Below are 61,370 nucleotides of genomic sequence, written 5' to 3'. Positions count from 1 at the left end.
CTTAGTAATCCCACTAATGCCAAATTGACATTTTTATCATTCCTTATCTTAACAACCTTAAATATATAACCACTCAAAACCCAAAAAAAAAAAAAAAAAAAAAAAAACCACCTTAATACATGTACACATATGAACATGTTGGAGGATGACTAGGTCAATTTTGTGATATGTTTTAATTTAATTATAATTTAAGTCTTATATATATATATACACTCTTGGTAGGTGGGGGAATTAGTAAAATTTAGATAGAAAATGAGACGTCAACGATAAAATATTTTTTAGATAAGATAAATAATTAAATTTTCTTATATCATAGAGATAGTTTATCTACATCTAGATTTATAAATACAGACAATGATGAATTTATCATAAATTCATAGAGGCTTGAGCTTCCCAACTTCAATGCATTTTTATATTAGTACAAAACAAAGTCACTTTAATTATCATAATAGCTTATGGCATAATGGTAGATTCTGGCCCTCAAACAATTATGTAAAGTACTATTTTACAATAAATTTTAGATCTGTCACTGGCTATAAGAGTAAGATTTATGTATTCATCGTTAACATCTCATTACATTTTAGAGAAAGTTTGTGTAGAGAAAATGGATTGTGATCGAATAGAGTAAAATCGCAACTAAAGTAAATTGAGAATAATAATAATGAAGAAGAAGAAAGGAGAGAATAACACACAATGATTTTACGTGAAAAACTCCTAAACAAATTAGGGTAAAAACTACGGATAAGGATAGAAGAATTTCACTCTATGAAAATATGAGTTGCAAACTTTCTTTCTTATAGAGAAATATCAAGCTCTCTTACAAGAAGAAACTCTCTCTATTTTATCTCACTCATTTATCGGAGATTTTGGGATGGTTTGGCAACCATGGGTCCTCACCTATTTAAAGCCCAAAAAAACTTGACCATCAAGCAAATCCTATAATTCCAAATTGTTTTTTATAGATGTGAATGATCCAATGGCTCCAATTGTCCTAAAGAGATGTTAAAGATCTAATAACCATAAATTAATTTTGACAAAGTGTAAGATTCAATGGCCTAAAATTGTCTCCAAAAAACTTCTTAATAATAAATAAGCTTCTTAAAAAATCTTGATAATTATCTAGCAGGTTGTTTCGTGGACATCTATGAATTTGGATTATATATGCATCTCAAAATGTCTAGACAACTTGACGAACGCTTTAGCTAAAAAAGCTAGATTAAGTTCACTTTCTGAAGAATGGATAGTTGATTTTCTTATGTGGCTAAATGCCTTATCGGTAAATAAATAATAATAATTAAAAAAAAATACTATCCACATGTCTAGACATCTTAAAATGCCACATAGTTGGCACCTTACAAATTTTAGATGTCCTTAAAGTTCCTAAATTTTCATGTTCAAAGCATTTTCTTTTGGGATAGTTACAGATATAAATATTAGACCCAAAATGTTAGTAAAAAAATATCATAATGTCAAAAAAAATTGTAAATATGGTCAAATTTAAATAGTCTATCAATGATATATCATATTATTGGTAGGAGTCTATTAGTGATAGACATATCACTAGTAAGAGTCTATCCTATCACTGGTAAGAATCTATCGTGGACTTGTCTATATTTACAATGTTTTTAAATGATGTTACACACTTGGTTATTATTCTTAAAAATGCTATCAACTGCAATAATCCTTTTCTTTTTTGTCATTTCTTTTTCTTTTTGGTGTGTACTAATTCATCACTTTTCCTTTCCTTAATTTCATTTTATGATTAAATTAAATTAATATATTCTTTTAGTAAAAAATAATAAGTATATATTTCTTTTTTTCTTTTTTCTTATAAAGTAAACTGTATTTAGATTTTGTACAACAAAAAAAATCTGTTTAAATTGTATATAATATTTTCTTTTTCCAATAATGTCATCCAATATTCTTTTAAAAAAAATCACAGATTGATATCAATTTCTCTTTTTTTTCTCTATTTTGATCGCATATAAATATTATCAATTATATATGATCTTCTAAGTTCAAGTATTTCAAATTAAAAATACTAAGAAAATAAGCTAACTTATTTGTAAATATTATCAAAATATCACCGTATACTAGTCATAGACACTGATAGACATCTATTGGTGTCAGTATTAATACTAGATCGCTATAAATAGATGTCTATAAGTATTTATTACACAATGATATTTTGTTATATTTGAAAATATTTCCAATAATTTTGTGATTTAATACAATTAATCTTATATTTTTGAAGCAATATAAATTAATTTGTTTTAAAAAAACGACAACATATAAAACTAATATAAACTAAATTCATAACGATAAAATATTAGTTAAAAAAATCGATTCTTTTATATAGAGATTTAAATTACACCTTATCTATGAGTATTTTTAGTAAACCTAGTAATCAAACAGGTGCGATGCACATTAAATATTGTAGTTTTGTTTAAAATTATAATATAATTTTATTTTGAACCATGGAAATTCTTAATTTAATCTAATTTTTATGTATAAAAACTTTCTATAAATTAATAAATTGATTTTTGTCTCTAAAACAATAGTTTTTTTTAAGTTAGATAAATGATTTTTTAGTTTAAGTGACTCTTAAATTATTGATTATATGTTAAATATCAAAATAGGATCTAAAAAAGCTAATTTAAAACTTGAATTATATGTTGACTATTTCTATTTTTCTGAAAGGAAAGAAAATGAAGTTATATGTTTTCAAGATATTGTTGTTCAAACCTCGAAATCATGACCTAAATTTGAAATACAAATATTAAAAGAAAATTTTGAGCAAGCAAATAAATAAAATTTTAAATATAAAAAATTATTGAATATTTATTATTTTAATAAATAACTATAAAATTTTAGATTCTTTCTACTAAATAGATAATAAAACAATCAAAACAATTTAGAGATAACTTTTTTTTTAAAGAGGGGAGGTACTGAATGTTGAGTTTAATTTATTGTAAAGAAAATTTTGATTCAAATATATTTGATTTTCAACCAAATATAAATCATTGTATGGTTAAAGTAAAAATTGATAACATTTTTCCAAAATTACAACATATAATTTTAAAAATAAAATTTATAAATAAATATATAACATAATGATCAAACTGAATCTAAATTGAAAATTTGAATTTTTTTTTTAATTTTTTGACTTTTCTATTATTTTCAATTTTCAATTTAAACCAAATTATTATTTTATTATTTTTTTGAGGTTTTTATTTTTTTCAAAGCCTTATCTCATTTTCATTAACAAATTTATGGAAGGATATTTTCTTAATTTCAAAGTTTATTTCAAACAAAATTGTTGGTTTTTAATGTAAATGTAAAATCCTAAAATATTATCATTTTTTTAAACATATGATTCACATATGGATGTGTATTTACAACATAATTGAGAGAAAAAATAAAAAAGAAATACAAAATGTCTAAAGATCCCAACCTAAAAGAGATAAGGTTATGGACCTACTAGCAACATCTTTCTTTTACACCAAAGAGACTAAGAAAAGCTTTATGAAAAGCTTGAGAAAAGAAAATGATCTGAATCTCCTGCCGGAGTCGAGATAAACCAGTGCAATCCACTCCCATAGTTGAACAATCATTGGTGTTCATTAACATTTAGGAAATTGAAAAGGTGAAAAAAAAAAAAAAAGCCTAATAACCAATAAATTGCTTAATGTGAAGAACATAGGTATTCCTCTCCGTCATCTTCTTTGTGTGAGGATCCATATATATTTATGATCCATGTGTATTTATGTATTAAATCACTCTCTTTGTAGACCTTGCATACATCTATTGCTTACCTTGAAAAATGATCAAGAATTGAAACACTAGAAAAGAAAGAATTGAGAATTGGAAGATTGAAAAAGGAGTTGGAAGATTGAAAAAGGAGTAGGTTTACATAGACATAGAGCTGTCCAATTTCTCCACGACAGGGCCCGTCCTGAACGGGGCGGGGATTTCCCAATTAGGCGGAGAATGGGGAGGAAGTGTGGGAGTTTCTCGTGAGCTAAACGGGGATGGGGAATGCATTTCCCAGCTCTGCCCCCACCTCGTTCCCCATCCATGTCCCGATTAGTTTCACATATTTATTTAGTTTAGTTATCTAAGGTTATTTTAATATTATTATTATATAAATATTACATTTAAATTTCAAATTTTATTAGTTCTTGGAAAAGATAATAGATATGTTTAAATTGAATATTTAAATTTATATTATTTATGTGAATAATCTGATTTATATTTATTTCTTTCTACTAAAAAAAATTAATTAGCTTTTTTTTTGGCAAAAATTTGAGTAATTTATCTTTAAATTCAAATTGTTATATAAAACTAACGATAATAAACAATTTAGCGATCGTTTGATTAAAATTTGCTCACATTAATGATTTAAATTAATTGACTTTTTACCAAAAAAAAAATAACGGAGAAAAATTCCCCGCGAATTCCCGATCCCGTGGTGAATTTCCCAAGAATGGAGAATGAATTGGAGAACGGGTATGTGAAGAGCGGGTACGGAGAATGGCTTCTCCGGCCCCGTGGACATCTCTATCATAGACATTAATTATATTTAATTAGCATATATGTAGATATATCATTTATTTTGAATCAAAATCTTTTGAATTAATTTATTTGAATCAAATCCTTTGAATTAGTTAATGTGGATAATTTTTTTTCTTTAAAAAAATGTATTTTCAATGTGAAAAAACGTGAATATAATTTTAAAATCAAGCATAAATTACTTATTTTGAGTTAGTTAATCTGAAGATGGATCATTTAAAGAAACTAAAAACGTAAATCTAATTTTGAATCAAATCTTTTGAATTTGCTAATCCACTGGCTTTTTTAAAAAAAAATAATCTAAAAATAATTTTAAAAAAATAAAGATAATATTCTCAAAAAAACACAAAATAAAATATCATTATTTACTTTTTTTTTTTTAATTTCATATGACTTAGTTTATTGATAATACTCCAAAAAAAACACAATCTTGTTGCCAAAAAGAGGGAAACATGTGATGCTCAAAAATAAGGAAAAATATATTTTTAAAAGAACCTTTTACATGTGATGCCAAAAAAAAAAAGAAAAAATAAGATGTTTTTTATTATTTTTTTCCTTTTACACCATATGCTCAAAGTAGGGAAAAATTGAATTTATTTATGATTTTAATGATGAAATTACCTATAATATCTCTATAATCATCCATTAGAAGGGAAAAAGGGGAAATAAAAAATTTCTCCCAATAACCTCATTTAGATAATATAGATATAGATAGATAGATTGTTCACTACTTTATAATTTAATTCTTTATTATGTAAGTTTTGCCTTTATTGCTTCAATCTTTGTGTCCTGATTTTTTTTAAAAATAAGATAGATAAAAATAAACAATTGATAAATAGAGTTTATCTACTACTATTGTAATTCATAAGATGAAAAATACTGACATCTAAATTCTCACTGAACAAAGAATCTCTCTGGAATGATTTTGAAAGGAAAAGGATAATAGCAGATTACAATCGCAGAAATAATATAGAAAAACCTGAAGTTATATTGTTCTTTTTAAAAAAAAAAAATTGATTAATTCTATTTTTTTAAAAAAAAATATATATATATAAGAAACCTGAAGTAAAACCCAACATCTGACCAGAAGAGATGGACATCCTTATTGTTGCAATTTCATATAGCCCGGGCCTATGCAAAAGACAAAATTTCTCAAACCAATTTAATTGAAAGGTATTTTTGAATTCCTCCACCATTTGACTTTAAAAAAAATCGATGAAGAATACAAAAATTAAGAAAAAGATTGAGAACATTGCAAAAAATAAAGTATAAAAAAATTCATTTGCCTATTCATCTAATAAAATGATCTTTTAAGATTTGGAGGTTTCATTGTCAAGTTGAAAATTTTCCATTTTTCCTTTTCTTGGAATGAGACATTGAGAATCTTAATAGTCCATTCTCTTTGCCCAACTTGAAGGGACAAAATTTTGAGGATGAAAGCAATTGATGAGATGCAATTAGTTGTGAAAAAGTGTTCATATATAGAAAAAATAAAATCTACCCCTGAATGTATAATTATTTTTATTTTTCTATTAATTATTTACGTTTTATTAAACCATTCATATGAAATATTATAGATAATCAAATTTTAAACCAATAAAATCTAATATTCAAAATCTACACGTGAACAATAACAGAAAAAAAAATTTGATTTTCACATGTACAATGACAAAATTTTCAAATCTAATTTATACGTGAATAATCAATTATTTGTTATGATTTTAATGTAAAATTATGTTATATAAACTCATACCCAATCACTAAAAAGAGCAAAGGGGGAAAATGAATGTTTCTCCCTCGCAGCCCCTTTTAGATAGTATAGATAATTGTAAACACATTCAAATATTATAGATAATCAAATTTTAAACCAATAAAATCTAATATCCAAAATCTACACGTGAACAATAACAGAAAAAAAAAAATTTGATTTTCACATGTACAATGACAAAATTTTCAAATCTAATTTATACATGAATAATCAATTATTTGTTTTTAATGCAAAATTATGTTATATAACCCCATAACCAATCACTAAAAAAGCAAGGGGAAAATGAATGTTTCTCTCTCGTAGCCCCTTTTAGATAGTATAGATAATTGTAAACACATTTAATATATTTTCTTGCATGGAATTTATTTTTTTTAATAAGATTATATTTGAATGACTAAATTTAAGATTTATTAAAGGTACAATGACTAAAATTGAAAAAAAAAATTACTAAAGATACAAAAATGTTATATAGATTATCAAAAGATAGTAAAGTATTGTTGGAATAATACATGATTTTAGATATTTCCATAGAGAACTCGTGCAAAAAAAAATATATCGTTATTTAAATATTTATAGACGTCCTTATAAGTTTTTCTACATAATATATATGATTGTCTAAAAATATCAGACATCTTTACTTACAAGCATTTACAAGGCCATGAATTTTTTTACTATTTTTGTAAGCCCTCAACTAAGCTTAGAATTCAACTTATCTTCATAAGTAAAGTTCATAATGGAATTGGAAACCAAGAATTTGGCCAAATATTGAAAACTATGCTATGAAAAGAAAGTGAAACTAGAAAAGGTCTTTTGAGTGTTGAAATCTTGTGAATGAACATAGGAAAAGTTGAACTTACAGCGTAGTAAAGAGTTGAGGAATTTGACTAAGTGTTAGTATGAAGAATTGAAAAGTTAAGAACTTTTTAGGTATAAGTAGGAGGAAGAATGGCTTGCTTTGAATGGTAGCATAAGCAAGTTCAACCCATCAACCAAGGAAGAAAATGCAGTTGGTCACTTAAGAAATGGCATTTTGAACACCTAGTTGAACTCTTGGGCCATTCAGATACCATTTGGATACATGTTAAGATGAAGAAGAAGAATGAAAGTCATCTTGGACGTATGACCCTAAAAAATTGGCTTAAGCATAACTTGAAGCTTAGACGCCTATGAGAGCTAGGTTTGGAGGCCTACTTAAGGTGGTAATCAAATACAAATAATAAGTGGGGTGGGGAGCTACATTAGATACGTAGGATGAAGAAGGTGTTGAACTTAAGAAATGCTAGGCATTGAGGATAAGTCCAACAAGAAGTACTAGGCGTGGAAATAAATTAACAAGTGATGTTAGGCATGGAAAATTGAGATTTCTCGGAGACCAAAATCAAATAGAAACAAAAAAATAAGTAGGTGACAAGCTTAAAAGGAGTCTTGACTAAGTTCTAGTAGAAGATGACCACTTAAACCATGCAAGAAGCATGTAAAGATACCTAAAAAGGAGTGTTATGTCGGAATTTGCATGTTGAAGATACCTAGGCATGCATGCATCACAAAGAGGAGGATTTGGGACCTCTATAAATAGGGGACTTTGGACAAGTAGTTTTTCCAATCCACTTGTGTCATTTCCATTTTTCTTGAGCCAAACTCTTATAAATTAAGTGTAAATAGAGGTTTTGGACTACCATAAGGTTTGAAGAATAATAAGGTAGGGAAAAATTCAAAATTTGATAGAGAAGGCAATCTGTTGCCTAGCCCAGCCCATGCGCCCTCAGCAGGCCCTTACGCACGCCATTGCTAGGTCATCACCTCTCTACACGTCTCACCTTTTTCCTAACATTTTGAGGGCGCCTCGCATGCGTGCCTCACCCCATCACACGATCAGCTGGAGACACAGTCGTGCCCGCGCAAGCGTCCATCGCCCAACATTAACACCTACATCGCACGCCTACCGCCTATCTGCAAGGCCAGATTGCCCCAGCCCAAAGACAGCTTGTGTCTGTGCGCATCAACAGAGCCACCCATGCCCACCTGTGTGTCTGTCTGCCCAGCCCACGTGTCCTAAATGCCAGTCTGTCCAATCGCGCGCCCAACATGTCCTCCACGTCCATTTGAGTGCCAAACCACCTAGGTTGCCCTATTTTGGTTTTGGTAAGAAAAGTCTAGGGTCAAGGAAATATTTTAAGGATATTTAGACCCTAAATTAAATAAATTTGGATTTTAAGCTAATTTTGGAATAAATTAGGGCAGGTTAGAAGTTGGAGGAACCAAGGACATTAAGGGGGACTAGGAGAGCTTGGGGAAAAGAGGAATCTTTGCCAATAGTTGTGTGTGGTTTTATTTTCAATATTTTGGTTAAAATAAATATACATATATGATATTATTTATATGTATGATTTGGAAAACTTGGCATGATCTTTCAATGTGGTTTCTTGGAATTTAATTAGGAATCACTAGTTTTCTGTTAATTTACATTCCCAATACTGTATCCATGGTTTTCATCAAAAGCATATTTTATATTGGAGTTGTTGTCTAAATTTGATTGAAAACTCGTATTCTAAAATGTGGTTGATGGAATGGGATTTCAACCTCTGGAAATTGGAATTGTACCCTAGAAATGTTAACGTATCTCAAGCACGTCTAATAGATTATTGTCGACATGTACACATTAGACGGATTGCATTGGGTATAAGTATTATTACCTCATAAACTTAGATTTGGTTTGGATTGGTTACTAGAAACTAGTTTTCGGGTCTTAGTATGATTTATAACTCTAGATTTGGTTGTGGAAATATATAAAATCATGCCACTAGAATATTTGATATGTTTTATTGGTCGATGCTCGTGTTTTGGAATTTGATTGAATATTGTGATATTCTGGTTTTGATTACATTGCAATGATTTATAAAGGTTTTCCAAAAGAATTTTCAAATCAAAACCTATATTCGTATGAAAGATAACTTTGGGCTCCCAGCTCACATTTTCTAAATGTTTTATTTCCCCACCCAAATAGGGGGAAGAGGAAGAGTTTCAGAGTATCACTGGAAGCCAAGGTTTGTCACACTACAGGAATAATTCTTTGTCTTAATTTATTTAAGAAATATGTAGAGTCGGTAGGTATAGGAATTGAGAGTTGCAAGTATTAGTTGTAAAAACTATTAAATTTTAGTTGTAATAAAGGGAACTATTTGTTCTTAGGACATCGTCTAGATTTACAAGTAATAAGCAACACAGGTCAAAGTAGGCAGTAAGTATCACAAAAGGGTGATATTTGTTGTCTTCACAAATCCTTTTTGGGTGAAAAATGTAAACTCATGAGGGGTGTGACAATCTCGATTCTCAAAAAATAAACCATCCCAAAAATTAAACAATATTTTATAGATAAGTAATAAAGTAGATTATTCCACATACATGGTAAAACTTCATAACCTTTTGGATTGGTTAGAAATGGATATGTTAGGTAATTCAAAATCTTGCCTAGTAAATACACTACAAGAAAATATATTTTTAACGACAATTTTTTAGTGGCACAAGAAATTTTTGTTGGTAAAAGGCGACTTATAATAACGCATTAAAGATGTGTCACAAAATATCATTATCAGCGATGCATTTTTAATCCGCGTCACTAAAAGAATTTGCAACACATCAATTAACGCCACTAAATACTAAATACTTTTATCCATATTAAAATGTTGCTAAATATAGGGCCAAATTATTTCCCTCCCACTTCCCCCCATAAATTTTACATTTTCCTTTTATCTTATTTCTTCACTTTCACTTTTCCCTTTCCCCCTTTAATTTTACTTTACGTTTTTGTTTTGCCTCTCAAGAAGCCTTCCACATTCCAGCAAACGATGAAGCCCTCAAGAACAATGTTCCCTTAGAGTGAATGGCATTAAAGTTGTCTCCATAGTCTCCACAAGAACGTTGAAGCCCTTGGACGTTCCCTCCACACGAATGGCGCTAAAGCCGTCTCTGAAGGAACCCTAGTGAGGGGATCCTTGAGCGGAAGCGGATCTACCCAAATCTCATTTTTAATTTTACAGAAAATAGAAAGATAGATTATGCATTTATAGAGAAAAACAAATTAGGATTTCAGAAACCCTTACCTTTGAAGAACTCAAATCTTCATGTAAAGTCTTCCTTTCTGTAAAAATCACGAACACTCTAAAATAGGGCACTTCCACGAAGGAGACCTTGGTATCTCTAGGTGAAAATCCAAAAGTTGTGGGCTCTGGTGATTTTGGATTAAGAGGGAGGAGGAAAAATTGAAAGGAAGGAGGGAAAAAAACTTCTCTGGGATCTCTAATCACATAACTATATTCTCTTTGTTTCAGGAAGAAGAAGATAGAAGAAGCACCCAACCACTCCTACATATTGTGAGAGAAAAAGGTCCCTAAAACTATAATTATTAAAATTAAAATAAAATACTAAAATTCATTTTAATTTTAATAACAAACTTTAATATATATATATATATATATGATAACTATTTTATCATATTATATATATTAAACTATATGTTATAGCCTATAGTTTAATATTGTATCAAATACAATATAACCTATAGTTTCATTTCTCTCATTAATGGCTTTTAATGTAAATCACATTTATATTATTCAACTATATGAATCCAATTCATATAATTAATATTTGAATCATATTCAAACATTTATTTCCTCTCATAAATACTTAATATTATAATGTATCAAATACATTATAGTAATTGTATTATATAAAATTAAAATTAATTAATTATATCATATATAATTAGTTTTTTCAATTAATTTGAACAATTCAAATTAATCCAAAAACTGATTCTCATTAAATCCTGTTGAGCTATCGAGGGGACTTCATGGACTTGTAGCTTGAAGCTCCAATGGTACGCGAATAATTAATTAAACTATTTAATTAAATTATTTACCATTCATTAACTGTCGAGCACTTCACTAGAGACTAACAACTGCCTTTTTCACCCTATAGATATATTTTTATATCCACTGAATATAACCAATCAACGGTATGATGACCCTTCACAAATTGCTCATAAGTACAGATTGGTCAAAATTACCGTTTTGCCCCTTTAGTTACATCTAACTTCTTAAGTACCACCGATTCTTCTAATAAACAATAAATCATAGTCTAACTATGATAAAACTCTTCTCGGCCCAGGAGAGGGTGTGGCGTCATATTGTTCAAGCCCCAGAATTAGCCCTTAAGGGAGCAATTTATCTATTTGCCCCGATATTGGGGAAGGACTGAATTCCTTTTTGTGTAGTTATATAAGGAGTGAATTCCTTTTTGTGTAGTTATGTCCCCAGCTCCCCAATCAGACAAATCTCCAAAATGGTAGGTTTGTTAAGTCGGCGATCTGGCCACTCTCACTCATACAAATTAAAGAACCGTCTTCATAGGCAGAAGTTTACAACTCACTCAAGATTCAAGTCATGTTACCTATGGTCATCCTGGTGAAATGTAAGTATTTATTATGAACGGTGTTATATAATGAGACTAAATATTTCGTGGTTTAGTTTTATACAAAATCCTTTGTATAGAATATCTCTGCTTACATGTCTCCACATGAATGATCAGAATTAGATCATCTGTAGCACTTTACAACAATTTGTAACAGTTACAAAGCGGGCCATACTCGTAGTGTCACAAAGATAAGGTATCTAATCTTATTCATCTACTACAGACCATTTAGATTATCACTTAAACATGATCCGCCCATGTCTTTACATACATATTTAAGCTACAAGATAACATTGGATGTTAGTTTATTGGTTCGTGGTTAATGCAACTAATTTTGAGATAAAATATCACATATTTTATTTCATAAATAAAATTTTTGTACATTACAATTACAAACTATGGAACCCTACAAGATTTAGGACATCAATCCCAACAATCTCCACAGTCCATACGAACGTCAACACTTCTCCACGCGAACACCGACCACTTCATGCGAAACGCTGACACTTCTCCACATGAATGCCGGCCACTCCACGCAAATGTCAGGAAATCCACGTGAACGCCGATATCTTCACCCGACACATATGATTTCACTGCTCCTAAACACCGACTCTATGGATTAGACGAGAACATTGATTCACTGCTCCCAAACACCTATTTTACTGTTAGGTGGCTAAGCCTTTAAATGTATGAATCTTACCCAATCTCTCTATCTGTATTTTATCCTTGTTACTTCTCAATAAACTTCGTCATTCTTCTGAATTTGACCTAATTATCTTAGCAATAGAGACATTTCACATATATACTTTAATTATCTTATCTTTACTCAAATGCCTAATTGATTAGACATGAATTTACTTATTGTGTTTGGAAAATTATATATATTTATATGTGCATTTTCTTTTGTCTCGCTATTTGAAAATATTAGGTGCAAATTTATATTTAAAACGGTCCATTGACTATATTTAAAACAGTCCATTGATTATTTTTAAAATGGTTCATTGATTAATTTTAAAACGATCTATTAATTTATTTTAAAACGGTCCGTTGATTATATTTAAAATGGTCCATTGATTATTTTTAAAACGATCTGTTGATTATTTTTAAAACAGTCTGTTTCAACGCTGAAGGCCTATAAAAGGTGAGGCCTTCAGCAGTTCGTGATACATAGAATTCATTTTCTAAATTCCCACTTCAATTTTCTCTCCTCCTCCATCTTAGCTTTCCGAGCAGTGAGTTTAAAAAGGGTGTACGTTTCAGTCGGTAACAGTGCATATCCGATCAGTTTTCATTTGGCGATTTTATCCTGGGGCAACGTGGCAATTTTTAAACCTGCTTGCACACTTGGACAGAGCCACGAAACGTCTTAAAGAGAGCGAGCTCTACGACTCAGCCTATAACAAGTTTCTGTTTTACAGGTTTTACTCTTCCCCTGACCGTCGTGCCTTGACAGTTTACAGTTCTTCATTCCGAGGGTCCTATCGTTTCCAACAATTTTAAGATGTTTCCACATCATCAATGGCCCTCAATAGTAACAATGAGATATCTGACCTCAACCATCCAATCCAGTTCGAAGGAGCGAACTTCAAGCGGTGGAAGCAAAAGTTGTTCTTCCTCACCATCAAGAAAGTTGTCGAAGCTTGTACTAGCGCTAAGTCGATCATCTCTTTAGAAGAACCAACTGAACAACAGATAAAAGAAGCTGCTGACTGGGAGGAGAAAGATTTTCTATGTAAGAATTTCATTTTAAATAGTTTGACTGATGATCTGTATGATGACTACAGTACAATGAAGACAGCGAAGAAGGTCTAGGATGCCCTGCAAAAGAAGTATGACACCAAAGAGGTCGGGTCGAAGAAATATGTTGTTAGCCGTTATCTCAAGTTCCAGATGATGGATGACAAATCCATGGAGGCCCAGTCCAAAGAACTCCAGAAGATAGCCCACGAGATAATTACTGAAGGTATGCCTCTAGACAAACAATTCCAAGTTGTTATTATTGATAAACTGCCCTCCTTGTGGAAGAACTTTAAGAACACTTTGAGGAATAAGACCAAGGAGTTCTCCTTGGAGAGTCTTATAACCCGGTTAAGGATTGAAGAAGAAGTCCGGAAGTAGGACCAGAGGGTAGAGGTGAACATAGTATCTAGGAAACCCGCCTCTGTCGTGGTAAAACCTAACCAAAAACCTAAGGGGACAAAAAAGAAAGGTCAAAACCGTGGCTCCAGCAACCAGAACCAACAGAAAAAAACAGAAGTCCCCTTTAGAAGAAACAGTACAGTTCCTCCGCTTTAATTGTAATAAACCTGGCCATATGGCTAGGAATCGTAGGAACAGCCATCGTCCTGCTAGTCAGACGAACCTGACAGAAGAACCGTTAGTCGTCATGATCACAAAAGTAAATTTGATCGGTGGTTGTGAAGAGTGGTGGATAGACACTGGCGCGACGTGCCATGTCTGTCACGACCTTAGTTTGTTTAAAACTTATACTGAAACTAAGGATAAGAATATTCTGTTGGGAGATCACCACTCCAAAAAAGTTGTTGGAACCGGCAAGGTGGGACTGAAATTTACCTCTGGGAATACCCTCACGTTGAAGGATGTTCTGCACACTCTAGAGATACAAAAGAATTTGGTTTCAGGCTATCTTCTCAACAAAACCGGGTTTACTCAAACTATAGGGGCATACCTATATACCCTTACCAAAAATAATGTATTTGTAGGGAAAAGGTATGTAACTGAGGGAATGTTCAAATTAAATTTAGACCTTAATAAAATGAAATCTTCTGTGTATATGCTGTGTTCTATGAATATTTGGCACGCTAGACTCTATCATGTGAATAAGAATTTAATTAATAACATGATTACGCTAGAAATGATACCTAAGTTATCCACGAATGATTTTGATAAATGTGAATATTGTAGTCAGGCTAAAATTACTAAAACTCCGCATAAATCTGTACTTAGGAATTCTGAACCTCTAGATATAATTCATTTTGATGTCTGTGAATTTGATGGCATATTGACTAGGAAGAGTAAAAGATATTTCATTACTTTTATTGACGACTGCTCTGATTTTACTTTTGTATACCTGTTGAAAAACAAAAGTGATGCTTTTGATGCCTTCAAACTTTTTGTTTCTGAAATAGAGAATCAGTTTAATAGAAAAGTTAAAAGACTTCGTAGTGATAGGGGAACTGAATACGACTCTGACAGTTTTAATAAATTCTTTAACTCACATAGAATAATACACGAAAAGACCGCACCTTATTCTCCTGAAATGAATGGAAAAGCCGAAAGAAAAAATAGAACTTTAGTTGAGCTAGTAGCTGCTATTTTACTTAGTTCAGGAGTCGCGTATTATTGGTGGAGTGAAATCATTCTTACCGTGTGTTATGTCCTAAATAGAATCCCGAAAATCTAAAAATAAAACTTCATCTTACGAAATTCTCAAGAATAAGAAACCAAACTTGTCCTACTTTAGAACATGGGGTTGTCTAGCCTTTCTAAGGATTCCTAACCCAAAAAGGAGAAAGTTGGCTAGTAGAACTTACGAGTGTGTCTTTATAGGTTATGCCTTAAATAGTAAAGCCTACAAGTTCTATGATCTAGTGAACCAAGTGATGATTGAGTCAAATGATGTCAACTTCTTTAAAGATAGGTTTCTTTTTAAATTAAGGAATAGTGGGGCTCTGGTTCAAATGGTATAACCCTAGTTAGAAATCCTAGCCCTAGAGAGGAAACTGACCCAGAACCTAGAAGAAGCAAAAGAGCTAAAACCGCCAAAGATTTCAGAAATGACTTCCTGACCTACAATGTAAAAGAAGACCCTAAAGATCTAAGAGCTGCCCTGTCCTCAGTAGATGCCAACCTATGGCAAGAAGCCATAAATGATGAGATGGACTCACTTGAATCAAATAAGACTTGGCACTTAGTAGATCTACCCCTAGGATATAAGGCAATCGGGTGCAAATGGATCTTAAAGAGAAAACTTAGACCTGATGGGACTGGCGACAAATTTAAAGTCAGGTTAGTAGCGAAGGGCTTTAGACAGAGAGAAAACGTAGATCTCTTTGAGACCTTCTCCCCTGTCACTAGAATTACCTCTATCTGTGTTCTGTTCTCTCTTGCTGCCTTATATAACCTCGTAATACATCAGATGGATGTAAAAATCGCTTTCCTAAACGGTGAACTTGAAGAAGAGATTTACGTGGAACAACCTGAGGGTTTTGTTGTCCATGGTCAAGAAAATAAGGTGTGTAAATTAGACAAATCTCTCTATGGACTAAAACAAGCTCCTAAGCAATGGCATGAAAATTTTGACAATCTTATCCTATCTAAAGGTTTCAAGGTCAATGAAAGTGACAAATGCATCTACCATAATTTTGATAATAACCTCTGCACTATCTTTTGTCTATATGTAGATGATTTATTGATCTTTGAGTCGAACTTGCACGTCATAAATGAGGTAAAATCAATATTGAGTGCGAACTTTAACATGAAAGACTTAGGAGAGGCTAGTGTAATCTTAGGCATAAAAGTAAATAGGACTGAAAAGGGAATTTCTTTAGATCATTCTCACTATATAGAAAAAATTCTAAAGAAATATAATTACTTTGAGTGTAAACTAGCCTATACTCCTTATGACCCTAGTGTCAAGTTGTTCAAGAACACTGGTGACAGTGTTAATCAATCTGAGTATGTGAGCATCATAGGCAGTCTTAGATACATTGCCGATTGCACTAGGCCTGACATAGCTTATGTTGTAGGACTACTTTGCAGGTTTACAAGTAGACTTAGAAAAGAGCATTAGAATGCTATAGAAAGGGTCATGAGATACTTAAAGAAAACCCAAAACCTAGGATTACATTATCAAAAGTTTCCTGCTGTCCTGGAAAGGTTCAGCGATGCTGATTGGAACTCTCTTTCGGATTATTCAAAGGCTACAAGTGGCTATATCTTTAATATAGCTGGCGGAGCTGTCTCTTGGAAGTCCAAGAAACAGACTATTTTAGCCCAATCTACGATGGAGTCAGAAATGATAGCACTAGCATAACTAGTGAAGAAGCAGGTTGGCTTAGAAGTATGCTATCAGAGATTCCCTTATGGGAAAAGCCGGTACCAGCCATATTGATCCATTGCGATAGTACTGCAGCAATCGCAAAAGTTCAGAATCGTTACTACAACGGTAAGAGACGTCAAATACGTCATAAGCACAGTACCATTAGAGAGTTTCTCACTACTGGTGCAGTTAGAGTGGATCACATATGGACTGGTGAAAATTTGGCAGATTCTTTGACGAAAGGACTGGCCAGAGAAAAGGTTTTCAGAACCTCAGAAAGGATGGGACTCATGCCTATCGAAAAATGAATCACAGTGAGAAAAACCCAACCTGTAGACTGGAGATCCCAAGAAACAGGTTCAACAGGTAATAACTGATCACAAGTGATATATATAGTGAATCATGCTAAACTAAACATAGAGTTTCATTCCTATGACTTAAAGTCTGAGCATGATATCCTGAAGCGTAAGAAATGTTGAACTCAGTTCTTAATGAAATCTATACTTGATGACAAGTGGGGTACCCAGCTACAGGAGTACCCTTGATAGATTCACCTGTGTGAATGTGGAAGTGAGGGCCGCTTCCTATGGAGTTTTTAGGCAAACTCTCTAGAGCATTCACTAAATCGGGATTCACGTGCTAGGCCTTAAAAGCATGGGCTTTCGTACTATACCCTAATGACACATTGTGTGAGATTCTATTAGAGATAGAGTTCAAAACCAAGGGTTACTCTAGTATATTCTAAATCATCTACACTATGTAAAGGTTCAAGTCGTAAGACACCTTTGCTTTTGCACAGTGTTATAGGCGTTCCGTGAACCGTCAACTTAAAAACCTTCAACCTTAGTCATCTTATCTGACTTTTTACCAAGATCTTGCTGGGTGAGTTTTCTTGTAACTTCGGTTTTACAAGATATCGAACTATTTTCTATGAAAATTAGGATTGCTCGATGGTTAACCCTAAATGAGCATGCATCTTATCTTTGTTAGAGATTTTAGAAGTCTAGGTTATTTTATAACAATTATAAAATAAATTATAACAATTATAATTCTAGAGCATTCATCTATAACATGCTTCCTTCAATCAAACATGCTTTAATTTAATACTTATATTAAAACTAAGCATGCATAGTATATATTTTATAACACTTATAACATATAACAAATGCATGTCACATGCTTTTCCTATGGTGGAGCTTTAAAACTATATGGCATAATATATGCACACATAATCAAACAACATTATACATCACATGCATAATAGGTAAGCAACACTACAGTGGACCAATTTTGGCATTAAAAACAAACAAATAACTAATTTATTACATAAATCAGCAACCAGCTTCCCGGAACCGGCTTCAAACAATTTGAACCATCTGGAATCGCTCAAAAACCACTCGAATCGGCCCAAAAATACCAAAAACCAAGTTGAACAGGTCAGACAAGCTCAACCAGGTTAAACGAACCGTCCAGATGGTCAACGGAGGCGTGGGCGCGCGGGTCGGCACATGGGTGTGCGGGTCGCGGGGAATGACGCACGCGAGGCAGCTTCGAAGTGGGTCGTGGAGCGTGGAGCGCGAGCAGGCGGATGAGTGCGTGAGTCGCGCGAAGTGGAGCAGGCAGGCGCTAGTCGGATCCAGACGGGCAGGCGTGCGTGTGAGAAATCGAGCGAAAACTATTTCTTAAAAAATTCAATTTATAATTTATCTTTTTTTAAAAAAATATATATTTTTGAAATTATAAGTAAATTTAAATAACCCAAAAAGATTATGCCCCTTTGAAAACCATTTTTTTATCTCTCATATTTCTGTCTTTACATTTTTCTAACTGAATTAAAATTTTCTCTTTAATTTTTGTTCCACTCTAATTAAAAACTGACCCTCCCTCTCTAACATTTTTTTCTTCTTTGGAAGTTTTCTCTAGCTCTTTATCTTTCTTTGTCTCAAATTTCATTGTTTTTTTCCATAATTTCCCCCCTCTCTCTCTCTCTCTATATATATATTTTTACCGCTATTTAAGTTTCTTCTTTCAAATCAGTCACTTTTTGTTGTTTGATGACTCACTTTTAATTAAATCAAATTTTATTTTAAGATCGTGGAATCAAATATTAATATACTAACTTAACATTTTTTACAAAATAATAATAATAAAAAAAATTAGGCTAAAAACACTTACATGCCTCCAAATATGACAATGAATTGAGGTAGAATGTAAAAGTAAAATTTAAACTTTCTAATTAAATAATAATTAAAAATATTTAGAATTAAAGATAAAGTTGAGATCAAGTTTTGATGCAAATTAAAGAATTAATAAATTGATATGATGTAAATTGACAGGTTCAATATCACTAATGAGAAGCATTTGAAATCAATAATTAAAATATCTACGTCGATATGTCTATATCAATATTTTAATTTTAAAAATACATTGATAATCGACGAAATTAAGAGTTTAAAAATGTGAATGCAATGCAGCTTAAAGTTGAGCCATAGTTTATGGCTTTTAAGGGGTGGTTTTGACCATTTTTCAGAAGAAAAAAAATAATAATAATGAAGAATCAGATTGTAGAACCTTCCTTCACCTTCGCAAGAAAGTGCCTTCTGCATAAACCTAAGCTTGAAGTGGGATTTGCTACAAATCCCTCCCAGCCAGAAGAAGCGCCAAGTCAAAAAGGAGGGTAAAGCACCGACGCCGACCCATTTCTAATGGAAGAATTCAATTATTGCATCCTCCTTTTATTTAGGCTCACATCGAGTAGGAAACTTAAAAAGATTGTTGTTCTGATGGAATTTCCAAACGCCTATAAAAAAGGTGGCATGAGATTGAAGCAAAACCCACACAAAAGTTGAAATGGAGCTCCCAGATTAGCGGCAAATCAACTTCAATCAGCGCCACCAAACAAAGGGTTTATCCGGAAGTGGAGAACATCAAATGGGTAATTCCTAAAATTGCTTTATAGATAAGTCACTGAAAAATTTAGAGAGAGAGAGAGAGATGGTAATGGTCTGATGGGTAGGTTGCTTCCAGTGTTACCAAACTTTGAGTGGACGTGGAGCTTAGAATTTACTCATAATGTCATAATCTCAAGCAAAAAGGAGGGGAAGAATCTTACATTACATATGTATTCGAGTCCTTTCTTCTCATTTAGTATGAAAAAAAAGGAAGTACAGAGGGCTGTTTGTTCTTGTGAGGATGGCATGCTTTCAGAGAGCTTCACCAGCTTTGAAGGAGATCCTCCTTAAACTGTACAGGTGAGAAACAATTTCATGTGTTATACATTTTAGGTAAAAAGATGAGCACCTTGAAATCCATAAATTCTTTGAGAGAGAGATTTTGAGTTTGGTTGAAACTTGGAGAAGGTTTTAGCATTTAGGCATTAAATGCATATGTTGTGCTGGAAAATAGCTCTTTTGATTATCATTATTTTTTTTTGTTGGATATGATTACAGTTTGGAAAAGCCTACTGAAATGGAGCATCACTTGCATGAATTTGGTTCTGTTCAGTACCATATCCAGGTACAGTCATTCTCGTTCATCTGGGATTATGCATGTTAAACACTTGAAATCATGTCCTAATGGCGTGCTGATTGTTTGGCAGTCTTCTGTATCGAATCCACAGCAGATTTTCTTGTCAATTGCCACTCCATTGTTGTCGCAAGCGGTTCTTTTATCTGATGGGCTCTCGCCGTACACTGTCGAGATGGTAAAACAAATTTGCTCTCATGCTGTTGAGATCATTGAACCTGCCAAAGAAGGATACCAACTTACTCTAAGAATCGACTCTGCAAAAATTTTGCATGGGGAAGGTAATTTCAAACTTGAACAGCTTCATTAAATAGAAAACTAGTTGATGAAAAAAATTAGAGCCAATGCTACATAGTTTCAGAAAGAAAAGACAATTTTTACTGCTCAACGATCTCTAGAAGATTGAGTTTAGGCTCATACTTGTCCTGTTATGCCGAGAATCCCGAAAACTATAATATCAGATTGGACTGTGGGCCTTCCCGTAAGATTGATTGTTTGATGTGGATCTACTTTTTGCAGAGTCAGAAAAGATCATTACAGACATTGCTGCTGTCCAAGCAGTGATCATAAGTTCTCAGCTGAAAGAAGTGTTGAGAAATGTTGTTAATTCACCAGCTCATTTTCAAGGAACTTCCAGACCCATCAAACTTGTATATCATCCAAGGGAACCATTCTTTGTCATCAAACAGGCAAGTCAGAGAATTTATTTTGTTTCATTAAATCAGAAACTCTAAAGTCGAGGACATCTTAACGGAGGAGTATTTTGACTCAAATCAGTGTGCCTGTTCTTTATAAACCCCTTCCTGTGCAAACAGGTGAATACTAGCTGACAGAGAAAACGAGAAATTTGATTGGGGGTTATTTCAAAATTTGAGCAAAATATCTTACATTTAAGTTCCACTCTCGATTCATCTTGTACACTTTCATATCTCTTAGTAGACAAATTTCTTGCATTCAGCCCCAAAAGATCCTCGTAATCTACCCAATTCGTTTCAAGGAGGATACAGATGTGATCATTGCAACAGCTTTCTTTCGGGTATGTAGCTGAAATAGCAATGCTGGGATGTGTTCTTATTACTTTGATGACTATATGATTTTATTTTGGATAATACAACTCCTGTTGTCAAAATAGGAACTTATGGATGTGGGAAGCTCTGAAAAATGGTCAAAAGCACCTCCCTGCTGTTGGTCACCGATACCCCCTCCAGAACTGAGAGGCGAACCTTTAGAAGAATTGAGCACCAATGGAGGATTTGTCACCTTTGGTATATATATTTCCATAAATGCATATGTGTGTGTTACATACAAGTAAAAAATCCGATATCAGTTGTTTTAAAGTAAAAGATCTCTTGCACTAACAACGGAGGCTATATTTGTCACTTAGTTCAACTTGATAGATTCGTATGACTATGCTAGACACTCTTTCAACCTTTCAGACTCTCTGTTGACATAATGTGTGAACAGATATCTCTCTGCACCACGTGGAAGGTAAAAGACTTGACAAGACTGTGTGGAGTTTGCTGAACTTTAATGCATATGTTAAGTACCATGTAAAGGTATCGTGTTTGTCCTCTTTATCCAAAACCTGTCTTCTATGACAATCTTTTCATCCCTTGTTCTTCTGGGAATAACAATAAGGCACTGTTTATTATCATCTTTGGTTCCACATAGACAACCAGAGGTTTTATCCAGAGAAGGATGAGAAAGCGGTTAGAAGGGCTTGTTGAGGTAAGTTCAAGTATCCGAATATCAGCGATATTTGGAAGAAGGGGTTTCTCTAGAAAAAAGATTAATGATATTTCTCACTACGTTCTCACTACTATGTCTCTATGTTATATGATTAAGTTTCTTTTCCCAAATGTCTAGATCCTACATCAGAAAACTTCAGATGATGCTGTACTCAACAAGGGTCGAGGTAATAGAAATGTGAATACCATTGTCTTCTCATTTTCCCGTTGGTCTTTCCCTTTTTGATTAAATGCCATCCATCCCCACCGCCCTGAGTTTCGAAAGGATTACAACATCTGTAGTTAAGTCAAATAAGCTTTGCAGCATATGGAATTAAACAGAAGGATGACCTAAGTTAGTTGAGTCATGATTAAACTAACTATTTATCTCATAGCTCAATTCTGATGCAGGCATTATGTATATGAAGAAATTGGTAGCTAGAACTAATCGCATCAAACAGAAATGTCGTAGTTTGAGTAGGAAGATCAAGAGAATCCGGTTTCGAATTCGAATCCCTGGATTCGCACGGTTTCGTCGAAGATGGCTGAAGTTCCCAAAGTTTTCTTCTTCGATTCAATACACCAGATTAAAATGCAGTGATTGAATTTAGAATAGTGCAACAAGATTAAATGTTTAAATCTCTGTGACATCAATAGAATAACTTTGGAAATAAGGTATGTTGTTAGATACAAGAAGTTTAGATCATGGAAGAGGAGTTACTTTTGCCATGACCACAAGATTTGTACTTTTATTTCTACTTGCGAGGAGGCTTAGAGCTTAGTATCTATTAAAACAAAAAAGAAGAGTTTCACTTAATTGTTGCCATTGTCAAAACATGGAGAACTTACGTTTAAGATTGCTATTAATAAAAAATTGGCTGTAATTTTTATTTAGTTACTTGTTGAATTCTTAAAGTCTTTCCAAAAATTTATTGCTTCACCAGATCAATTCAAGAAAGCAAGCGATACTTTGAATAAGCAACTTAACAAAACAGTAAAAGGTTAACATTTCTTACTTTATCAAAGAAAAACATTTGCTCGATATAAGAAGAATGTTCTCCCTCAAACGAAAATTTGAATGATGGCATTTTCCATCACTCAACGATCAAGTCAATGAAAGAAGAAAAATGAAAATTCTCTTCTATAAGCTGTACATGGGTCCGTAACATTGGATTTCACATTATCCAATCTAAAAACCCAACATTTCATTCTAGTCATCAAACACACAAGCAAGCTACCCATTTCATTCCAGCCATCTAACTATATCCATTCCAACAAATGGTGAACATTAGAGGATGTAATGTACTTTTTTGTAATTGTTTCAAAACTATTACATAAAGATTTTAAAATGTATCTAGATGGTTCTATCAATATTTATCTAAATTAAACCTCGGAAATAACCTTTATTAAGCGGCTAGGAAGATGCCGCCTGTAATGAAATGGGTTGATAAAAAGTAGACAGATGGAAGCAATCGGGAAAAAGGGCCAATCGCAGTCTGGATTCTGATAATTTTCAAAACCAATAGGGACCATATGTACATCTAAACCAAAATCCAAGCCACCAATTTGTGTGGTTCAAAAAATGACTTCTCAACTCTCTCTCTCCCAACTCCATCCTGTCTCACACAATTCCACAAAAATATCCATTTTCACAGAGCTTACATAACCCATCATCAATGCTTCCATTTCAAGTTCCAGCATGCTGCTAAAAACCCTTCAGCCATCAGTAAACATACGTACAAGAACTGCTCTCTGATCTTCCACCCTTTTCATGGCAACTTCAATTGCTGCAACTGGACTTCATAAACCTCTTTCCTCCTCCTTCCATGGAGGCTGGGGAACTTCAATTTGCGGTGACAACAGCATTGTGCTGATCAAGTCTGTTCCGGAAGTGGTTCGAGTTGCAAAGCCTGTAAGATTCAGGCCAATGATGAAGAATATTAATGAAGGGAAAGGTCTATTTGCACCTGTTGTTGTTCTTGCTCGAAATATTATTGGAAAGAAACGTTTCAATCAGTTGAGAGGCAAGGCCATTGCCCTTCACTCGCAGGTAATTAGTTAGCCTCCTTCACTTGAATTCTCCTTTGTAGGTTTAGTGAGAAAGTTGTGTTGAAGTTTTTCCTTTTGGACAGATAATTACCGAGTTCTGCAAATCTATAGGAGCTGATGCAAAGCAAAGGCAGGGATTGATTAGGTTAGCCAAGAAGAATGGGGAAAGATTAGGATTCCTTGCTTGATCTGATCTGATCTGATCATGTTTCTGTGATCACAATGGATGTCCTATATAAATCATAGATCTGTCTGAGCTTCCACAAATGTATGATCATTCGTAAATCAAAGAAAAGGAGAAAGTTCTCTTTACCTTCTGTCTTTATGCCTTCATATTCTCCAGGTTGGCCAGCAATATTTTTCATCCTGGTATAAAACTTGACACGCCCTTTTTACTAGAGGATGATGATTGATGATCTAAACAGTCTATCACATCAATATTATGAAATCTCTAATGTCTTTCTCTTTAACAAGGGATACAACTTCTCTAGAACTGTTGCCAAATTTGACAACTTAGAAAATCTATTGAGCATCCATTCAGAGAGAGCATCCATGTTCATGCAGAGTTTACAATTTGGAAAAACCATTAGTCCATGCTGCCATTTACAATGCTGCTATATTCTGTAGCTTCTAGATCATTTCTGGCTAGTTCCTTTTTACCAAAGTCCCGTTTAACTTTTTAGTTTTTAATTTTTGAAAATTAAGCTTATAAACACGACTTCCACCTATAAGTTTCTTTGTTTTGTTGTCCACTTCTCACCAACATTTTTAAAAACCAATTCAAATTTTGACAACTAATAGAAGCGAAGTTAAACTATATAGATATTATTGAGGCCATTTCTATCTTTTTTTGAGCTTGCAGCTAGTTCCTAGTCTGCGTAAGGGTTTGCTTTCAAAATTTTCCAGTTTGTTTAGGAGTTGAAGCAGTCTCTACAGCTGGTTTAGTAATGGTTCTCTCTTCTAGCTTCCACTCTATAGGCATAGGTTCAGTTGCTGATTGTTATTTTCTTTGGTATATCTTCAGTGGTTCTCATTGTCGTGGATTTGCTTCTGGGATCATTGTGTTTGTTTCTCCATGGGGCACTTTGTTCTTCATTCGTTTATTTGGTTTCTAGTTTTTTTAGGGGTTCCTTTCTTTTTGGTTTTGGTTGCTTGTTCTTTTCACTCACTATAGGAGCTGGTTTCCTTAAACTTTTTCCTTTCTTTTCATATATCAATGAAAAGTTTTGTATCTCATTGAAAAGAAAAAAAAAATTAGAAGCAGGTTAAACTTCAAAGGGAGTTAGATCCATTTAGATATATAAAAGAGCTCACACCCATATCTTTCCCTTGAAGATTTCCTGAATCTCAACCCAAAAGGGTTCAACACTGCAAATGCCTTAAATTCAAACAGTGTCTATGCACTCAAAACTTCCTCAGCCACCCATATAAACTGCCGACTATCCATATGTTGTAGGGTTAAATTGTGTATTTTACAAAGAGAGAGAAATTTGAATTACAAATAGTGGTAATTCTAGGACATCTGCTCATTAGCTAACTTTCTAAACATCACAAAAGCATATGAACTTCAATTATTTAGAAATCACTCAAGACGAAGAAAACATAGTAGGCAAATTTGCATACTCTGAATCAAGCCAACTCCCATGTCTGATACATGGTTTGAATGCAACTGCAACTCCTTAATTCAGCCGCAACCTTGACCGCCATTTCTACCGATTTCCCCTTTCAAACAAGGGTTTTCCTCAATTCCTGCTGTGGGATGGCGATGCTGATTCTGGACTAGTAGGGCTAAAGCAATTTGAGAGTTGATTGATGCGTTTTGTGGGAATTGGTGGGAGATCGTCCCATCGTTATATATATATATATATGATAACAATAAAGAACAAACAACAAATAAAGAACATCAGAGATTTCGAGAAGCCAAACGAGATGATAAAAGAAATGTCTATGGAAAGAAACTAAACAAACCATAAGATTTTTTATTTATTTTTTATTTTTTCTATTTTTTTTATTTTTTGAAAATGAAGTCTATTTTATCCCTCGTTCTTATAATGATTTACATATTTTAAGTATAATATAACTATTACTTTATTTCAAATCACAGATTAGTCATTTATAAGAGACATCCTATAAGGTTGATTTAGTAATTTGAAGGTCTTTTAATAGTCGAAATCAAAATCTATTCTATATTTTATCTGGATATCTTTTATCCCTACGAAATACCAAATAAGAGAGAACTTAGAAAGGATATAATGAAATTTTGTGATTGGTTCTTCCTATATAAAGAATTCTTTGCCAAATTCCAAAAAAAAAAAAAAAACAACCTTTTGAAAGTTACGTTTTTAGTTCTCAAAATTTGGTGAAAAGTAGATAATAAAGGAATAAATTTAGAGGTGAAAGTAATGTTCGTAGACTTAATTTTCAAGAACAAAATGGTTACTAAATGAAACTTTAAATATGGGTGTCAAATAAAATGTTGAGAATTGAGATCTCAATTTCATGTAAATGTCATTAAAATGCTTAGGTTAAAATTCTATTTTATTCATGGATTTTTAAATCTATTCTATTTTGGTTTTGAGCTATTAAAATGTATAATATGATATTTTAACTTTCATATTTAGGCTTTGAACTTTTCAAATGTCTTTTTTTTTTTTAATAATAGACTTCGTTCTTATTTTTTATTTTATTTTTAAAAAATTAATGACATAATTTTGACTATCATGTTAAATATGAGCATAATTTCAAGTTATGTAAGTTTAAAATAAACATGAAAAAATTACACTTTTTATTTGTGAGATTTGAGTTGAGTTATATTTGGATCTCTCAGTTTTCACGTGCACACAATTCAAAAAATTAAAATGTTCTTGTTGGAAAAAGTAATAATATTTTCTTTCAAAAGTTTAATTGATATAATATTAGGAGTGCGTTTATTTTCAAAAAAGAAATAGACTAGGATGCAACTTGCAACCATCCTCTGTGCAACCTAAATAGCGCCCAATAATAATATATCATGTGTTGTCCTTTAAAAAATCATTAGGTTTATGAACTTTTGAAACTAATAAATCTATCCCTTCTCTTTTAGATAGAGAGAATTTTAGAAAATAACTCAAAAAGCAAAAACTTTTCTATGAATGATCTATTTCTAAAAACTTTTCTATACCAGATATACCTTTACATTTTAAAACCAAACATGCGTCTATTCCATCTTTGTTTACAAGCCGACTGTTCACATTCAAGTACTCCTCTCAGTTTTCTCTTAACGTCTCTCTTTGTCTTCGACGTCGTTCGCTGCTCATTAATCGTATCTACTCATTTTCGCTTTCGTTTGAACTCCTTCCACCGTTCCAGTAAATTGAAAGATATGGTACTCTAGTCTGTTGTTGTTTGAAATCGTTCAATACATGGGTTTAGATCGCATAACTGAGTATAATCGATCATATAGCTCTATATAATTGATCACATGACTTTATATAATCGATCATATAGCCTATATAACCGATCACATGACTTTATATAATCGATCATATAGCTTTTAATACTAGATCGTATAGATTCATATACTAGGTCGCGTAAATTTAAATAATAGACCGTATAGCAAAAGCTAAACGATCGTATAGATTTATCTACACAGTCGTGTAGTACACTCTAAACGATCATTTAGTAAACTTTATACGATCGTTTAGCTTTTGCTATATGATCTATTAGTCTTTCATACTCGATTTCATATATTTTAATACCTGATCATATATGTTTGCTATATTGTAGATGGCGCATTTAGTCCTACTTGAGAAATATTTTCCTACTACCGTAACTTGCTTGACCCACATTGACAAGTAAATGCACTAATTAAGAAGAAACTAACAAATACACAGATGGACATGTTCCGGAAAACATGTTTTGGTCACTATTGGACGTCGACCTTGTATTCAAAGGGCAGCTTGTGCATCATTTTCTTCTAAGGGAGCTCACCGATCAGAATCCAGATATCGTAAGCTTCAACATCATAGGGAAGAAGGTAACATTCACACAAGTTGATTTTAATTTGATTACTGGGTTGTGGCCGACATAGGAAGATTGGAAAGTGATACCAGTTATGAGAGGTTGCGACATCTCATCCTTAGACCCAAAGACGATAACAAACCAATTCTTTGTAAGGATGTGGAGGCTGCATTTGAAAAGTTCAAACTTTCGATGACGAAGATGCCGTGTGTTGAGGTTGATGCGCTACATCTCGTAAGGTTCTATAGTTTGTAATTGTAATGTACAAACATTTTATTTATGTAATAGAATATTTGATGTTTTATTTCAAAATTAGTTGTATTAACCACAAACCAATAAACTAATATCCAAGGTTATCTTGTAGCTTAAACATGTATGTAGAAACATACGTGTGGATCATGTTTAAGTGATAACCTAAATGGTCTATAGTAGATAAATAAGACCGGATACCTTATCCTTGTGACACTACGAGTATGACCCAAGGTGTTACAATTATTGTAAATGTTGAGGTTGATGCCCTAAATCTCGTAGGGTTCTATAGTTTGTAAATGTTTTATACAAACTCATTGTTTATTTAATAAAATATATGATTTTTTTTTTTCATTTTTTGTTGCATTAATCACAAACAAATAAACTAAGTTCCAAGGTTATCTCATAGCTTAAACATGTATATAGAGACATACGGATGGATCATATTTTAAGTGATAACCTAAATGGTTTGTAGTAGATGGATAAAGCTGGATACCTTATCCTGGTGACACTATGACTATGACCCGCTTTGTAGATGTTACAGTTGTTGTAAAGTGCTACAAATGATCTGGTACTGATCATTCATGTGGAGACATGTGAGCGAAAATATTCTATACAAATGAGTTTGTATAAGACCGGACCACGAAACGTGTAGTCTCATTATATAATACCGTTCTTAATAGAGACTTCCATTTCATCAAGATGATCATAAGTAACATGACTTGAATCCTGAGTGAGTTATGAATTTAGCCTATGAAGGCGGTCTTTTGATTTGTATGGGTGAGAGTGGTCAGATCATTGACTCAATATGCCTACCATTTTGAGGATTAGCCTAATTGGAGAACTGGGAACACAACTACACAAGATTAAATTCACTCCTTCCCCAAAGCAGGGGAAAGTAGATAAATTGCTCTCTTAAGGACTGATTCCGGTGCTTGAGCAAAGTGGCGCCACACCTTCTCTTGGCCTGAGAGAGATTAGTCATAGTGGGACTATGATTTATTGTTCATTAGAGGAATCAATGGTACTTAAAGGAGTTAGATGTAACTACAGGATCAAAATGGTAATTTTGACCCAACTGTACTTACGAGCAATTTGTGAAGTGTCGTTATACTATGGATTGGTTATATCCAACGGACACAAAAATATATCGGTAGTGTGAAGAATACAGTTGTCGGTCTTTAGTGGAATAAACCCGACAGTTAACGGATGATAAATACTTTAATTAAAGAGTTTAATTAATTATTCACGAATCGTTAGAGCTTCAAGCTACAGGTCCATGAGGTCCTCTCGGTAGCTCAACGGATTTAATGAGGATCAAGTTTTGGATTGAATTGAATTGTTCAAATTAATTGAGAAAATAAATTATATGTGATATAATTAATTAATTTAATTATATATGATATAATTACTATAATGTATTTGATACATTATAATATAAAGTATTTATGAGAGGAATTAAATGTTTGAATATGATTCAAATATTAATTATATGAATTAGATTTATACAATTAAAATTTAATGTAAATGTGATTTATATTTAATGTCATTAGTGAAAGAAAAAAAAAATCATAGGTTATATATTGTATATGATGCAACATTAAACTATATGTTATATGTTGTTTATGATATAATATATGATTATATGAATATGTAATAATTGGTTATTATATATTTGTTATAATTTTAATTATTGAATTAAAATTATTTATTAATTATTTTATTATTAAATAATTATTTTATTTAATTTTAAAATTAACTAAGTGGAGGGAGATACAACCCTCTTCTTTTTTTCTCTCCACCACATACGTGGTTTATGTATGAAGGAGTTTTCATCTTCCTCCTGAAAAATAGAGAAGGGAAGGTGAGAGAATTACAAAATTACAAAGACCTAAAACTTTTCCTCCAAAAAAATCCTTCATCTCTTTTCCTCTTCCTAAAATCAATCAAAGCCCACCACTCTTGGATCCATCATCCAGAGGATATCGAGGTTTCATACATGGTTGTGCCCTTGGTTGGAAATTGCTTGCATTGAAGAAAGTCTTCAAGAGGTAATGATTTCTTGAAACCATTTTTTCTTTTTCATTTTTTTTTTTTTGGAATGCTCTATCATTTTTATTAAATGCATGACCTCTTCTTCTCTGTAAAATACATTTTTTCAAAAGAATGGGAATTGGGAAGATCCCACTTCTGGTAAACTATTGGATGCGACCACTTTATTTTTAGTACAAATGATGTGATCCTGAATCGTTCACGTGGAGACATGCGAGTGAGGATGTCCTATGCAATGAGTTTGTATAAAACTGAACCAAGAAATAAGTCACTTTTACTTTATAACGTTGTTTACTGTTCAAAGACTGACTGTTTCAAAACAATGACCCAAGTAACTCAACCTTAATCCTGAGCTAATTATGAACTATTGTTTATTCGGGATTATATCTATAGTGAGGGGAGTGTAACTATTGGGGTTTAGTGGAGTGATCCGATAGTTAACGAATGTTGATTAAATCAGTTTAAAGAGTTTAGCCGGTTAATCTCGAATAGTTGGAGCCCATGATCTGTAGGTCCATTAAGTCCCCTTACTAACTCACAATCGAATTAAACCTTAGAATAGATTGATGAGTTTAATTTGAAATGTTCAAATTAGAATTAAGGGAATTAATAATTGTATATGATATAATTACATGTTTAATTATCGTATTAAACGAAATTGGAGAATTGAATAATATTTAAATTTGATTTAAATATTGATTACATGAATAGAGATTCATGATTGAAGAATTGATGTTTAATTAATTTAATATTTAATATTAAATTTATTTATTTAATTAATTATTAATAATTAATTTTATATGAAAATAATTATTGAATTAATCATATATAAAATAAATAAAGTGTTAATTGATATTAATCATAGAATTAATATCTTAATTTTAATTTTAAAAAATAATTTTCAAAATAAATAGAAATTTTAATTTCAAATTGAAAATTCAATTTTAATTAGAAAAACCCATTAATGAATTTTCCAATTTTTAGCACTTTGCCACTCAAATTCCACCAAATCCTTCAAGTAGGTGGTGTCTTGATCTCATGCAATTAGTTTGCATGGATGAGGTGAACAAAACCAACACACTTCAGCTGAGAATGAAGGCCATGCAGTCCTAATTTCTGGTTTTGGTGAAGAGACCATCTCTCTCTAGTTGAAAACCATAAAAAGTTTATTCTCTAAATTCCCAAAGTTCAACTCATTTTGAATCCCACAATTAAATCTAAGGTCCAAGAGAATAGTAGGGAATCAAGTGATGGTCTACAATACTTTTGGAGTGAAGATTCGAGTTGAATTCGTGGATTGAAGAATGTCTTCAAAGGTATGTTTAGAAACCCTCTTTTTTTACCTTATGAGCATGCTTTTTTAGATGCTAAAATTGATTAATTAGAATGCTTAATGATCCTGATTTCTTCTGCTAATTACATGCTAACTCCATCGGTTATATAATGAGACTAGTCATTTTATGGTTCGGTCTTATACATACCCTTTTGTATAGAATACTCCGCTCACATGTCTTCACATGAATGATTAGGATCAAATTATTTGTAACACTTTACAATAATTATAACATCTTTAAGCTACAGAAGATAACCTTCAAGGTTAGTTTATTGATTGTGTGAGTTAATGCTATTAAATGTCAAATAAAACATATAATATTTTATTAAATAAATAAAATATTTGTATAAGATCGTATATGTTGTAGTATACGATCATGTATAATGTGATACACGATCATGTACCTAATGATATACGTACAATGAGATTAATGGTACATGACTAGATAAATAATACTGAACGAACTTCTAAAGACACATACAATATTTGTTACGAGGTACGTAGAATGATCTCCTTCGAAAAACGCTCGTTCTAGACCCACAAATAAATTGATTGGAGTTGTGAAAGTGATAGAGCAATGGAGAAGCAGAGATTGTTTGAGTGAAAATAAAGAGGTGGAAATGTAATTCGTTTACTTGTCCCATGGTTAAGATTCAATAGCATTGAATTCTAATGTACAATGTTAGTTGAAAATAAATGGTTGCATTAAATTGTAGAGAGAAACATTTAAAGTCAGGGGTGAAAATGACATTTCACATGTGGAAAAAGTCAATGAGAACAAAGTTTTTAGAAAGAAGTCACCCATAGAAAAGTTTTTGCTTTTTGGATTATTTTATGAAAATTTTCAATATATTTGGGAGGAAAAACTTTTTTATTAAAATCAATCTACCAATTAACAATATTTATTTGATCGCATGATTCATACTTTTAACCTTTTTGATCGAATTAACTCTGGGTAGAATAATATTAACTGAACACAAAGTTGGGTAGATTCTTCATTCTTCATTCTTCATTAAGGAGTTCTCTCATTCAAATCTTCACAGCAAAAGATTCAACATGGTTTAAAAGCAAACAATATCAAAACAAAATACAGCAGACCTTATTCATCACATCAATCACATCTCTCTCTGATCCCTCCATCTCTCTGTGTGTTGATCAAAAACTACAATCCTTCCCTTCCATGATTCATGGAGAGTGAAAAAGAAAAGGTTTAGAAAACCAAAAGCAAGTCAAAATTCCATTGCTCAATATACATAATACATTGGATTTGGAAGCTTAAATGTCCTTCTTCCACTTGGACTTCCTTGAATACTGCTATATTGATCTCCCACAATCCCCCAAATTTTATACCCTCCATTCACCAATCTCCTTCTTACATCTGCCTTGTATTGCTCCACTCCCTTCTTCTCATCTTCAGGGCTCCTACAAATCAAATAATCAAACAAACAAACTCATCACTCATTCACCAAACACCACATAGAGGATTCTGATTTATGGACTGTGAGTTTGTGACTTACCTTAAGATGAGATTGGTCCATCCATGGTAACCCACTTGAACAAGATTCTCAATGGTGGCTGATCTCAAACCTTCCCTTCTTGCTGATATCAAAATGATGTCCACTCCCCTTGCTTTCAACAAATTGAATAGCCTCAATGTGTGCCCCAAAATTGGTGCATTGGCCTTGCTCATCCATATCTCCAAATCCGTCAGGTTCAATTTCTCACCCCTACTCGCCCGTAATCCCATTAACATAAACCCAATCAATCAGAATTCAGAACAGATTCTACAAACTCATGAACATTCTTCAGCAATCAAAACACAGAACCGATAAAGGGTATGCACAGTATAGTTGAAATCACAAACAGATGCTTTAGACAATCAAATCAAAACACAGAACCCAATGAAGGGTATGTATGGTGGAATATCACAAACAGTTTCTATGGACCCATAAACACTCCTTGTTCTTCAGCATCAATCGAAACACAAAACCAAATAAAGGGTATGGAAGAAAATCAGAACAGATTCTATTAGATGACCATAGAATTTCATCCAAAAACTAATTCACTGAGAGAAGTATCTCATGTATTTTATAACCATCGTGAGGTATCCATATTTCCAAGGTGTGATTCTCAACTGACAATCCATTCAAAACACACAACCAAATAAAGGGTATATATAGTATAATGTAAATCAGAAACAAAATCTCTAGACAATCAATTCAAAACACAAAACCAAATAAAGGGTATGATGAAAAGGAGCAAAGAAAGTTACCCATATTGTTTTTTCTTGTAATAAGGAACAGTGGAGATGAGGGTATCATCTATATCAAAAATCCAAGCATCAGTGCCATCGCCTTTAAGATCACAGCCCTTGGAAAGATACACAATGCACTCTTCGATCGTCCTCTCGGAATCGACTTTGTATTGAGTGGAAGTAACGTATTTGCCTATGTAGCTAACGCATTCTTCAGGCACCACCTTGAAGAATCGGATGTTGTGAAGCTCGACGTTCAATCTCCAGCTTTCGCAGTAGTTTTTTAGGCTAATTTTGAGGCCAGTTTTGGACCTCTGCGACAGAATGCTCCAGTCTGAAGCTGATGCAGTGATCAAGAGGGAGAGGAAAATGAGGAGTAAGGACTTTGCCATTGTGCGTGTGTGTTTGATTGTGAAATGGAAGTAGGATTTGGAAGCGTTTAAGTAGGCATATTACAGGCAATGATTAAAAGGGAGAGAGTCAATTAACTGAGCGAAATAAGATCACATGGACCCTGAATGTAAGGTGTAGTGTGCCACCACAACCGGATTTTTCTATTTCTAATCAAACTATTCAACTTAAATCTTTTGGATAGTTCCCTAAACTTTTATGAAGTAATAAATTAGCCTCTCAGCTTCAAGTTATAACAATTGAGAAGATCTTTGGGGGTAAGGACTACCTGAGGAACCACCTTTTAAATACTATTTTGCATCTCTAAGCAGTAAATATTATGTAGCTATTTATAGTCAATACTATTATTTCAGTATTTATCATTCTCAATCACCCCAAATGTCCTTAATCTTTACACTTCTAGCTTTATTATAATTAAGTCTTCAAACTTTGGTATGAACAATTTGATTATAAAGTTGTAAATTTAGATTTAACAAAGATTTACTACTCAAATTTAAGAAAACATTTTGTTTCATGACCCCTTTAGTTCAATTTGGTTATAAAGTTATATTGTCTATAATGTTATTCCTATTAAATTTAAGGCAAACTCAATAGATTTACTAGTACATTTTGAATTTTGTTTGATAAGATGTCTTATAAATTTTCAAACTTTTCTTACACGAAAGGTTTGGGAACAACTCAAACATTATATAAGATCTCAAAAGAATATATTGTGCAAGATTCACAACATATACCACAAATATAATTCGAGTTAACAAAAATCTCCACGGGGTCAGGACCTCACACAAGTACCCTCCCCAATCACAAAACAGGGACAAGGAGGATATCCCCACCTCAACTCGAATATTAATATTTTATTATTAATATTAATTTGAGTAGGAAGATTTTGGTTTTTCTCATTCCTTCTATTTGATAAGAATAGGGATGAGAATGAAATTTTATATTAGTCAATTGAAATTAAAGAACAGCATCTGCCACATCCAATAGATTCCGCAGATACTTTCTCCGGATACTTTGTGCAATTCACGCACTTTGGGAAGTAATGAGTCTCATCTCCCTCCCATGAATGAAATAGTGGGGTGTGTAAAAGACCTGCATTTTAGAACACATAGATCTACAAATCCAATGTTTAAAGTTCAGTCAAAGAAATCCATTATCTAGAGAGAGTGAAGTGAATACTACTCTTCAATTTTCAATGCTTCGGTGAACTAATAATTATATCAATTTAAATTTAAACTTTTATAAACATACATAAACCCCTCAATTATATTTTACTTGAATATACTTATAAATATTCAAAGTTAAAATTAATATACTTATGAATATTCAAAGTTTAAATTGATATATTTATGAAAATTGATATGATTATAAGTTTAGAGTTTAAATTGATACAAATCTTAAAATTCATGATTTAAATCGATATAAATTCTAAAATTTAGGATTTCAATGATAAATTCTTAATTCAAAGTTTCAATAGACACAATCTTCCCAATTTAAATGTATAAATTGATATTCACTCCAAAAAGTATTTATAATAATGGGAGCATAACGGTCACATCACATGCTGGCCAGGACAGAGTGTCGGCATCCAATTCAACATAGACATAGCATGAAATCTGGAATTAACTGAATTATATATATTGAGTGACAGATCAACAAAAGAAATGACAAGCATTTCCAGCCTAAAGTCAGATTAAATCACATCAACCTGAATGTTTCCTCCATCTCTCATATCCACTGAAATTCCTCCACACCTACAGAAACCCATCTGTCTTTTTAGTTATATTTATTAGGGGTAAAAATGATTCAGTTCAATTTGGTTCGAACCAAACCAAATTTTTTAATATGTAAAATCAAACAAAACCGCTTTCAAATTCAGTTTTAGAATTTTTTAAAAAATTCGTGTTCTATTCTTTTGTATTTAAAAAAAAATCGATTCAATTTTAAATTCGATTTTGTTGCAATTCAATTTTAAATTTGATTTTACTCTTTTTTTTAAATATATGTGTATATATATATAAAAGTTAAAATCAATTCGGTTCAATTTCAAATTCATTTTTCAAAAGTAAAACCAAACCAAACCAAATTAATTCGGTTTCAAAATTTCTTTAAACTTATTTTTCAATTTCATTGAGTTTTTTATGCGGTTCGATTTTTGTGATTTGAATAACCACCCCTATTATTTATTCAATAATCTTTCTCCAAATATTCTATTACAGTCACGTCCTCCTCATATTATTAATCATTGTCAATCATCTCTATTTTAGTCAAATCAATAGCCAAGTATTCTATTACAGAACAAATTGGTCAATAATTTGAATGGTAGAGTATATAACATGTTGCTTATTCAAGTAGTTTGTTGCCCATGAGGCTACATGGGCAACAAACTGAGCTATTGGTTTGTAAAAATGACAACATAACATAACTTCCAAACTTCCTCCATAACCTGCTTTAATCTCCAAATCAAATCAAATCTAAAGAACTTTAGGTTTATTAAATCTATTCAAGATCCGTAAGTCCAAAAAATGTCATTACTTTTTGGTTAAGTAGTTCAAAATTGAACAAATCAGAATACATGCCACAAATTACCATTACCATCCCAAAGGTCAAAATGTTCAATCTACAACCTCATAATGCTGAGCTAACCATTTTCCACCTCATAATTGGCTGAGCTAAGAAAAAGTAACTCCAAAAATAAAGAACTCTATAACCCCTAAAATTTCAACCCTCAAGGCTATCTAATCAGATGACTTTGATAGATCAAATGGCCTGGAATTCTTGGTTAACCAAAACATAATTTTAATAAGAACCCTTCAGAGTCCAAATCCCATATCAACTGTATCAACCCTCAACGTGCGAAGCAACTTAGTTTTGGATACCACATCCATTTAGTAAGATACTTAATTTTGACACTGACAAATAGAATAATGATCTTAATTTGAAGAACCCCTTCAATTCCTTGAATAAAATAAGAAATAAGATTTCAAAGTTACACCTATGGTTGATCCCCTTTTTTTCAGTAATGTTTGATCCTAGAAGATTTCTAACGAGAAATGTGGTAAACTTGACAACAATGCTGTCATGTAGAGACCAAATGGAACAGATGTGAGCTAAAAATGTTACACACATTTGTAACGATGGGCTCGGTCAATTTTCCAGACTCGTAACTGTATCAAACCATTCAAATTAAGAGATGATACATGACTAAGTCTGGGAGCACCAAATTTCTCGCGAAAACCATTAGCAATCAAATTAACCTGAACCCTAACATTCTACAACATACCATAAGAAAAGAGAGTGATTACCAATGTAGAAATGTTCCAACCTTGACAGAGATGATAAACGAAGTTATCATCTGGGAAAGGGGTAAGGTTGGTCTGCAATCTAGCTGGTTATGGGAGGTGACGAGAAACCAAATACAGAAAATCCTCGACACCACATCACCAGCGATTCAGAAATTACGGCAAAACAAATGGAGATAGAGAAAAGAAGAATGAAGTCGAAGGAAGAAGAACGAAAATGAATGAGAGACGAAGATGAAGATTAGGGTTTTGGCCATGTTTAATCCGATGGAACGTTTCCGTCTGATGATGAAGATTAGGGTTTTGGCCATATTTATACACAAGTATGGAGGAGATGACGGACGGACTTGGGCTTTGAAGCCCAAAATTCATTCAGGCCCAAATAGGCGGCTGCGTCAGTTTTGGGCCTAATTGTAATGAATCCACTCCACTACATTCGTGGTTCTTGATCCACAATCTCCTACTGGGCAATTGAATATTTTCGATCCACACCTCCCATAACCAGCTAGATTGCATTTATTATTGTTTATATTTTATGGTAATATTTTTTAAGAAGAACGAAAATGTATTTATTATGATTTTTTCTCTTTTTCAATTGTAGAGATAAAATGCATTTGATATTTATTATATAAATTTATTTCAAAGAAGTTGTGTATAAATATATCTTAATTTTTTTAATGATATCTTGAATCTTATTTTCATTATTTTTTTTTTTTTTTACTTTAGGGTATTCGTGTTTCCTTTCCATTTATAAATTTAAAATTTAAAATATTCAAATTCTATTAAAAAAATGATTTTATCATTTCTTTTTCTTTTCAATACCGTTACATTTGATTTTTTTTTATATTTTATGGTAATATTTTTTCATATTGTTTCAAATAATTATACGTATGATTTATTTTTCCCATGCTAATGTAATCTTAAAATGTTTATTTCTATTATTTTCTAATATCAATAACCAAAACAAAAATATATTTTTATATTTTATTTTGTGTTAAACTATATTAGTTATTACTAAATACATATTATTTTTAAAATAAATATAGTCCAATAAAAATATTTTTTTAGTTCTTATAAAAAAAAATATGTTGCTATTTTTCTATATATATATATATATATATATATATATATATATATATATATATATTATTTGAAATATGAAATAGAATAATGTATGAATGATTTAAATGATAATTTAAAAATATAACTTTAAATCTTAATTGATTAAGAAAATGAAAATGCGCAAAGTAAGAATTTATTATTAACTAATTAATAATTTTTCATAAAATTATTTTAAACAAAAATAAATATAAAATATTTTTTTCAACAACATGTATGCACGGTAGTTGTATTGAAATTTTAATAATTACTCGTAAGAAATAATTTTTTTTTTATTTGATTGTTATAGAAAAATTATTATGGCATGTCATTGGAGATTGAACCTGACACATTTTCTACCTTAATTCTGCCATTCTAATTGTTGATTTTGGAAAAGATAGTAATAATACATTGGTCGGGGAATTCGCTATGCCTAAATTAAAAAGAAAAACAAAAAGCTGAACCCTAAAAATGGTCATGTGTTAGTTTGTTAATTGCCCTCATTAAAAATTTGCCACATGATAGTTTTTTTAAAATAATTTTTTTAAAAAAAAATCTATTTCGATAAAAACGGACATGGAACTATACCTAATCATTTTCCAATCTAGTGGAAAAAAATATAGGTATAGCCTTGGCTGCATCTATTTATTGAACAGTTCAAACTCTATCCACATCATGTATAAAAATAACTGCATTTTTTTTTATTTTATTTTTCTACTATCTATAGAAAGAGTTGCACCAAATTAGGTGTAGCCTAGGTAGTACCTTTACCCTAAATAAAATATTGTTGTCAATTCTTTTCAATAATTTTTTTTAAAAAATTGTCTACTATATATAAAAATGAGTGCATTATTATTTTAAATAAATATTTCTTCTTCCTAACTTTACATTAATATATCTTTTATTACATTTTTAGTTTAAGACACAAATCTATATCAAATTGGTACTTTGAAGAAAAAAAATTATATTAATGAAATTTATGGAACTTTATTTAAGTGTAATTATAATCAATAATTTATTTTCTTAATTAAAAAATAACATTTATCCTATAAATGTACTTGATTTTGGAAAGTCTCAATTGATTCATAAAATGTTTGATTTTTTTTTTTTTTTGTTATTTAATAATACAAGAAAATATATATTATCAGTCAACTCTAACTCTTTATGTTAATTTATACAAGCATACTAACTTACCTATTAGTATTAACAATTATTTTTTCAATTGAGTATTGTTGGGTCATCAAAAAGTGTCAACTATTGAATCCATGTATAACATATGTTATCTCAAATAATATCAGGGTGGGAAATCACTACCGGACTTTAATTCAACATATATTTGATTGAGTTCTGTCTAATCCAAATTTCAAACAAAGAAACTTATTCCTAAAAATGTTTTATAGAATCAATAAACAAATCATTCCAATCGAATATAGAATACAATAAAATAGTAATAGAGAATGAATACCTTTCAAGAAAGAAGAGAATCGAAGGATAGAGAGGTAAAATTCTTACTCTATAATTCATTATGTTTAGTTCCAATATATTAAAAAAATATTATTTTATTTTTAATAATTTATCATTGCAAAATTTCATACTGATTCCATGGTATGCAATAATTGATATTAGTATGCTAAACTCTAAAATTGTTGAACCATGCATAAATAGAATTATAAGAATTAGTAAGGACCTACAAAATTTAAAAAATATGTAAGTAAAGTAGTTGCAAATTGAAATTTTAATTTTTTTTTGGCATAATTACTTGTAAGATTTATTATTTTTAAAATTTGATTGTTGGTGGAGATTTATTATGGCACGTTGTTAGACGATTGAACGCCACATCTCCGACCTTAGTTTTGTGTCGATTTTGAAAAAGACAATAAAGTAATAATATATTGGTCGATTAAAAAATCATGAAACGGGAGGATGGAGGGTATGGGCAAATTTGCCCCCAAAAAAATACTAAATGTAAAAACTAAAAATTGTCGTGAATATTTGTTAACCTGATTATCATAATGATTGGGTGTGAGAGTTTGTAAACTGCCCCTAATAAAAATTTTCCTTGTGGTAGTTTTTTTTTTTTTAATAATTTTTAAAAGGTTTTTTTTATTATATATATAAGAAGGGATACATGGGATTGTACCTAATCATTTTTCAATATATATATATATATATATATTAAAAAATAATAAAATAATTAAAAAAATATATTCCAAGTGCAACCTTGGTTGCATCTATTTATTATGCAGCTCAAATTGTACCCAATAAAAAGTTAAAAAAAAACAAGATCAATACATCAAGAGGCATCAATTCTGTAAATATCAATCTATATAAATTCAATAAAAATCAATAGAGTTCACAACAATAATTCATAAACAAGGTCAATCCTCAAATAAGATAAATAAAATTCTATTCGCAAAGTTGAGTAGTTACCTTAACCGCTCATATTCATGAGCAAATCTCCACTACAATGTAAAGAAATGCAAGAAAATAAGTGGGGAAGAGTAAGAGAGAGATTAAAGGGTGAAAGAAGGTAGAAAAACTTTGTGAAGGTGTGGAATTCGGGAGGTGTGTTGACCTAAAAAATCGTGCCTATTTATAAACATTGGCCGAGTGCAGGGACGCTCTTATCGTGGCGTAGACCCCGAGCGTCGCTACGCCAAACAATGCGCTCCCTTCATCACAGACATGCACAAAGGGCTAATCTTCTGCCAAAGTTTCGAGTGCCATGGCGCTCCATGAGACGGAACATTCTGCCTTTGAGCACCAAGCAGGAGCAATAATGCTCCAAGGGCACTTTTGCAAATCCTTGGCTCTTTGTTCGGTTGATGCTTCCAGAGCCTCATTTGGACACGTTTTAGCTTCAATTCAACTCTAATAGTTTGGTCTATCTTCTAATTGTTCAAAACCTGCAAAACCAATAAATAAATCAATAAAATCAAGGAAGGAGCATGAATTAGGCTAGGAAAGATAAGTTATCAAATCACCCCGAACTTAATCCTTGATCATCTCTGAGCGAGGTAGAAAATACACTCAATCACACATTGTAAAATTTGCTTAGTTACATGGCTCGTGACTCAAGTTTTAACCGTCAATCAAGATCATGCATACAATCCATAATGTCATCTAAAAACAAACAATCAAATGATGCAATTTAATAAAGTTTCTTCAAATCTATTCATGCATAAATGTTTGGACTAAAATAGGTGTCGTAAATTCCATCTTACCCAAAACAAATGAAATTTATAATACTCTAACTACAACTAAAACTAGCATGTAGCAATAGTAAGTAAGAGATCGATCCCAAGAGAACCTCTATTAATTGGCCTAAAATAGACTAAAGAATTTCAAAATGCAAAAGATTAAATGAGGTTGTTTGTTTTAAAGAACTATAAACTAACTAAGTGAAAAGGCAAGAATTGATATAGGAACTTTACTAATGAGAGAAGTAAGAGAGATTATGAGATAAGATTCAATTGAAAATGAAATCTTGGGGATTTTATGTAAACTAGGCAATTCTATCATTGGGTTAACAAAGAATAATGCAATTATAGATTATTTAATGGTTCATTAAGAATAAATCCCTAATGTCTTAATTAGCTAATTTGACAATTAACCCTAATATGGGTCTTAATTCCTTCCTAAAGTCTTAATTGCTTCCTAAAGACATTTCACAATTAATCCCTAAATGCATTAAACTCGTGGGTTTTCTTAACTATTCCAAATCTTGAAATCAAAAGACTAAAAATTCAAGATTGATGGCATGAATGTTATGAATTAATAGGTTCTTTAAAGAAAAGAAGAAAAGAAGTCTACATTTCCTATCAAGGCTATTAATTCTTGCAACCCTAGTTATAAATTTGTTATAGAACTATGTAATTTTTGTATATAAAAATTGATTAATCTTGAGTTGTCAATTCATTCTTAATCAATTTTATTCTAAATCTCAAGAAGAACAATCAAAAGAAAGTAACTACATGAAATAAATTCAAAGAAAAGTCTGAAGAAAGTGTCTTCCCTAAGAAAAAGGATTACCTACTCATTGATGGTGAAATTCTTTAAGAAATCCATTGATAGTTGCATAATTGGTACAAGAATTAAATACAAATTGATTGAATCTCTCCAAAATTTATAAGAATGGCTCTCTAAATTTGAAATCTCTAAATTTAAGTTTTTCTACTCTCTCTTTGCGCAAGGTGCACGTGCGCGCGGACTATTCTATGAATATTCGGAGCGTTGCAACCCTGGATTAAGCGTTGCGACACTACCCTATTTTATAGAAAATAGGTGCATTTTGTCTTCAAGCATCAAGCTAGCGTCAGGCTCAGTGTTGTGAGGAGCGTCACGACGCTGCAAACATTGCTGAAGTGTGTTGAATTGTTACTCTTGAGGGGCAAAATGGTAATTCATCCTGGATATTCTTGTTAATTGATCTTTTGGTGTTATTTGGCTTGAATTAGCTCAAAATCTTTCGAAATAGCTTCGTTGAGCCGAGATTGGAATTTACCTACCAAAATAGACATTTAAGCAAATAATTACGATAGTATTTAGAGTTTTATCATAGAAAAGATAGTCTTTTACAAGACCTATCAAAATACCCCAACTTGGCTCTTGGTCGTCCCGAACAAGTCTAAAATAGAAATATGCATATATTCAAGCAAAAATGGATTGTTTGTTGTTTATTCAAAGTTTCATTATTTTATTCAAAATTGACTTATTCAAGTTGGCATATTTTCATCTTCACATCCAAATGGTCAATACATTCAAGTGTCTTACACAATGAATTGATTCTCATCTCTTTTCTCAACAATCAAGGAAGTAAGGATATAAGCAAGCATTTAGAAATTCAAAGTTTTGCTAACAAAAGGTTGAAGCTTATTTTGAAAAGAAAATATATTTTTCTTGCAAAATCATAAAAGAAAATACTACCTAGTTTTAGTTTACTTAAAGGCCTAAACTAATAGAAAAAAGACATCCAACTTTCATTTCCTCTTCGTCCTACACAGGCCCTATTATCGATCTATGATACCTAACTTGCATTGGAGAGAGGCAATTCTAATACCAGGGTGCCTTTTTAAACTCACGCACACAAAATGTAATTGACATTTCTTTTACTTAGAGGGATAGCTTTCACACTCGCATCATCGGGAACCTATCTTCTTTTCTCGCGGTCCCCAACAGAAAAACGATGAAGGTAGCTCTTTTCACCTCTACCTATGCACACACACATTAGTGAAGGTTATGTTAATTTTGAAATTTTTCTTTTTTTTTTTTGTGCTAGCAATTTTTTTTTTTTTTTTACACTAGGCCGTTTTTATTCCTCTTTGTCTAGACTTGCTACTCTAAAATAAGATGGTTGTTCTTAGACCAAAGTTTTTCCTATTGGGGTAACAAATAAAATTAAGTAGATATGACATTTTTAAGAGTTTAAATATTCTAAATAAATCTAAAAGTTTAAGTGTCCGATTTCTTTATGAAGTTAAAAGGAAAAGAAAGTTTCTTTTGAAAGATGAGTTTCAAAATTTTATTTGAAAAAACTTAAAAGGTCGAAAATTTTGTTTGTATCCTAACTAGAAAGAGTGTGTCATCAAAGTTTCATCAATAAGAATCAAGAGATTGAATAAAAACAAATGATGCATAGAATCAAAGTGAATGAGATTCTTGAATATGCAAATATGAATTTATTGCATTCAAGGCAAAAAAAAATGGACTTTTGAAGAATAAAGAATTCAATTGACATGTTTTTCAAAGAATCAAAATTACACTATCAAAATGATTCAAAGCCTCAAATTTATTCATACATGTCAGAACAAAATCACAAAATCTATATAATCAATCTAAGTAATCAACAATCTATTAACCCAAGCTCAAATGCTTAAGGGTTCCAGACATGCAAAAATTTTCAGTGAGGCTCATTTTTAAAGTTAATCAAAGAATACTCAAAAGAATACAAAAAACATGCAATGTTTCCCACCCCCGACTTAAAGATGGAACATTGTCCTCGATGTTTAGAATAAGCAAATAAATTCAAGAAACAAAAGAGAAAGGGTGTAGAGAGAAACTTCCCTAGTTTTGTTGTTGATCGTTTATTTACATGATAGAGAATTTTCTTGCTTTTGTTTCTTTTTTTATTTTATTTATTTAAGAGCTCCTTTTTCTTCTTTTTATTGAGTAAATCAACTACAAAGGAAAAAGAGAAGAATCAATTATTCTATTTATTTGAAATGCTAAAATAAGAAAGAAAAATGAAAAATTAGAAACGAAAAATGAAAAATGAAAAAGAAAAGAAAGAAAGAGAAATTTTTGTCCTGCTAAAATTTTTTAGCGTCATTTGCTCGACGTTGGTGAAGAGGGGTGTCAAATATATGAGGGATTAGCTAAACGCAAGCCCAATTAGACTTGGTTTAGATGCCATTCATTGTAGATTTTGAGCATGTGCCCGTTCACCTTGAAGATTTTTCCTGTTTCTCAGGAAACATCAAAATTTTTGGATTTTTTAGGTTTTTGCTTCTTGGGGGGTTTTGAAACAACTTCCCAAGTTCTTGCTCTCTTTTAAAGAAGGAAAAGTTTAGAAGCTTTGTTTTTGTTTTTGGTATTACAATTGAATTTCGAATTTGAATTACCAGTTGAAGGTTTTTCATTTATACAATTTTTGTTTTGAAAATTTGAATCTACTTTTAAAGTATTTACATTTTGGCAAAATTTGTTGTTGAAAGAATTCAAATTATCATCTTTTGAAGAAGATTCATTCTTTTCACAAATTTGAAGTGAAGAATTGGAAACATGCTTTTTATTTGAATTATCATGGTCGCAAAAGTGAAGAGATGCATGAGAAGAATTATGAGTCTCCAATCAAAACCATAATGAATGGAAGGGGCTACCAAACAATTAGAATTTTTGTATAATATAGAATCAACAATGTGATCAATTTCATCATACGTGTCTATGGAGCAAAGAGAATAATACTCCAAAAATTTCATGGCATCATATATATTGAAAGATTTAACTTCTCCATTAAATTCAACGAATAAAGACCCTTTATGTATGTCTTTTCTAGTTTTCGCTGTTTTCATGAAGGGTTTACCTAATAAGATTGTAGTTATAGGAATCTCACAGTCCAAACTAACGGAAGAGATCGCAAGATACGCTTGATACATATCCTTCACCCACTTACTATGGACTACTTACTCCATTCACCTTGATCTTGACTCATACAAACTAGGGTTGGAAAACTGGAGAATTTATTCGGGGCCCCGTCCGGTGACAGTATCCTCGCCCCGACCCCGATTAATCCCCAACCCCGAATTTATATATATATTTTTATCCCTTCCCCAGTCCCCTCTCGCTCTCTATAATCTGCAACATCCCTCCCCTCTCGTTCATCCCTCCCCTCTCGCCCAAATCCCTCCGACCCTCTCCGCTGCTTCTAAAACAGGCCCTCTCCACTCTATCCTCGAGAAAATGGGGAATGGAACCCTGCGGGGACCCCGTTTCCCCGATGGGGAATCCCCACCCCTGTCCTCGTCTTCAAATGGCGGGGATGGGGGACAATTTCCCCCACGGGGCTGGGGACTAAGGACGCCCCTCCGCCTCGCCCCGGTCTCGTTGTCAACCCTAATACAAACACTTTTCGAATGGAGGTCACTCCCAGGGTGACACGAAGCACCATATGAATCTCATGGTAAGTCGATCCTTCACAGGTTGTTCGTAATAACAGTTGGGTCAATATGTTGTTTAACCCCCAATATCACATCTTGCTCCTTAAGTTCTAGTGATCCTCTAATGAACAATTGGTTTGTGATCCAATCACTAAACTGAATCCCTCTTGAATCTATGAGAGGGTGGGGCCCCTTGTTCAAGACCTAGATTTAGTAATTAAGAGAACAATCTTTCTTCTATCACTAAATCGGGTAGACGTGAATTCCGTCTTGCACCCTATGTCCCCATCTATCTACCCGGTCTTACCCCTGAAATGGGAGGCTTATTGAGCAGACGTTGTTGAGCCAACCCTCACTTATGCAAATCTAAGGATAATTCCGAATAAACAAGAGTTCATAGTTAGCTCAGGATTAATATCGAGTTACCTTGGTCATCTAAACGAAATAATCAGTCTTCAACAGTAAACAACTTTATAAAGTAAGAGTGACTTATTTCTTGGTCTGATCTTACAAAAAAAAAAAAAAAAAATCAATTTCATTTATAAAAAAACTGCATTAAATACCCCAACTCAATTCAACTCTACACTCCAAACACAGACTTTCTAACTTAAATCAACTTAGCACCCAAGCATAGACAATAATTACCAACTCAACTCAACTCTACATCCAAACACAAACAATTTAACTTTCTAAATAATTTAACTCCCCAAACAATAATTATCTATTGAACTCAACTGTGTGCTTTTATTGTGCACCAAATACCCTTTTAAGTGTGCTCCTTTAAATCGAAATGACTTGTTGAGATCTTTGACATTCTCATTTAATTTCTCAATAGTAGACTCCATCTCAGACTATCCATGAAATTGATGGGGAATCAAATAATAGAGGAAAATGAAGTTAATGTTGAGAAAACAAATACGTTAACAATTAGGTTAGAGCGTGAATATCTTACTCTCTTTCAAGAGATTAAGTCATCTACGATTTGTGTTGTATCTCTTTATTACCACGGTACATCAGATATTTCTATGGTCTATCCCCTCCAAGATACAACAACTAACTGAAAAATTGTATAACTCAATCAATCTACACTAAAAGATTGATCTCAAAGCTCTACAACTAAGAACATCCTTCTTTTGACTAATTGCTCTTAAGGAGTTAGGAGCCAAGGAGAGAAATACGAGAGAGAAAGATATATCATTCTTTTTGTTGTTGAAGTTGTACATCTTGATGAAAAGATGCTACCTAGATCTTGATTTTTAATGTTCATAATAATAACATCTAAATTCAAGTGTGTTTAAGCTTTCTATTTAAGTCAACAAATCAACTACGTAAACTCTTTCTTTAACTTAATTTAAAATGTAACACCAATCAATAAACCTATGATCTCTGTTCAAAATGTAACTGGAAAAAGGAAAATTTCATAATCATGTTTTCAAAAGGGCAATTCAAATAACTTTCCAAAATCATATCATTTTATTATTACACAACTAGCCTTTACAAAACTATAATATAAAAAATAAAAACAAAAAGTCCTCAACAATAGATGTTGTAGACACGAAATTGGATGTCAACTTCAAAACCAAAAAAGTCAAGACATTAACCCAATTCCTCTTCAAACATGTCCCCACAGCTGAAAATGGAGAACACAAACTTATCTAACAACAAAGTTTAGAACTTTTCCAATTCATACCTTTCTAAACAAAGATTTTCAGATAAAAGTAACACAAAATCAGATTGAATCAACTGCACTGAATTATTTCTCTGTTTATGTTTTCTGGGTTTCATCGAAATGAAAAGCTTGTAGGGGTCAAAAATGGAACAATCTATGGAGGTTTTTCTTCTTCGTTTAAACAATTACAAATCAGTTAAAACTTCTAATTTTCATGTGTAAAAGCTCAAACTTGCCTATTGCTTTCTGCTATGGAGTAAGAAAAATTCAACTATTACATTAAACTTACGATTGATCTTGCTAGCTATTTTAACTCATGTACATTTCGGGGCTTGAGACCGGGACTTCGCGAATGGACGATCGCCACTGCAATCGAGAAACATTGCAGAGGTGATAGTTTTGGTTGAAAATGAACAAAGTACAAGCCATCGCGGATGTTCACCATCCTCAATGTTGGAGGACCATTCTCATAACCCTGAAACACATCAATTCCATTCTCATCACAAATCTAGCTAAACATGGTTTCCATGCTCTGAGAAGCAACATATCACACGACTTCGAAACACACAAAGACACAAAGAGAGGAGAGTGTGTGTGTATACCTTAGGATGTATGTTAAATGCCCGGCACTCCTGCGTGTCTGCTTGGCGTAAAATATCACCATTGACCGATTGGCCTTCAAATATTGTTAGAGGACATCCAATGTCCCAACCACCACAATCACAGAGTCCACCCGATCTCCACCGCTCCTTGAGGGTGGAAGGACCACCGTTCCTTGTTCTAGGTCCGCCATGAAGACCAGCAGGGATAAGAATATCCATGCTCGTTGAACATTTTCCACTGTTTCGTGCACAACAGTCGGCCTGCATTGAGGTTTCCAGTGAATCGTTTGTTTGTTTGGCCTTGACCTGTTTGAGAAACTTTAAACCCCAACCTCCAACTCTACTGCCACGATCTTCCGGGAGATGGTCTCTCACAACAATGGCAGCCAATTCAAGATTGGGGGGAAGGTCACGAGCACAAATTAAGTCATCAACGCTGTTTAGTTTATCCGTGTATGGTTCCCAAGGACAAGAATCCTTCAAGACACCAGATCTATTCAAGTTAGGTATGCTTCTTTGTTTAGATGAGTTACTTGTCCTAAATACTTCAGCCACCTTCCTTGGAAATACCTTGTTCTTCTTAAGGATAGTGTTTGAAGCATTAATCTCCAAGTCAGAATTTTCAATACCACCAAACAACACAAATTCAGTATCTGCAATTTTTGAATTATTCGGACAGACACTATAAGAAGTCGACACCGTCATCTTGCCAACAATACGGGGTCCGCAATTTCTAACCTCATGGTCCTTTAGACTGCTCTTTGTGGAACAAAACAAATAAACATAGTCCACAGAGTTATTATCTGCCGATGTGACCTTCAATGAGCTAGCTACATAGACTTCCTTCTCATCGTCTACGGAGAAGATGAAGTAAGGACTTCCATCCTTCCATGTGAACTGAAGCATACCTTGACAAAGCGGTGTGGACGCTGAACTCGAAGAAGACTGATCAGAACATAAAGAATTTCTGCTGGGTGTGGAGAAAAACCTCTCATTTGCTGCATCTGATTCATCTTGACGGTTTCCTGGTTTTGCGTTGTCTAGCTTCTTCAATGAAGATATATCCACACCATCGGGAGAGTCCATAAAATTGCTGCCTGTGAAGCCTTTGATATCATTCAAGTCCATTCTTATCAAGTTTGAAGTTTCCTCTGTGATACCGAGTTGATGCAATAAAGGACTCTTCAATATGTTGATCATGCTCTTGCTTCCCATAATTGAACCAACATACCACAGTTTGCTCGAGCTTACAACTGTATTTCCATCCTCACCTGTTGAAGGGCACGCGATAATGAACCTTTCCATATCACCCATCCCCCTCGTTCGCAATTTAGCAGCGCTCAAGCTTTCAGTCAGAGCACCAGTCTTCACAGAGCTCGAGCTTATAGATTCATTACAACGAGCAGGCTTTGATGCACTAATTTGAATCAATTCCAAGCATCGCCGAAGATATTTCTCATCTATCGTCACCATATACTTCGGAACCTTAAAGTCTAACCCTATATTACAGTTAAAAACCGAATCATGAACATGGCTTTTACTGATTCGGTATTGCTTCAACTTCAAATATAATGCATGAGGCAAAAATACCTTCTTATTCAACCCTCTTGATATTGAGTACTTTGACAGACCCAAATCACTATTTTCTAACAACTCCTCGTCCTTGCTTCTGTCACAGAAAGAACCAATTTTACTTCGTCGATCTTTCCGAGCATCAATAGATGTTTGTTCCATATCCTATCTCCAGTAAATTAAGGATCATGAATGGCTGAAAATTTTCTCTACTTCACAACAAGACTAGATTCTCTCTCTCTCTCCAAATCACGTAGTTCTTTAAGACCTGAACATAGATTGAAAGTATTTTCGTAAGATCATAAGATCGTGCATAAAATCTGAAAAAGAAGAACATTACACATCAATTCCAAAAACAAAACAAGAACTTAAATCTACGATCAGAAAATGAGATGTGGTATTGAGTTTTGGGTTGTGACTAACATAACATGCAAAGTGATGGAACTTCCATCCTCCCTCTCGTCCTCCATTATCAATCATTTCAAGGTTTGTCTGAGGATTGACTGTATAAATTTGAAGCTGAAAGAAACCTGCTCTGAATCTCCTAAATCAGAAACTTACTCAGATGGGATTGAACTGTGGAAGAGAAAAAGCGATCTGGAATCAAAAGATTGGGAAACACACGAAGAATCAAGCAAAAAAATGGCCATCAAACTAAAGAATGGCTTCCGATTGTTTCCAGAAGGTGGAAGAAACTCAAGCAAACGAAGAAGAAGAAGGGAAAATAGGGCAAAAGATACAGTCTTTCTGTAACCCCACAAAGGAAATCAGAGCTTGAAAGGCTAAACATCATTAAGAAAGATAAACCCACAACCCAAAACACAAAGTTTTTACAGAAAGTAAGCTCAATAAACAAGTACAAAACAAAAGATGAAATGATGAAAAAGAAAAGAGAAGTATAATAATAATAACAACAACATTAACAATAATAATTAACAAAGCAAAGCAAAGATCAGCTTTTCTCAACTTGCCTCAAGAATTGGATCCAAGGAGAAGCAAAAGATGAGTCCAGTCAAAGAAGCAGAGACAAACAAAGAGACCCACAAGAGAGGAAGCACAAAAATCTCCTCTGAAATCCTCCAAGCCTTGAAGTTTGAGCATATATTCGGTGCAAGAAAGAAAGAAAAGAGAGCACTAGAAAGGTCAACACTCAATAGCTTAGTGGGGGGAATAAATTTCTTTTTGAAAAATAAAAACAGAACGGAACAGAACCAAGTTCGCACATGGAAAAGCAGGATAAGCTTTATGGCCCTCTAAAACTAAGACGGCCAACGATGATAATGCGTGGCTGCAAACTGCAAAAACCCCTTCTCTTTTTATTGTAATGGAGAAATGGAAGTGAGGGTCAATGAACAGAAATTGCGGTGTTTAAAGGTCCCACAGCCATGGCGAAAAGGCAGAGAAATGTTTGATTTTCAGAGGCGACCCAGTTTCAGAAACTACCAAATATTTCACCTTGAAGAGGAGATGATGAAGAAAAGAAATGGGGGTTAGTGAGCTGTTGCGCATATAAGTCCACTATGTAAAATGGAGCCCACTACGCGCATTGTTCTTTAGGAACAGAGGATTTTCATTTTAGAAACAACAGTTTCCTTTTGGGGTGGAAAGTGGAAAATTTGGGTTTCCGATTTTTCTGATTCATCGATTGTTTCGCTGCTAAGAATCCTTTCTTCAGTGTAATTTCTTTTTTTCTTTTCTTTTTTTTTTTTTTCAATTTGTTTTCAAGTATGTGAAGCTGGATCAAATTAGGGTTTACAGATTTTGTAAGATTAAATTTCAAATTAATCCATTAACATCAATTAAAAAATTAGAAGTTTAAAACCTGTTAATTTAAAAGAAGAAAAATCAAAACAAACAAACAAAAAAATGAATACACAATACAAAGATAATTTGTTGACTTTATCTAATTCAATAAAATAAAATCGATAATTTTTTTTAAATGGTACCAACCAAGGCATAGTACTATAACATGTTTATTGAATGAACTTCCTGTCCATGTGAAATTATCCTTTTTTCTTCTACCATTCTCCCACGGAACAAAAAGTGAGTTGAAATATGCACTTAGATAAAATATAAAATAATCAAAATACAAATAAACTTTAAAAAAACAATGGCTAAAAAATCCACTATTTATTTTTTTTTTCTCTCTTCATTTTTAAATTACCTTTTTAGCTTTGTGTTTCAACGATATTGGAAATAGTTAAGAAACAAAAATAAATAAATAAATAAAGCAATTTTTTCTTCGTTTTAAATTTTACATTAAAATTTAAATTAAAAATAATAATTAAAGAATAAGAGGGAAGAATGGCCGAGGGAGAAATTATTTTTTAATTAATATTTTTTATTTAAAATGTTATACTTTAAATAAATTCTGAGGACTCTTTAAACTTTTTAATCCAAAGTCAAAATAATACATTTTGAAATCTTAAAAAAATTTCCTTTTTTTCTTTCAAATATCATTATGGTCATTATACTTTGAGATTTTTTCAATTTTAGTCCTTATATATTTTTAATAAATCTTAAATTTATTCCTTGAAGTAACTATACAATAATAATGATGTTTATACAAGAAAATATAAAATGTGAATATATTTTAATACCTATAGTAAAAATTCTAACCGATAACATTTAAAATTAATAATAAATAATAAACAACTAGATTTATAATGTTTTTAAATTATTGGACATATGAAATTTTAAAGATTAAATTTGCAAAAACTTCAAAATATATAGGAACAACGTGATATTTTAACTTTTTTCCTCTGTCTGAATATTTGATTCGGATTGTAAAAAAAAAAAAAGAAAAAAAAAAAAAAGAAAAGAAAGTTGTTTGGGCACGTGAAAGAGAGAGAAAATAAGAGTTGGGAGTAAACAACAAGCAGTCAACAACAAACATACCCATCTCTCATTCGTCACACGATCCAATTCCATGACCTTCCCCCCATTTCGGGTCGGATCCATAAATCCAATCTAATTTTATGTAATTATGATAAAATTATTTAAAATATTTTTAAATATAACAAAATATCCTATCTTATGATAAGGAAGTTAACCCGTTTTACTCTATTTAAAAATATTCCTTATATATATAGTGGATGTGTTGCTCTTTTTTCCCTCTCTTCCATTTTAACTTTGAGATTTGTTCTAAGAGTACCTTTAAAATATATATTTTTTAAATAAAACAATAATTTCTATTGCAATACACCATAAAATTTGTCATTACAACGGATTGATATTATGAAGTGTATGTGATATTGTTTTTAATTATATATAAAAAAAAATTAATATTGTAGTTACGATCTATTTTGTCTCATGATTTATTGTTGTAATGATGAAGATGACGTTTGGGGCAAAAACTATCTAAAACTATAATAACCGTCTCAAATACTATTTCAAGATCCCTACTAGCTACCGTCGACACTATTTTAAAACCCTTATTTCTTACGGTATTTAGTATTTACTACAGTTTTTACTATTATACATTCATCATTTTTTAATTATTTGCTACGGTGTTTATTACTTCATTTTCAAACGAAAATTGTTTACACCTCAAACACATACTATTATAACCCAAACTAAATTAATCTACAGCCCAGACACAAATTATTATAACCCAATTATAATAACATATGACTATAATCACTAACTCCTTGTCGAAAATACCCTTAAGTGGTTAATTTTTACACGTCATTTAGGTTGGGTTAGTAACTCATTTGGATTGGATACAAATAAGTGAATTATGGGCTCCGTTAATTCATATGTCACTTATAATAACCCAAACTTATTATTAACTTTAAAATATATATATATATATACACGCTTATAATACAATTAAATATACACATATTTATTTCAATTTTATTTAATTTTATGTTTTTTAATAATTTATTCTCCATCAATTTTCAAAAATAGTTTTTTTAGCACATTGGAAAGAGATTTTACATTATATAAATTGAAATTGAGTTGTTAATGTTAATTCAATATATAAAAATAGTTTAATCAAATGTTTACATATGAGTTCTTTTAGAACAAAATTTTAAATAAATGATTCGAATAATCTGAACCAACCCAATCCAAATGTTTCATAGTTTGATTCGATTGAATTCATTTTTTAATAAGGATTATTTGGATTATTTGGGTTCATATTGAGTAGGTGTACAAATAAAAAAATACAAAATAAAATAGTCCTGATTTGCGAGATTTAAGCCATCATAAATATCATATTGAAACCTAAATTAAGTTTAGAAGACTAAATTGATAATTTGATTTTAAAATATCTTGTTTTAAGTACATATAAAATGCAATATTTTATGTTTATATTTTGGGGTCAATTTTGGAGTTTAAAAACTCAAATTTCCTTTTTATTATTATATTGAATGATTCTATGCTGAACTGTAAGAGAAGAAAAATTCAAAGTGTGAAACAAACTATTCTCCAATATTCAAATAGTATCTCACAGAAGACAGAACATTCCTCGATTATTTTAATTTCGGAAATAGTTTAATATTTTTTTTCAAACTAAATAAATACATGTTTTATTTATTTATTATTTTTCTAGCCCAGGGGTTTTTAAATATAAAAAACATTTTAAAATATTTATACTTTATAGCAAAAAGTTTTAAAAGTAAATATCACTTTTGAAACTTTTTGCTATAAAATGTAAATATTTATTAGATTTTTTTATTTATAAGAATTTTTTTTATTAATTTTCACTGGATTTTAAAATGATCGAACGGCTAGTTCGTGCTTACATGGTGGTCAACGGTTAATTGATAATAATCTTTTATGCCACAACCTTGAGAAAATCATACTAAATTTTTCCATGTCACATCAACGTAATTTTAAAAATAAAGCAAACTTAATTAATATTGATGTCTATCTAATAATATCATAAAGATAAATTTATGGTGTAAACAACAGACTTTGTAGTACTAGAAAGTTTCTCATGTAAGCTTAGCCTTCATGAAATTATGGAGGCTTTTAATTGGCCAAATTAATAAAAATGGTCAAAATGTTATTTTGGCATTATAGTTTGAAAGTTTGTTTTAATCTCCAAACGTATATTAAATTTAGTCTCTACCACTAGTTTATTATTATTAAAAAAAAAAAAAATTGTCACCTATTGAGATTTTCACTATAAATTTTAAAAACATGTTAGCATATTGTATTTTTCGTACATAAAAATTGCTATTATCATTTAGCCAAATTTTGACAAAATTTAACTTAAAGGATTAAAGTTAATACTTAATCTAAGTATGTAGCATAAATATAATTGGATGTTTGAAAATATAATAACTAAAATTGAACAAACTTTAAATTATAGAGATAAAAATGATAATTTAACCTAAATAAATTAATAATTTTATTACTATATTTATAAAACTAAAAAAATTAATAGTTTTATGGGAAATTATTTTAAATGACAAAACTGTTTAAAAATATTTACAAATAATAGCAAAATATCACAATCTATTTGCGATAGAATACTATCTATATTTATCAAGATACAAATGCTAGTTCAGTCTATCACGATCTGTTACAGATAAACAATAAAATTTTGTTATTGTAAATATTTTTGTTTATTTTTCTATATTTAAAAACAATCCTGATTTTATTATTCCACAACTATTTTTATATTCAAATATTGAATTAATTATTTTTTATTCAACAAATAATGCATAGAGATTTAAAAATTAAAAAAACAAAATTTAAGGTGTGTTTGGATTCACTTTTCAAATGTTTAAATAATTGTTTGTAAGTAGAAAAAAAAAGTGTTCACAACACTTGCTCTTGATATGTTTCAAATTTTTCAACCACTTCCAACACATTTGATAGGGGTGTTCGTGGCTTGGGTTGGGTTGGGTTGAAGAACTTTTTGGACCCAACCCAATTGTTCGGATTGTTAATTTCTTCAACCCAAATAACCCTTCATAAAAGATGAACCCAACCATGAAACATTTGGGTTGGATTGATTTGGGTTATTTTTGTTCTAAAAGAAAATAAGTTGTTAATATGTAAAAAATTTGATTTAATTATTTTCATATATTGAATTAAGATTAACAACTCAATTTCAATTTATATAATTAATATTTTCTTTACAAAGTGCTAAAAAACTGCTTTTAGGAGTTGTTGGAGAATAAATTATCCAAAAAAGTGATAAGACTTAAATAAATATATGTATATATGATTGTATCATAAGTAAAAAATATAAATGTAAAGTTAATAATAAGTTCGGATTGATTTGGGACATTTTAGGTGAACCCATGAACTAACCCAACCCACAAAAATTTTCTTTATTTGAACTGAACCCAACCCAACCCAAATGAGTTGATAACACAACCCAAACCGCATGAATTAGGTTGGATTGATCATTTTTTCGGGTCATCAGGTTTTTTGAACACCCCTAACATTTGATTTACATAGTAATTTTTTTTTTTAAAAAAAAAAAATACATAGTTTTAGACATGTTTTCTTTAATTATTTAATTTCAGAATAAACATTTACCAATTAAATTGAATCAAATAAATTTACTCAACATTTTGTCAAAAGCTAAGTCCTAAACAATTTACACGTGTGTGTGTGCATTTGTATATATCCCTCCTATGCAAGTGTTAGGGTTGTCCATATATCGACATTGACAAAGTGTATTAGTAAAGTTTACTAATTTTAGGAGTTTATGACTCTATGAAGCTCGATATTTGGCACCTACATCCTGAAATGAACTTGTATCAAAATCAACTAAACTTAATATGATTTAGAGTGATAGCATTATTGGGGATTTAAAAACACATAACAATTTTACATATTTTATATATTTTTTTAAAGAGGTAGAAACTACAAGTTCGCTGTGAAGCAGCATAGATCTTTTTTCTTTTTCTTTTTCTTTTTTTCGTTTAAATCTTATTTTAATCTCTCAATTTTGAATTTTTGTTCTATTTCTATTCCTAAATTTTTAAAAACGTCTATTTTAGTCGCTAAACTTTGAAAAAAAAAATGCTTATTTTGGTCTCAACTATTAAGATTTTGTTCACTCTTAAACATAACAATAAGATAACTTGTATTTTTAGATGACCAGACTGCCAAATAAGCTAGTCATACTAAAAATATAGGGTTCCAAATTTGAATTTGGCGGTAAGATTTTGACCGTTCACTATTTTGGCACGTTGGTTGTTGATATTTTAGTTTACCTTTATCTTGCTCAACCCATGCTAGATGCAATTTTATTTTTAAACATATTTTATCTTTAAAAAGTTACCATAATCTTAATAGCAATTACCTAAATAATAACTTTTTAAAAGTTTAAGGACCAAGTGAATGATTTTTAAATTTAGAGACTAAAATAAAACAAGATTTAAAGTTGAGGGACCAAAATAGGATTTGGATCGATTGTTTTTGTAGATTAAATAATAAGTATTTGAGATTACTTTGTACGTTATCCAAAATTTTATAATTCCTAATTAGAAATGACTTTTAATTGATTTGTTCTTCATATGTACTAAATAAATGATTTAATTACATTGAACATGTATTTTAGTTCTATACATGTCATAGACAATAAACATAATTTATAAAACATATCAGAGACAACATGTTGATAATTTATTGCATTTTTTTCATAGATACACCATAAAAAACATTTACACATACAAGTAATTTTACTAAGTTAGTATTTGAAAAAATTTAGAACCAACTTTGTTATGCATTATTTGTTGCACTCAAAAATTAAAATAATAATAATAATACTAATAAAAACTTATCTTGTTAGGTATTTTGGACACTTCATTAATGGAATGCATTTATATGACATTATTATTTATTCATATTCACGTTCCAAAATGAAACCTATTGTGTGGTTTTTATTGAAACAAATGAATTAATGTGTAAAATGACGAGCCACACTTTTTGGTGGACTTTCGAAATAAGTTAGGTTATTTAAATATGGTCACATGTGTTTTATAGATTGAGCTATTAAATTTTATTAGGTACATTTTGTTGTTGTACCTAAGAAGTATCATTTCATCTCTTAATTTTATTGACATGTAATAATTTTTTTTCAAGCAAAAGTGTAGCTAATAAAAAAAAATTGACATGAACTTTTGTCCCTTCAAATCATCGGAGGTTCGTTAATTATTATAAAAAAAAACATGGGTTGCATACTCAATTATTCATTAACCAACTATTATAAATAAATAAATGACTGACAATTATAGCAAGGACAAATTAATATGTCAAAATAAATATAATTAAATGATGATTGAGATATTAGAACATTATCAAAATTGGAAGTTTAAATCCTCAAACTCTCATTCTTCTTAAAATAAGTCAAATACTACTAAAAAAAGATGCTGATAGAATCGATCTTTCATACCCCAATCAGTTGAAAATCTACTTCTAAAATTAAAGTTTTAATTTGATTGAATTAAATGTTGAACTCAACTAATTGATAAAATCAGTATCATCAATTATTTGAGACTTTCTATACTTGTGTGGATTTCTATGACGAAACAACTCTATTTAATTTTATCATATTATTAAATTACAAGTTTAGGAAAAGGAAAAATTAAATTTGAATCAATTCCATCATCTTTGAACTTTATAAACGTCTAATAAATATTAGGTTACATAATTAAAATTGTTAAAATTAATTGATATATTAATTATAAATTAAAACTTTTTCATGCTACTTTTGTCTTTTATACTAAACCACATATTACTATCCAACACACTATGCCAACTTTGTCAAATAATTTTTCCATCCTCACATCCATCTTTAAATATAGCGAATTGTCGAGGGTTTTCCATCACTTTAGGAAAAATCTTATTCTCCCGTATAATCAAAATTCAAAATCTAGATATAAATAAAACATAAAACTATTGTTTTATAATTTACTATGTTTGGATCACAAAATTTGAAAACAGTTTTTAAAACTATAATCTTAATTATCTACTACACACTTATTTTCTATATCAAAAGAATATAAACATATTGTACTAAATTTAAAGTTGTCAACTAAACAAGTCCTATATTGTTCTATATTTGTTCATTGATATGATAATCATCCAAATGACTTGGACTTGGGCTTTCAGTGTGGCATCTTCATTAGAAGCGTTATAGGGTGCCATTTTTTAGTAATAAACACTAATGTCTTATCAAATAGAGCTGACCAGATAAATAGAAAAATTTAAACTTTCATTTAAAAAAAATAGTAAAAAATTGCAAAACGGATTAATATTAGAAAATAATAATTGGCAACTGTCAAAATTGCCCCCAAGCTAGCCCAAATGCATAACGTTTGGAATTCCAAAGGTTAAGGGCTTCAAAACCATTTTAAAATAGGAAATATACTCTCCTTAAATAGTTACCACATGATAAACAATTCATTTGGACAAATGTCTAATCAACAATTACAACAACTTATTAGCACCTTAAATAACACAATCATTTAAACAAAAAGTCTAACCAAATCTATTCCCAACAACATCAAATTAAGGATTTCAAAAGGCACCCCTAAAACAGCTTCAAGGAAAGAAAGAAATCGTTTTTGGTGACTCTTAACCATTGCCGAATATTTCTTTTATTCCATCAATCCTTGTGGAATAATGAGTCTTAATCTGGAACTGGTTTCGACATTGAAGCCACTACATTACTGTTTCGAGTGAGAGAGGAAGGTCAAGTCTCACATCCACTACAACTATTTGAATTGTTAGAACATTTTCTATAGGTCAAGAATTTCCAAACTTTGCTCTAGTCCATGCATTGCAATTCCCAAATTTTCTTCTAGTCCATGCATTGCAATCTAGTCTAACCTTCGTTTGCCCATTGAAGATATGAACAAAATGCTGAACGAAACTATTTATATATAATATATAAATATTCCATTATTTTTGCAAAAATAAATGAAGATTTAACTATTCATTTTTTAAATATTAGAATCTGATTTCATTTTCAAATATTTAGATTCCAATCTTCAGGGAAATAAGATCAATCATTTGTTTTATATAATATTCTCGCCTTCTTTTTAGGATTTTTTAAAACAAAAACGCATTATAGTTGTGTTTCTATAACATAAATCTATCAAACTTATACGTTTAAGATTAATCAAACATTTAGAGTTATGAAAAAAGAGAAAATTGAAGGAAGAAACAGAGTTAGTGAAAGATTAAGAGCAGCTGGAAAAAACAAGGAACCAAATGGTCAATTGACGACGAGGTATGTTTTTATTTTTATTTTTAAGCAGTTCTGAACATCAAATTCTGATCATGTATGTAAAATAGGGGACAGAGAAGATAATGGTCGGGGGACCAGACATAAAACGTGCAACTCCAAGAACTAGCAACAATCGAAAGGGGATACTTCTATAGTAGAGGTCAAAGTTCAAGAAAAAAAAAACAAGAACAAAGAGTAAGGTCAGGGCTATTGGTTTCAAGACTTTATGTTAATGGTTGAAGTTCTTATAGATCTAAATTATTTTGTAGGGTGCTAAAAACGATTGAACCAAAAAAGAAAGGAAGTAAGGACGTAGTAGAATAAGAAGAGCAATAGGAAGTAGATGAGGGAAATGTATGATAGTGTAGATTTTGTGGACTCGTCGGTTAATTACAGTGTATTTATTACAATATTTGCATAATACAATTATTAAAAAATGAAACAGAATGAACAAGACAATAATGGATATGAAGAGGAATAAGAAAATCTTGAAGAGACATATGAAAATGTGCTAGATGAAAGCAAAGACAATGAAGAAGAAAAGTCGTAGAGTTATGACGAAACAAAACTATTAGAAAAAAAGATCATCTAGTGGAGAGTCAGACAAAAAGAAAGAAACAAATAAAGGAAAAAAGGTAGTCATCTATAGAATGGATATATAGGAGATATTGCTGCTTAAATATTTTCTACTAGTTGTAATTGTAAATATTAGGTTATAACTAGGTGAGTAAAGGGAAAAGGAAAAATAACAAGCAACAAAAAGGGAAAGACAATCGATATAATAGATATACATGAGGT

At 31.5% G+C, this 61,370-nt stretch overlaps 4 protein-coding genes and 3 long non-coding RNA genes across 11 annotated transcripts; 2 read left to right on the top strand and 5 right to left on the bottom strand.

The window, feature by feature from the left end:
* The first annotated feature begins 19,402 nt into the window (after window positions 1-19,402).
* On the top strand, window positions 19,403-23,018 carry ARPC2B (actin-related protein C2B). Of its 4 annotated transcripts, none has more exons than XM_039027923.2 (10): window positions 19,403-19,803; window positions 20,318-20,384; window positions 20,467-20,674; window positions 20,913-21,082; window positions 21,352-21,429; window positions 21,526-21,658; window positions 21,858-21,949; window positions 22,065-22,121; window positions 22,260-22,308; window positions 22,532-23,018. In XM_039027923.2, the coding sequence occupies exons 2-10, from the start codon at window positions 20,337-20,339 to the stop codon at window positions 22,723-22,725; spliced, it is 1,029 nt and encodes a 342-aa protein (XP_038883851.1). In that variant the 5' UTR covers window positions 19,403-19,803; window positions 20,318-20,336; the 3' UTR covers window positions 22,726-23,018. The 4 variants fall into 4 exon arrangements, 3 of the variants coding, with proteins under 3 accessions (XP_038883851.1, XP_090164950.1, XP_038883860.1); XM_090308824.1 differs by lacking the exon at window positions 19,403-19,803 and adding an exon at window positions 19,980-20,119; XM_039027932.2 differs by lacking the exon at window positions 19,403-19,803 and adding an exon at window positions 19,980-20,119 and having other exon boundaries at window positions 22,260-22,319; window positions 22,532-22,682.
* Window positions 20,015-20,971, bottom strand: LOC150038257 (uncharacterized). The gene is made up of 3 exons (XR_016525705.1): window positions 20,814-20,971; window positions 20,376-20,611; window positions 20,015-20,111 (listed from the first exon to the last, which is right to left on the bottom strand). It is a non-coding gene; the product is annotated as an uncharacterized LOC150038257 (long non-coding RNA).
* Window positions 23,019-23,331: 313 nt separating the features above from the next.
* Window positions 23,332-26,002, bottom strand: LOC150038256 (uncharacterized). The gene is made up of 3 exons (XR_016525703.1): window positions 25,793-26,002; window positions 24,483-24,691; window positions 23,332-24,400 (listed from the first exon to the last, which is right to left on the bottom strand). It is a non-coding gene; the product is annotated as an uncharacterized LOC150038256 (long non-coding RNA).
* Window positions 23,892-24,486, top strand: LOC120074719 (protein PROTON GRADIENT REGULATION 5, chloroplastic-like). The gene is made up of 2 exons (XM_039027943.2): window positions 23,892-24,170; window positions 24,253-24,486. Exons 1-2 carry the CDS (start codon window positions 23,892-23,894, stop codon window positions 24,355-24,357), a joined length of 384 nt encoding a protein of 127 aa, XP_038883871.1. The 3' UTR covers window positions 24,358-24,486.
* A 6,771-nt stretch (window positions 26,003-32,773) lies between the features above and the next one.
* On the bottom strand, window positions 32,774-34,912 carry LOC120073501 (acid phosphatase 1-like). Its single transcript, XM_039026345.2, has 3 exons — window positions 34,075-34,912; window positions 33,320-33,529; window positions 32,774-33,224 (listed from the first exon to the last, which is right to left on the bottom strand). Exons 1-3 carry the CDS (start codon window positions 34,446-34,448, stop codon window positions 33,047-33,049), a joined length of 762 nt encoding a protein of 253 aa, XP_038882273.1. The 5' UTR covers window positions 34,449-34,912; the 3' UTR covers window positions 32,774-33,046.
* A 1,040-nt stretch (window positions 34,913-35,952) lies between these two features.
* LOC120089961 (uncharacterized) lies at window positions 35,953-38,202 on the bottom strand. The gene is made up of 2 exons (XR_005485360.2): window positions 37,773-38,202; window positions 35,953-36,221 (listed from the first exon to the last, which is right to left on the bottom strand). It is a non-coding gene; the product is annotated as an uncharacterized LOC120089961 (long non-coding RNA).
* A 10,054-nt stretch (window positions 38,203-48,256) lies between these two features.
* On the bottom strand, window positions 48,257-52,043 carry LOC120091019 (cadherin EGF LAG seven-pass G-type receptor, putative (DUF3527)). 2 transcript variants are annotated; one of them, XM_090308339.1, is made up of 4 exons: window positions 51,337-51,857; window positions 50,789-50,941; window positions 48,794-50,633; window positions 48,257-48,666 (listed from the first exon to the last, which is right to left on the bottom strand). In XM_090308339.1, exons 3-4 carry the CDS (start codon window positions 50,525-50,527, stop codon window positions 48,496-48,498), a joined length of 1,905 nt encoding a protein of 634 aa, XP_090164465.1. In that variant the 5' UTR covers window positions 50,528-50,633; window positions 50,789-50,941; window positions 51,337-51,857; the 3' UTR covers window positions 48,257-48,495. The 2 variants fall into 2 exon arrangements, with proteins under 2 accessions (XP_090164465.1, XP_038904737.2); XM_039048809.2 differs by lacking the exon at window positions 50,789-50,941 and having other exon boundaries at window positions 51,337-52,043.
* Window positions 52,044-61,370: the final 9,327 nt, after the last annotated feature.

This window comes from Benincasa hispida, chromosome 1, assembly GCF_027475165.1.
Source record: "Benincasa hispida cultivar pf3 chromosome 1, pf3_genome.v1.1, whole genome shotgun sequence".
Lineage (NCBI taxonomy): Eukaryota > Viridiplantae > Streptophyta > Magnoliopsida > Cucurbitales > Cucurbitaceae > Benincasa > Benincasa hispida.
This window is presented reverse-complemented; position numbering and strand designations above follow the sequence as displayed.

Coding starts and splice junctions, on each gene's coding strand:
- ARPC2B (XM_090308824.1), top strand. CDS start 20,061: ATGGCATGCTTTCAGAGAGCTTCACCAGCTTTGAAGGAGATCCTCCTT. Junction 21,430..21,525: donor TTGCAACAGCTTTCTTTCGG/GTATGTAGCTGA, acceptor TTGTCAAAATAG/GAACTTATGGATGTGGGAAG. Junction 21,659..21,857: donor TGGAGGATTTGTCACCTTTG/GTATATATATTT, acceptor ATGTGTGAACAG/ATATCTCTCTGCACCACGTG.
- LOC120074719 (XM_039027943.2), top strand. CDS start 23,892: ATGGCAACTTCAATTGCTGCAACTGGACTTCATAAACCTCTTTCCTCC. Junction 24,171..24,252: donor CCATTGCCCTTCACTCGCAG/GTAATTAGTTAG, acceptor CCTTTTGGACAG/ATAATTACCGAGTTCTGCAA.
- LOC120073501 (XM_039026345.2), bottom strand. CDS start 34,448: ATGGCAAAGTCCTTACTCCTCATTTTCCTCTCCCTCTTGATCACTGCA. Junction 33,530..34,074: donor TACAAGAAAAAACAATATGG/GTAACTTTCTTT, acceptor ACGGGCGAGTAG/GGGTGAGAAATTGAACCTGA. Junction 33,225..33,319: donor TGGACCAATCTCATCTTAAG/GTAAGTCACAAA, acceptor TTTGATTTGTAG/GAGCCCTGAAGATGAGAAGA.
- LOC120091019 (XM_039048809.2), bottom strand. CDS start 50,527: ATGGAACAAACATCTATTGATGCTCGGAAAGATCGACGAAGTAAAATT. Junction 48,667..48,793: donor CATTTAACATACATCCTAAG/GTATACACACAC, acceptor GATGTGTTTCAG/GGTTATGAGAATGGTCCTCC.